At 39.9% G+C, this 69,783-nt stretch overlaps 7 protein-coding genes across 14 annotated transcripts; 3 read left to right on the top strand and 4 right to left on the bottom strand.

Annotated features, from left to right (window-relative positions):
- Positions 1–19,399: 19,399 nt before the first annotated feature.
- On the bottom strand, positions 19,400–20,735 carry LOC110230351. The gene is made up of 3 exons (XM_021032986.1): positions 20,637–20,735; positions 20,344–20,568; positions 19,400–20,269 (listed from the first exon to the last, which is right to left on the bottom strand). Exons 1-3 carry the CDS (start codon positions 20,712–20,714, stop codon positions 19,844–19,846), a joined length of 729 nt encoding a protein of 242 aa, XP_020888645.1. The 5' UTR covers positions 20,715–20,735; the 3' UTR covers positions 19,400–19,843.
- A 739-nt stretch (positions 20,736–21,474) lies between these two features.
- On the bottom strand, positions 21,475–22,194 carry LOC9321903 (mediator of RNA polymerase II transcription subunit 29). Its single transcript, XM_002883719.2, has one exon. It carries the CDS (start codon positions 22,192–22,194, stop codon positions 21,475–21,477), a length of 720 nt encoding a protein of 239 aa, XP_002883765.1.
- A 7,275-nt stretch (positions 22,195–29,469) lies between these two features.
- LOC9321902 lies at positions 29,470–31,211 on the top strand. 2 transcript variants are annotated; one of them, XM_021030394.1, is made up of 4 exons: positions 29,470–29,773; positions 29,856–29,939; positions 30,848–30,916; positions 30,990–31,211. In XM_021030394.1, the coding sequence occupies exons 1-4, from the start codon at positions 29,730–29,732 to the stop codon at positions 31,165–31,167; spliced, it is 375 nt and encodes a 124-aa protein (XP_020886053.1). In that variant the 5' UTR covers positions 29,470–29,729; the 3' UTR covers positions 31,168–31,211. The 2 variants fall into 2 exon arrangements, with proteins under 2 accessions (XP_020886053.1, XP_020886052.1); XM_021030393.1 differs by having other exon boundaries at positions 29,473–29,773; positions 30,815–30,916.
- Positions 31,212–45,965: 14,754 nt separating this feature from the next.
- Positions 45,966–47,046, bottom strand: LOC110230112 (uncharacterized protein At3g60930, chloroplastic-like). Its single transcript, XM_021032106.1, has 2 exons — positions 46,738–47,046; positions 45,966–46,661 (listed from the first exon to the last, which is right to left on the bottom strand). The coding sequence occupies exons 1-2, from the start codon at positions 47,044–47,046 to the stop codon at positions 45,966–45,968; spliced, it is 1,005 nt and encodes a 334-aa protein (XP_020887765.1).
- A 3,626-nt stretch (positions 47,047–50,672) lies between these two features.
- LOC9321900 (DNA replication licensing factor MCM5) lies at positions 50,673–55,159 on the top strand. Its single transcript, XM_021033242.1, has 18 exons — positions 50,673–51,115; positions 51,257–51,400; positions 51,471–51,650; positions 51,736–51,834; positions 51,910–52,046; positions 52,137–52,242; positions 52,555–52,689; positions 52,774–52,851; positions 53,057–53,161; positions 53,242–53,333; positions 53,414–53,546; positions 53,647–53,742; positions 53,890–53,981; positions 54,068–54,158; positions 54,241–54,350; positions 54,428–54,557; positions 54,646–54,747; positions 54,830–55,159. The coding sequence occupies exons 1-18, from the start codon at positions 50,846–50,848 to the stop codon at positions 54,911–54,913; spliced, it is 2,184 nt and encodes a 727-aa protein (XP_020888901.1). The 5' UTR covers positions 50,673–50,845; the 3' UTR covers positions 54,914–55,159.
- Positions 55,160–56,023: 864 nt separating this feature from the next.
- LOC9319832 (putative thiamine biosynthesis oxidoreductase ThiO) lies at positions 56,024–58,681 on the top strand. Of its 3 annotated transcripts, none has more exons than XM_021031464.1 (9): positions 56,024–56,241; positions 56,312–56,369; positions 56,488–56,596; positions 56,690–56,834; positions 56,910–56,961; positions 57,042–57,188; positions 57,270–57,369; positions 57,695–57,836; positions 58,127–58,681. In XM_021031464.1, the coding sequence occupies exons 1-9, from the start codon at positions 56,114–56,116 to the stop codon at positions 58,584–58,586; spliced, it is 1,341 nt and encodes a 446-aa protein (XP_020887123.1). In that variant the 5' UTR covers positions 56,024–56,113; the 3' UTR covers positions 58,587–58,681. The 3 variants fall into 3 exon arrangements, with proteins under 3 accessions (XP_020887123.1, XP_020887124.1, XP_020887125.1); XM_021031465.1 differs by having other exon boundaries at positions 56,026–56,241; positions 57,710–57,836; XM_021031466.1 differs by having other exon boundaries at positions 56,226–56,241; positions 56,493–56,596; positions 57,710–57,836.
- LOC9319831 (ABC transporter C family member 13) lies at positions 58,671–66,455 on the bottom strand. 5 transcript variants are annotated; one of them, XM_021031459.1, is made up of 34 exons: positions 66,320–66,455; positions 66,159–66,237; positions 65,994–66,079; positions 65,775–65,915; positions 65,564–65,692; positions 65,338–65,438; positions 65,212–65,260; positions 64,877–65,128; positions 64,738–64,807; positions 64,604–64,664; positions 64,406–64,493; positions 63,985–64,103; positions 63,806–63,903; positions 63,668–63,734; positions 63,432–63,549; positions 63,207–63,323; positions 63,032–63,112; positions 62,732–62,950; positions 62,520–62,621; positions 62,362–62,429; positions 62,118–62,249; positions 61,887–62,034; positions 61,528–61,787; positions 61,298–61,454; positions 61,039–61,214; positions 60,850–60,961; positions 60,709–60,762; positions 60,475–60,597; positions 60,260–60,358; positions 60,020–60,112; positions 59,841–59,951; positions 59,611–59,772; positions 59,340–59,527; positions 58,680–59,260 (listed from the first exon to the last, which is right to left on the bottom strand). In XM_021031459.1, the coding sequence occupies exons 1-34, from the start codon at positions 66,344–66,346 to the stop codon at positions 58,825–58,827; spliced, it is 4,323 nt and encodes a 1,440-aa protein (XP_020887118.1). In that variant the 5' UTR covers positions 66,347–66,455; the 3' UTR covers positions 58,680–58,824. The 5 variants fall into 5 exon arrangements, with proteins under 5 accessions (XP_020887120.1, XP_020887121.1, XP_020887118.1 ...); XM_021031460.1 differs by having other exon boundaries at positions 65,994–66,081; positions 66,197–66,237; XM_021031461.1 differs by lacking the exon at positions 66,320–66,455 and having other exon boundaries at positions 58,671–59,260; positions 65,775–65,910; positions 65,994–66,081; positions 66,197–66,237.
- Positions 66,456–69,783: the final 3,328 nt, after the last annotated feature.

Genomic DNA, 69,783 nt, shown 5'->3' with positions numbered 1-69,783 from the left:
GTTGAAGAAGGATGGGAGCTGGTAGAGAATTTAGCTCAGTCTGATGGAAACTACAATGAAGATTATGACAGAACCATCGGAGGAAGTTCAGACTTAGAGGAGAAGCACCGAAAGGACATGAAGGCCATGAATGACAAGCTGGACAAGCTACTCCTTGTGCAACAGAAGCAAGTCCATTTTCTCTGTGAAGATGAGACGTTCCAAGTCCAGGATGGGGAGACTCTTCAGTCAGAAGAAGTAAGCTATGTGCAAAACCAAGGCGGCTACAACTACTATAAGAAGAACAATCCCAATTTGTCTTACAGAAGTACCAACGTTGCAAACCCGTAGGATCAAGTCTACCCTCCACAACAGCAGACCCAACCCAAACCATTCGTCCCATACAACCAAAGTCAAGGGTTTGTTCCTAAGCAACAGTTTCAGGGAGGTTATCAAACACAGCATCCACCACCTGGGTTTGTACCACAGCAACAACAAACCTCTAGCACTCCTGACTCAGACCTGAAGCAAATGCTCCAACAGCTTCTTCAAGGATAAGCATCAGGTTTAATGGAGATCGCAAAGAAGCTGGCCGACATGAACAACAAGATAGACTGCAGTCATAACGATCTCAACATCAAGGTAGAGGCACTGACCTCAAAGGTCGGATACATGGAAGGCCAAACTGGGTCAACCTCTGCTCCCAAGATTACTGGACTTCCAGGAAAGTCAATTCAGAATCCCAAGGAATATACTACTAACGCCATCACTATCCGCTATGATCGAGAGCTGCCAACTCGACATGCCCTTAACTCAATCACTGCAAGCAGTGTAGTTCAAGAGGGGGAGGATTTCTGTCAAGATGACGTTGTGGCTGACCAAACACTAGAAGAGCCAATACTTGACAAGCAGTCTACTCGCCCACCAGCTTCGCCAGTCGCTCCCACTGTTGAAAAACCAGCTACTACAAAGACCAAGGATACAATCTTTCTGCCACCTCCCAAGAAATTGGGAGATCCTGGTTCGTTTACCTTCCCTTGCTCTATAGGACCTATAGCCTTCAGTAACTGCCTATGTGATCTAGGTGGTTACATAAGTCTCATGCCTCTCTCTGTGGCCAAGAGACTAGGTTTCAGCGAGTACAAATCTTGCAACAACTTCTTGATCCTGGCTGATGGGTCTGTTAGACTACCTCATGGGTTATTGGAAGATGTGCCTATCAAGATTGGAAATGTTGAAGTTCCCACAGATTTCAAAGTGCTCGAAATGGATGAAGAACCAAAAGATCCTTTAATCTTAGGGAGGCCCTTCTTAGCTACAGCCGGAGCGGTCATAGATGTCAAAAAAGGGAATATTGATCTTAATCTTGGAAAAGATTTTAAGATGAAGTTTGACATTAATGATGCTATGAAGAAACCCACTCGACATGACCAGCACTCAATCACTGAGGACAGTGAAGTTCAGGAAGGGGAGGCTTCTAAACGGATTGAAGTCTCAGTTATTGAACTAAACCATTCAGCTGAATCCCGCCATCAAACTCAGTCTGCCTTGGAAGAGAAAGCTGCTATAATCGAGAGAATGGTAAAGCGATTCAAGCCAAGTCCTTCACCTTCACTTGCTCTCCCATGGACATTCAGGAAAACTTGGAAAGACAAATATGAATCTCTTGCAGAGAAACAGATTGACGAGATGGAAGCAGTGATGCCATTAATAGAAGTCCTCAAGCTGATTCCGGACCCTCACAGAGATGTGAGAAACTTGATATTGGAAAGGCTCAACATATATCAAGATTCAGGTGATGAATATGATACCAATTCAATTCAAGCCACTGATGAGAGGATTATTCAAGAAAAGTTGGAAGATCCTGGATCTTTCACTCTACCATGCTCCATTAGGCAATTAACTTTCAACAATTGTCTATGTGATCTAGGAGCCTCAGTCAGCCTAATGCCACTCTCTGTGGCAAGGAAGTTAGGATTCGTCCAGTACAAGCCTTGTGACATTACCTTGATTCTTGCTGATAGGACTTCAAGGAGACCTTTTAGCCTGCTAGAGGATGTGCCAGTGATGATTAATGGAGTAGAGGTGCCTACTGATTTTGTTGTGCTTGAGATGGATGAAGAATCTAAGGATCCTCTGATCTTGGGACGACCTTTCTTGGCCTCAGTGGGAGCAGTAATAGATGTCAGATATGGTAAGATTGATCTCAACCTTGGGAAGCACGTCAGGTTGCAGTTTGACATCAACAAAACTCTAACAAGGGCAACAACATAGGGAAAGACCTTAGAGATTCAGAGAGCAGTTCTAGGAGAAGGATTTGAGGCCGCAAAAATGAAGGAACCAGTTCTAGTCCAAACTCAACCTTCGAATTCAATCGCTCGATCGAGTATACCTTCAATGTTTAATTGGCGAGAGTTCAAAAAGAAGTCTGATCTCCAAGAAAGAACCATACAGGAGCTGGCCTATACTGTCAAAGAGTTTAGAGACACATTGAGTCGATTTCAAAGAGAAGTTCAACCTCAGCCCAACATTCACATTGCTTCAGAAGGGAAAGTCACTTCGGAATGGTCAGTAGAGACAGACTGTCTACCAGAAGAGGAAGCAGCCTACTCTGAGGAAAGAGGAATTGAGTATTCAACAGCTGAGTATGATGATAAGCTCGGTGAAGAAGAGGACTTTTTAAGTCTTCTCTGTCACACCTTCTCCGCCTAATAAGTGTGAGGAGTCAAGCTAGAGACTTAAAACAAGCTCACTTGGGAGGAAATCCCATGACTATCTCTGTAAATAAATTTTTCCTTTCTTGTTATTTTTGATTTGTTTTGGTTGTGTTTGTGGTTCTCAGGAATGGAGAAACAATCTAGAGATAGAGTAAAAATTCAAAAAAAATTCTACTCTACCAAGGACATGGGGATCGAGTATATCAGCCCAACGGACTCCAAAAATTTGAAAAAATTTTGTTGCACCCTGAGACTCTGCCATCGAGTAGGAGGGTCGAGTATGTGTGTTTTTACTCACAAAAAAATTCTAATTCATAACCACATACTCGATAACAAGGAGAACAAGACGATGAGAGTGTGCTACAGAGCACCCTACCAACGTTGAGATCGAGTATAATGGTCAGTATGGTGCAATTCGATTGTTTAGGAGCTGAAAAATAGAAGAAGGAACAAGTGTTAAAACAAGCTTGAAGGTACAGTAATCAACTCTAATGAGTTGCGATTTTGCTAATGGTGCTTAAGGAGATTCCCCACTTGAGTCAATGGGGGCATCCCATCATGTCTCCTACATCCCATCATGTCTCCCACCAAACTAAAGCCACCAACTTACCCACCTCTTTTCCACATGTTTCTAATGAGAGCTCCACTCCCCTCCACATGATTTCAAGCCTAAAGCCTCATTCATTCTCCTCCACATCTTCAAGGGCACACCACTCACACCATTCCCCTATATATCCAACACTTCAAAGGAGAACTAAGCACACCAACTCATCACTCTCTCACTACAAAGCTCTAGCATTCACCAGCTCACTTCTCTCTCTAAAATCACCAACATCGCAACTTCATCACCTCTGCCACACGTTTACTCAACCACTGGCCTTCATCACGCCCGCTCCCCATCACCTTACTCAATCGCCAAGGTCCATTTGCCACTACTGAACCAAGCCGAGCCACCTTTCACTCCGTTTACTCGATCACCGAGGCAGCTAAATCGTTCGCCTTTCACTCCTTTTACTCGATCACAAGCTCTCTCCCACCGCCATTCACTCACCTCCTTTACTCGACCACATCGTCCCTTAACTGCTTCCATCTGTTATATCTAAGGCTCACTTACTTTAACTCTTTCTTCCATCTTGGTTTTTAATTGTTTGAACTCACTAACCTACTAATTTGTAGTTTTGAGTTTGATTCGTTCAGTTCGAAAAATGAGTTCATACAATGACCAGGTGAGCTACGCCTCTAGCCAGGATCACAACTACAATGTTAATGAGGACGAGTCATGGTCTACATCTCTTCCAGAAAGAGAAGGTCAAGAGTACTCTCGGCTCAGAGACGACATCACAAGAGGCAAGAAAATCATGGAGGAGATATCCAGTTCGTTGAAGGACGTTGCAACAAAGCCTTGGAAGACAGACAAGAAAAAAATCTCAATGGAAGAGTACTGTGAGCTCTTCAGGCGGCATAACTTCGTCGGGACTAGGTACCCGCATCCAGGGACGATGGTGGAGCTCGGTATCTATGACGATATCGAGTATCTTTGTGAGCAAACCAGTCTATTCACCCTCATAAACCATCCCTACAGCGCTTACAAGGAGGAACAATCCAGTTTCTCTCCTCCTTCTAAGTTGAGATCTTTTCTGAGAAGAAGAAGAAGAGAGAAAGAGAGTACGGGCTCGGCTACTTGACCTTCACCATCCATGGCCAAGAGTACATCTTCCCCCTGAAGCAGCTGGAATCTCTCTTCGAGTTTCAGAGCGGAGTAGGCACTGGCCACCGTGTTGACAGGATAGAGTTAATTGGACTCTTGGAGACAATTGGAGATGACGTAAGTTCTTCTCTTCCGCTCCAAGAGCAACACCATCAGGAGCCCAGTCCTCCGCTACTTCCACCGCAGCCTCGCCAGTGTCCTCTTTGCAAGGGAGATAACTGGTACGATCGTCAACGGGGAGATGGAAGTGATGGTGATGGCACTGCAGGAAACCCTGGGCGAAACCAGAAACAATACCGTGTTGGTGGGTGACAAGTCAAACTCTTCTACTGTTTTCTTCTTACTCGGCCACCTATGGAGCTACAGATCATGGGCGGTGACGAATGCCAAAAAAACTGCTAAAGGAAAATTGTGTATGGGTGGGCTGATAACACCTATATTGTTAGCATGTGGAGTGCCTTTAGAGTCAGAAGAGGTCCTTCCTAAGTGGGTCGACATCGAATACTTGAGGAAGACCACGTCATTGGATTGGGAGATGCAGCATGGAAGGTATGCCTGGATATTTGATCTTCCAGAAGCAGAAGGGGCGAGATTTCTCCTCCCTCACCAGGCATTCACCACGATCACGGACAGAAGCAATATTGATTTCAAACCACCTGTTCAGATGCTCTATGGCGTGAACGAAGTTGTTCAACCTGCTGAAGAAGAAGGAACCAATGCTGGAGAAAACGAAGCTGCTGAAGAAGAAGAGGACCTGGATATAGAGGAATATAACACCAGGAGGTTCCATTTTGCTGAACACATACCGCCATCAAGACAGAGCAAGAGCCTCAATGAGAGTCATGAGAAGATCAGCAAGCTCCAAGCCTGGTGCAAGTTCCAAGACGAGTTCATTGGAAAGTTCTTCAAGATGTACAAATCCATGCAGAAGAAGTTGAACCGCTCCTCTACTAGCACTACTGCACCAAGAGTAGACCCTCCTGAAGAGATGCCCTCCAGACGTTATGATTCAGATGCACCAAGGGACTCAACCTATGCACCGGTTCAAGACGTCTACGAAGTGCCCAGGCAATCCGCCTATGAACAAAGGGAAGCAGACACTTCCCAGGCACAAGCAAGACATTCCTCTCACGAACCTAGAGAGCATAGGAGAAGAAGGAAGCAAGCACCGGTTCACTCAGGTAGCAAGGCGAGGCTCCTCAACGCCAGGCGACCACTCAATCGCCGCACTGACCGCCAAGCCGACCCTGTGATCGAGTACCCTGCACCAGAGGAGGAAGAGCAACAACAAGGTCCCAACATTCCATGGGAATACACCAGAGAGGAGATGGATGACTACATCTCCAGGACCTTCAACTGAGGTACCACACCCAACCATCATTGTAAATACCATTTTCTGCTTTTGTTTTTATAGTGTCTCTCTTGAAATCTCCTTCATATTTTTACTACACAAGGGACTGTGTAGTTTAAGTTTGGGGGAGGATTCAAGACGTATTTAGCATGTTTTCTTTGAGTCTTGTTTTCAAATTTTGCATTTCACACTTGAGTCTACATTCATCTAAAGCATAGAAAAAAAAACCAAAAAATTTGAAAAATTTCTGAAAATGTATTCCACAAAAACAGAGTGTTCATCTAGTTGCATCACATTTAGGATCGAGTCTAGTATGTTTCATATAGGATTATGAAATAGCCTTGTAAGCATGTTGGTTCAGTAGATAGACTCAGTGCCCTCGTTGCTAGTTGTCTGATGCGTAGTCAATGAAATTGAAGTAAAACTGCACCATGTCTTCAATGCTCTACTCGATCACACTGTCATGATTTGATACCATTCCCTATCAATTTGAACCTGAATCTGATTTACAATTATCATGTCTTAGCATCAAATTTGAACTCATGGATACCATATACATACTTGGGTTTTCTTTCAACTTTTCACCATCCTTGCTAACCCAAGTAGATGCTTCCATCATAGGAGCAGTTTCCCTAGACCTTAACCAAACCTCTCTTTTAAAAGCCCTGTAATATCTCCTGTGTGACTGTGAGGCCTGTTTCAGGATTGAGCTTGGTAGAAAGTGTTAGGTTTGAACTGACAAGAGTAGTGTCTCATGTAGTTCTAGTCCATATTTTCTGGACTAGATAGGACTAGGTGGGAGTCTATTTTTGGGTGGGGATCGAGTATATGAGTAAAAGAAGGAAAAGATTGATGTTTTTAGGAGAAGGAAGTTGAGAAACAAGTTACTCTAGTAATGGGTTTTGAGGAACTAAAAGTCGAATAGATAGGCTTTGTAACAAAAGAGAGCAAAAATTTAGAAAAGTCTTTATCATAAGAAGATAACAAGAGCCATAGTTGTGAAAGAAAAACCAAACCCACTAGATCCATCGAGTAAAAGAAAACTTCTCCTTAAAACAAAGTCAGAGAAAAAGAAATAGTGATTTGATCAAAGATAAAAAAATGCCTTGAGTGCAAAGGGTAGAACTAGGATCATCATCTGGGCTTGGGGGTAGTACCATCTGCTGGTGTAAACACGGTTTATGTTATTGGGTAGATGAGATACTATTCTTGTATGCATAGGTTGGGTCTTACCTTTAGCATTCTCCTAAAGCTCAGTCCATTTCTTTTGAGAGTCCCCTATTACTAAACTTGAACCACCTTAAAAGGACTATCTTTGTCTCCTGACCTTCACCTTAAGCCAAATGAGTTCATTGATGGTGCATTGTTTGATTCACGTTCTGAAACTAATGAATGTTAAAGGGATTGGTCGATTTAAAAGCATGTGTAGGTCGAGTATAAGAGTCGAATTGAACTATAACAAGGCATGGCTAACGTTTTTGAGTAGAGATCGATCATATCGCATCCTAGAACTACCAACTTAGACCTTGATTTTATCTATTTTACCTGATGCTTTGGTTCTGAATCCCCACCTTCAAACCTCTCCTTCATCTTATGCTTACTTGTTTGCTTGAGAGCAAGAAAAGACTAAGTTTGGGGGAGTTGATATGTCTATAATTTGCATGTTTTATACATCCATTTATCACCATTTTGAGTCTAGTTTCGTTCATCTTTCATAGCATTCATCATCATTTCGCATAATTTGCATGTTTAAGTGTGTCTAGCATTAGTCTTGCATGCATTTTGCATTCTGGAGTTGTTTCAGGTGTTTCGGAGCTATTGGTGTTCAGAAAGAGGAAAACAGAGCTGAAAGTCACATTTGGACCCTTATACTCGATCACCAGTAGCAGAGAGGGAAGCAGTCAGCTCAACAGACCACCAGGACCCTTATACTCGATCACAGGGCAGTCCAGCCAGACTGTTCTACTCGATCGCAGAGGAAGAGGAGCAGTCCATCCTGCCAGTTCACTGTTATACTCGATCGCAAGGTTGAAGAAGCAGTCCGTCCTGACAGTCTACCCATATACTCGATCACAAGAGAGAAGAAGCAGTCCAGACCACGCCACCACCCATTCTACTCGATCACCACCTCGACCCTCTGATCAATCCGCACTCAACCAGACAACCTGAGCATAGGAAAGAGAAGAGGAGAGAAGGAACCACTTGATCGCGGCTTCGATTCAGGCTCGACCATGAAGCCCACTTTGAGCCCATCTACTCGACCACAACGTTCCATGGGCCTGTTAAGCGGACTCGAAGCCCACTTACTTATCTTTGTCGTTTTTACTATAAATAAGTCTCTAAGGGTTTTCCCTGAGACATTCTTTTTTCAATTACGTTTTAGACTCGCAACCTAGTTTCGTTCAGTAGCCGCTTTTGCTTCTGAAATTCTGTATTTTCTTTTCTTCTAAGTTATTGAGATTTCGCTTTCGTTTCCTTGTTCATTTCTGTTTTATTTCCTTTAATCTTAGAAGTTATGCAATCATCAAACGTTTCTGTGTCTTTGAGCATGTTGTGTAGTGACTAGGATTTCTGAGGATGGGATAGAGTAGTTGTGAGACCCATGGTCGAATCTGATGGTTAAGTGTAGTTATATTGAATCCCTTCTGGATTAGTTGTGTTTACTGATTATTCCTTTCTGATCAACTGGAATTCGATCCCAAGCATTCCCGCACCCAGAAGGTGTTCGATGGAATGCTTGATCTACTAATTCCAGTGATAATCGTCTCTATCCCAAGGGATTGGACGTTTAGAGCGGTTATTGACTTTAACAGTCGGTTCTTATTGCCTGCATAGTTAGATTCCGTTAATGGGAATTAGTCTGGGCTAGCTTTGCTTGAGGATTTGTTGCACAGGAGTGAATAAATCTGTTGTTGAACCTGTTGTCTAGGGATAGCTTCATTGAGAATTGTTAACCATCGAAATTAATTATGGAGTCCACACTATTCGATTACCCCATCCTTAGGAGTTTCTTATCCAATTGATTTATCTGTTTACTTACCTGCTGCATTCACCTTCTCTGTTACTTGCTATTGAGTTTTGATAATTGTCTGTTTTTGGACCCTTTTACTCTATCACATCCTCCTTCTGGCAGTGAGCCTTGTGATAGAGTATATTAGTCATTTTTGTATCTTTTTACAACTTTCTGTACCAATCACTAGGACTGTTAGGAAAACAACCAATTCATGCTTGGCTTGACTTAGTGCTTTCTGATCATATCTCATTTGTTTGCATCACACCTGATTGGATTGACACCTAAAATACTACAACGACAGGATACTGCTTTAGGATTAATTGATCTTAAAATCCTATTATTAGTATGGTTGAGTGAGCCAAGAAGATGGTGGCTGCTTTCACTCGACCACATGGTCGAGTAAGTGCTGCAGAAGGCACTCGACCTTGTGGTCGAGTATACTCTGCTGACTCCGGCTCGTTTCTTCCGATTTGATCGCCAACAGCTCCAAATCACTTGAAAACAACTCAGAAATGCAAAATGTATGCAAACCTATCCTAATCATGCAAAGTATGCAAGAATGATGAAGAATGATATAAAACAGTGATGAATGTTATGAAACTAGACTCAAAACAATGATGAATGAATGCAGAAAACATGCAAATTATCGACACATCAGACTTCGGCCACACCCACAAAGATTAGACAAGAAATAAGAACCTTGGTTAGTGTTTTTGGAGTCAAGTATGACTAGATCTGGTGTTTATGATTGGGTTTAAGAACTAGAACCATAACCGGATCCCAAAAGTTAAAGTAGTGTTTTTGCATTTCGAAGCTCCAAAACAGAAAACTCATAGGACTTCGGCCACACCCACAAAGATTTGATAAGCAATAAAAAGTTTGGTTAGTGTTTTTGGAGTCAAATATGACTAGATCTCGTGTTTATGATTGGGTATAAGACCTAGAACCGCAACCGGATCCCAAAAGCTAAAGTAATATTTTTGCGTTTAGAAGCTCCAAAACCGATAACTCATAGGAGTTGGGCCACACCCACAAATATTTGAGAAGCAATAAGTGATGAGAATCTCCCAAGGAGTCGGCACTCTAAGACGGTAAAAGATATTATTAGGTTCAATGGACGGTGAAGCCACAAGAACAAGGATGGTGGAGCGAATGGTCACACAAGAGCTGCGGAAGACTCTTGATTTGCCGAACATGAATTCCTTAGATATGACACACTAAGACGAATTCAAGGCTGAAAATGAGAATCACTCTCGACAAGACCCCTGGATATGTCGCACGAAGACGGGTCATGTATTGATCAATGGACACACCATTAATCAAACCAATGGATATTACCCACCATTGACGAAAAATGAAACTCACTCTCAAATATTCTAAAAATATCACAAAGGCTAATTCTTTATTCATGACATGAGCCTCATTATATAGATATAATACATCCAAAACTTCCATAATAATAGCTTAACATGCAGAGCGTCTAGGGAGATGAAATTCAAACTCTAAACTGCATGTAAGAGAGAGAAATCGACAAAATTAAAAGCAGTCTTTGCCATGGACGAAAATTGATCTTCCTTGATTTTTTTTGGGCTGAATCCATTATGATGGGCTTCTCACATGGACCAAGATTATAGAACAACTTATTTTGTAGCTTAGTTCATTCTGGTCTGGTCAAAAATCTTAATTGAATTCGCGCAGGTCCGAATCTGGTAAAGTGGAGAATATATGAATTGTAAATTGAATAACTCCTTCGTTTGATCTTCTTTTGCTTTGATTTTTCATCTAGGGGTTCCGTAATTGAGCTGATCACATTGTCCAAGTGGTTTCGTGAATTTATTCCTTGTCATTGAGAAGATACGATTGAAACAATTAACACATGTCCTGCTGCTTCCTATTATCATATCATACTCTCCCTCATGAAAAAAGGATTTGTCCTCAACTCCAGATTATCTTCTTTTTGATTTCTTTTTTTTTTAATGAAAATAAATAGATGAAATAAAATAGAAGAAAAGAAGATAAAGAACAGAAGATAATGTGAAAGAAAATGAAAGATGAGAAGACAATATGAAAGAAAATGAAAGACGGGAAGATGATGGAATGATAGAATGATACACCGAGCTTAGAGTGGTGCTATGATACCAAATGATGAGAATCTCCCAAGGAGTTGGCACTCTAAGAGGGTGAAAGATATTCCTTAGGTTCAACGGACGGTGAAGCCACAAGAACAAGGATGGTGGAGCGAATGGTCACACAAGAGCTATGGAAAACTCTTGATTTACCGAACTTGAATTCCTTATATACGACACACTAAGACGAATTCAAGGCTGAAAATGAGAATCAATCTCCACAAGACCCCCTTGATATGAAGCACCAAGACGGATCATGTATTGATCAATGGACACGCCATTAACCAAACCAATGCTTATTACACACCATTGACGAAAAATGAAAACTTACTCTAAAAGATTCCAAGAATATCACAAAGGCTTATTCTTTATTCATGACATGAGCCTCATTATATAAATGGAATACATCCAAAACGTCCATAATAATAGCTTAACATGCAGAGCATCTAGGGAGATGAAATTCAAACTCTAAAGTGCATGTAAGAGAGAGAAATCGACAAAATTAAATGTAGTCTTTACCATGGACGAAAATTGATCTTCCTTGATTGTTTTTAGGTTGAATCTACTTTTATGGGCTTCTCTCATGGACCAAGATTATAGAACAACTAATTTTGTAGCTTAGTTCATTCTGGTCTAGTCGGAAATCTTCATTGAATGCGCGCATGTCCGAACCTGGCAAACTGGAGAACACCTGAATTGTAAATTGAATAACTCCTTCGTTTGATCTTCTTTTGCTTTGATTCTTCTTCGAAGATTTCCGTAATTGAGCTGAGCACATTTTCCAAGTGGTTTCGTGAATTTATTCCTCGTCATTGAGAAGATACGATTGAAACAATGAACACATGTTCTGCTGCTTCCTATTATCATATCAATAATAAGGTTGGTTAGTGTTTTTATAGTCAAATATGAATAGATCTCTTGTTTATGATTGGCTATAAGAACTAGAACCGCAACTGGATCCCAAAATCTAAAGTAGTGTTTTTTCGTTTAGAAGTTCCAAAACCGAAAACTCATATGACTTTGGCCACACCCACAAAGATTTGAGAAGAATAAGAAGCTTGGTTAGTGTTTTTGGAGTCAAATATGACTAGATCTCATGTTTATGATTGGGTTTAAGAACTAGAACCGCAACCGGATCCCGTAAACTAAACTATTGTTTCTCTGTTTAGAATCTCCAAAACAAAAAACTCATAGGACTTCGGCCAAACCCAAAAAGCTTTGAGAGGCAATAAGAAGCTTGGTTAGTGCTTTTGGAGTCAAATAGGACTAGATCTTGTGTTTATGATTGGGTTTAAGAACTAGAACAGCAACCGGATCCCAAAAGCTAAGGTAGTGTTTTTCCGTTTAGAAGCTCCAAAACTAAAAACTCATAGGACTTTGGCCATACCCACAAAGATTTGAGAAGCAATAAGAAGCTTGGTTAGTGTTTTTGGAGTCAAATATGACTAGATCTCGTGTTTATGATTGGGTATAAGAACTAGAACCGCAACCGGATCCCAAAAGCTAAAGTAGTATTTTTCCGTTTAGAAGCTCGAAAACCATAAACTCGTAGGACTTGGGCCACACCCACAAAGATTTGAGAAGCAATAAGTGATGAGAATCTCCCAAGGAGTCGGCACTCTAAGACGGTGAAAGATATTCCTTAGGTTCAAAGGACGGTGAAGCCACAAGAAGGATGGTGGAGCGAATGGTTACACAAGAGCTGCGGAAGACTTTTGATTTACCGAACTTGAATTCCTTAGATATGACACACTAAGACGAATTAAAGGCTGAAAGAATCACTCTCGACAAGGTCCCCTGGATATGACGCACCAAGATGGGTCATGTATTGATCAATGGACACACCATTAACCAAACCAGTGGATATTACACACCATTGACGAAAAATGAAAAGTCACTCTCAAAGATTCCAAAAATATCACAAAGGCTTATTCTTTATTCATGACATGAGCCTCATTATATATATGGAATACATCCAAAACATCCATAATAATAGCTTAACAGGCAGAGCATCTAGGGAGATGAAATTCAAACTCTAAAGTGCATGTAAGAGAGAAAAATCGAAAAAATTAAATGCAGTCTTCGCCATGGACGAAAATTGATCTTCCTTGATTGTTTTTGGGCTGAATCCACTTTGATGGGCTTCTCTCATGGACCAAGATTATAGAACAACTCATTTTGTAGCTTAGTTCATTCTGGTCTCGTCGAAAATCTTAATTGAATGCGCGCAGGTTCGAATCTGGTAAACTGGAGAATATATGATTTGTAAATTGAATAACTCCTTCGTTTGATCTTCTTTTGCTTTGATTCTTCTTCGAGGGGTTCCGTAATTGAGCAGAGCACATTTTCCAAGTGGTTTCGTGAATTTATTTCTCGTCATTGAGAAGATACGATTGAAGCAATGAACACATGTCCTGCTGCTTCCTATTATCATATCATACTCTCCCTCTTAAAAAAAGGATTTATCCTCAAATACGGATTATCTTCTTTTTGATATTTTTTTTGATGAAAATAAATAGATGAAATAAAATAGAAAAAAAGAAGATAAAGAACAGAAGATAATTGATGAGGACATCGAGACTATCCTAACTAACTCAGAGGAAGAAGCCAACAACAACACAACCATGGTTCAAGCACCAAGGACAAGATCAGGAACCAAACGCTTAAGGGAACAATTCAACAAGTCCATTGAAAGCTTGATTACACTCATAGAGCAAGAGGAACTCGAAGGAAGGTCATTCACTAAGGATATTATCCGAGAGACGCCTATTGAGCCTCATATCAATCCAAACGTTTCAAAAGCTCAAGACTTGGAGAATGAACAAGACAACAACTATTTTGAGCATGGAACATCCCAAGAAACCGAGATCATCAAAGATAAAGCTTGTGTGCAACTCAAGACTCAAACAGCTTCATTTCTACCGATTTTACAAGGAATAAAGGAACCCGCTCTTTTCATCATTTCCAAAATCATTCAATGAAGGGCTAGAGCGTGCATGGGCAATATTTCCGAGGTAAGTGTTTGAATTCAAATAATAAATCGTTCTTCTCTTGTTTTGTAGGAATAAGACCGTTGGGTTTTTATTGAGTCTTTTATTTGTCTCAGGTCCTAATTTCGAGTCTGTTGTTTTGCAAGTTTAGTCCTTTTTATTTGCAAGTTTAGTCCTATTATTATGTAATAATTTCGACCCTAGAAGGTCCCCAGCTGCTGGACTATTATATAAAGTCCCTTCTCAGCTATGTATCTTTAACAAGTTTTATGAAATAAATTGAGAGTTTTCTTAGGTCAACTTCTGAGATAGAAGCAACCACGTTCTCCTTCTTCTTGTGTGAGAATCCTTGAAGATTGAGTCCAGACTCATCATAGATCCTTTCACAGATCTGTGTGGCGTCACTCACTCCACCCATCTACTCATCTCCATCTCTATTGAATCTGTTGAGAGTGACTTCAGTCCAGCAACTGATTCTCTACCATTCCGCTTCTATTCCATCCTCCACTCACTTGGATCTGTTGAGAGAGACTTTACTCCAGCAACAGTTTCACCATCTTCCACCTTTTGTTTTAGCTCTAGTAGACTCCACTCTGCGTCAGGTCGAGCTAGTCGGTCGAGCTAGTTGGTCGAGTCAATCAATCTGCAGGATCGTGCCTGTATCATCTGGTATCAGAGCTAAAACGCTCCAAATAAGGTTTTGTCTTTTCGTTTTTGTTCCAGTTCGTTTCGACTTCTTTCCTTTGTTAGATCTGTTCGTTTCTGCTCTATTGTGATTGTTCACGTTCTAAAAAGGAAACCCCATAAAAACCACGCTTAGATCTGATCATTTGATTGTTTAAAACCGTTCATATCCTAGATCTGTCTGTTTTGAGATTTAGACCGTTCAACTTCCCGCGCACTTGATCTATTTGTTCTTTGAGACAGAAAACGCTTTCAATCATGGAGGGACAAGGAGGAGATGTGAACGTGGCTCAGTTACTTGCAAACATCCAAACTCAACTCCAGAATCTTGTTGATCGCATAAATCGGATTGAACAGCCCCCACCTGCACCTAGAGCACATGTTGCTGCTGCACCAAGAGACAACCAAGAGTATGATGTTGAAGATCTGTTTGATTCTGAAGAAGAACAACGTGATCTTAACCACAACCTGAGACCAAGGAGACAGTACCATAGAGGAAGAGGAAGAGATGAAGGCAACCGGAGAGAAGGAGGCCATGATCTCAAACTCAAGGCTCCAACTTTTGCTGGAAAGGTTAATCCTGATGCATACCTTGATTGGGAGAGACGTATGGAGTATATCTTTGGCTACTACAACTATTCAGATCAAAGGAAGATAGCCCTAGCTGCTGCTCAACTCACTGATAATGCCTTAACTTGGTGGGATAGAGATGTATCCGAAAGGAGGAGGCACATACATGTACCAATCACTACTTGGGAAGACATGAGGTTTCAGCTAAGGAAGAGATATGTCCCAGTCTACTACCACCGTGAGCTGCAGAAGAAGTTCAGAAAGCTCACTCAAGGAACCAAATCTGTGGAAGAATACTATGAGGAGTTTGAATCACTTAAGAACATATTGGAAGTAGAAGAATCTGATGAGAACCTGATGGCACAGTTTCTGGATGGACTTCATGATCGGATTGCTAGGAAGGTAGAAAGACAGACCTATCATGATATGGATGAGTTGCTACACATAGCAGTTCAGGCTGAGCAATACATCAAGAGAAAGACTGCTTCAAGCAACCGCAGCAAGGCCCCTTGGACCCCACAGCCTCAAAAAGCTCTAGAAAAAGGAAAACCTAACGATGTGGATCCAAAATTCAAAAAGACTATGCCGGAAACATCAAAAGGAGTCAGACCTGAACAAGGTAAGCCTAATAATCAAAGAGCTCGTGATATTACTTGTTTTAAATGTCAGGTAAAAGGACACTATGCAAGGGAGCCGGTCTGGAAAGATTTTCTAACTGGGTGAACCATAACAGAGCCGGTCCGGAAAGATTTTCGGAAAATAGTTTACAAAATCCGGCATCTTTCTCGCCTGGTTCTAGATCAATTCTTCCTGCGACGATCTGAAAAGCAGCGAGGTGATTTTTAAGATCTCCTTTACCGTCATAAGTTGGTAACTTAACTTTTCGAGAATCTTTGATTCGAAGGTTCGAGATTTTCGAGGTAAAGGGTGTTCGACGAGTTTCTTCGATTACTCGATCGATCTCAGGCGCCGAACTGGTCGCCTGATGAAATTTCGACTTCATTTCCTTAAGCTCTTGACGAACTTTAATGAAATCGTCTGATTGGGTGACATCAAGGTCTTCCATAAGGAATCCGTCTTCAATAGGAAGGTTTCCCTGAGCCTGGGGAATTTGTTCCCCGGTTGGGTTAGTCGCATCCCCTACGGCTGCATGGTTGCTAGTATTAGCAGGTTGGCCTCCTGGAGGGGTTTGAGTAATCCCAGGAGTCGCGAATAACCTGCACTGAAGCGTAGTTGTTCGCACTGAGGACAAATTATCTAGACGGCTCGAAACAGCGTTCTGCGCGTTTGACAAATTTGTCTGGGTGGTTCGAACACTTGTTAAGGTTTGCTCGATTGAGTTTAACCTTTCACCAAAAGCGGTGTTGGTAGTAACAAGTGTACCCATTTGATTGGTCAGATCGCTCAATGCTTGCTGATCAGCCATAGTTACTTGGTTGGGAAAGAAGGATTTTGAGATTAAAGAGTTTTGCGGTAACTCCCCACAGACGGCGCCAAAATGTGGATGTAGGATTCACACTCGATTTTCTTTAAGTATTTTTGTGGAGAAAAACTCTTGTTAAATCAGGAAGTAAATACCAGAATTTGAAATGGACAACAACCAAGAAAAGGAGTAAAGAAATTTGTCGAAAGATGAATTACAAAATGCCTTGCGAAAAATAGTAAAGAGAGAAAAATGTATTGTATTGCTTAGAAGTAATGAATAATCAGATTCCCCCCAAACAGATGCGTTTGAGGTTGTTTTTATAGAGAAAACATGATCAATGCGGTCATTTACTGCTCATAATTGCATTGATCCGCATTAATCATGTAAGTTACATTTTGACCGAAAAGGCTTGAATTTGAACTATCTTTGGGCTTCGCGTGGATCTTCCGAACTCTTTCTTGTTGCCTCCGAACTCCTGCGTCTTGACGCTACCGCGAGCCTCGAACAATATTCTCCTCGCTTCGGCCTTTCTCTATGCGAACTGTATGTTGAAATAAGAGCGAACTCCGTACTGGTAAAGATCGAACTCTTTTTATAAACTGAATCGAACTCCCGACTGGTTAAGCTCGATTCTCATAATAAAATATCTTTAATTCCAAGGGGATTATTATGTAATAATGACGTGGACAGATCCAAGTGGATCCTACCGAAAATGTGTGGGATCCGACCCCAACACAGTGAACAAGGTAGAGTAAATGAACCGGGATCTCCTAGCTTCTTCGGTATGATCTTCTTTTGTATGATAGCACTGCACTCATAACTCAACACAACCATTCCTTGTACTTCCTGAATTCTCTCCATTATCATGTCTTTCAAATACTTGTGAGAATCCGGTATCAGCATGAAAGCGTCAATGAGAGGCATCTTTACTTCTATCTCCTTGATGTGTCTAGCAAACATTGCTCTGTACTTCTCAATGATATCCTTCTTGAATTTTCCAGGAAATGGTATTTTGGGCTTGTAGGGTGGTGGAACGAAAGCTTTCCTTTTACTCTTATCAACAACAGGTTTCTCGATCTAAGGATCTTTAGCTTGATCACTAGGGACAGTATCTTGGTCAAGCTTAGTTGTGTCTTCGACTTGAGTCTCATTCTGAATGAAATCCTCCCCTTCTTGAATCTCACTGTCCTCAGTGACAGGTGCTAGGGTAGGTCGAGCTTGCAGCTCTCGACCACTGCGTAGTTAAATTGCATTAGCATATTCCTTCGGGTTCTGAATAGCTTTCCCGGGTAGTTATCCGGGATTCTTAGGTGCAAAAGTAGAAGCAGCTTGGCTCTCCATGTACTTCATCTTGGAGTTTAGAGTCTCAAACTTGATATTGAGATCATTGTAGGAGCAGTCTACTTTGTTGTGAATCTCAGCCATTTTCTTATCAAGAACCTTAGCACCAGTTGCTTGACCTTGCAAAATCTGCTGAAGCATCTGTTTCATGTCTTGATCTTGTGCAGGTGGAGCTTGCTGTGGTTGCTGTGCAAAAACAGGAGGTGGATTCTATTGTTGATAACCTCCACTGAACTGCTGCTTTGGGACGAATCCTGGATTGTATTGAACGAAAGGCTTGGATTGATTCTGTTGCTGGTTGGGGTAAACCTAATCTTGTGGGTTGGCAACATTCATACTCCGGTAGGATAGATTCGGATGTGCAGACTTGTAGGGGTTGTAGCCCTTGTTGTAACCACCTTGGTTCTGTATGTAGCTGACTTCCTCTGCTTGAGTAGTCTCCCCTTCTTGAAGTTGATAGTGCTCTTCTTCATTGATGTAGTGGACTTGTTTCTGTTGAGTCAGCAGAAGCTTATCCAGCTTATCGTTGAGAGCCTTGATCTCCTTACTATGCTTGGCATCCGAATCACCAATAGCTCTGTTGGAGCGATCAAAGTCTTCATTATAATTACCGTCGGACTGAGCTAAGTTCTCAGCCAATTCCCAACCTTCTTCTACATCCTTATTCGAGAAATTCCCATTAGATCCAGTGTCAAGCAACATTCTGATATTGGGCAGAGCTCCTCTGTAGAGTGTACTAAGCGAAGAAGCTTTACTGAAACCGTGATGTGGACACTGTGTAGTGTAGCCTTTGAATCTCTCACAGGCCTCACAAAAGGATTCAGACTGTTTCTAGGTGAAACTGGAGATTTCATTTCTTAGCCTTGCAGTTCTTGAATTTGAGAAGAACTTTACTAAGAAGGCCTTCTTACAATCGTCCCAAGATGCTATGGAGTCAGGAGGTAGTGTCTTCTCCCATTGGTGTGCTTTGTCTCCCAGCGAGAAGGGAAATAGGCGCAGCTTGAAACCGTCCTCCCTAACACCATTGATCTTGGTGAGGCTGCAGAGCTTGTCAAAGTTATCCAAGTGGTCTAAGGGATCCTCCATAGGCAACCCATGAAACTTGTTTCCTTGTATCATTGAGATCAATCCACTCTTGATCTTGAAATTGTTATTCTGGACAGGAGGTGGAATGATTCCCTGTCGCTGTTGATGGTTTCTTGGTGCATCACCAGCACCAATATTCCTTGGTATCCCAACTCCCTAATTGTCTTGGTCTTGTGGTTCCATAGCAACTGGATTGTGCTGTTCACATCCGTCTCTGTCTCTACGCTCTCTCAACTCACGAGCTAACCGATTGATGTTGTCTTTGTAGCTGATGAGATTGTCTGAGCCTTTAGAATGAGTTTGCATGCACGTCTGGAGTATGGACTCGAGCTAGTGCCTGGAACACAAAAACACTACAAGAAAACATGGATTTAGCGACTACACTAATAGTAACAAAATCGTCGCTAAATTAATATGTCGCATAACAGTCGCTATTTGGCGACTAATAGGCGACCATTATTTGCAGTCGCTATTCAGTCGTCACACAGTCGCTAAGTTTGCGACTCTTTTGGCGACTGTTTTGTGACGAATCTAGCGACTGTTATGTCACTACATGGCGACTATTTTCTAAATGTTTTGGTAACTGAATTGATACTACTTTGCGACTGATTATTATCGACTTAGAATGCTAATTTTGGAAGAATAAATTGTTGCTAATTTGATTGTTATTACCAATTTATAAGCAAAAAGACTTCTATTTAAAACATAAGAACATTATAAAATAAACCACAACATAAACATACATAAACATAAGAACCAAGTTCAAGTAACCAAACAACTTACACAAGTTTTCAAAGCAACACAAATGTTTTCAAGTTCAGAGAAGGAGGGAAAGTTTAGAGAAGGAGGGACCTATGGTTGTTGAGCAGTAGGAATAGTAGCAGTAGTAGCAGCAGTCGTGGCAGCAGCAGTGGCAGCAGTCGTGGCAGCAGCAGTGGCAGCAGCAGTGGCAGCAGTCGTGGCAGCAGTAGTAGTATCAGTGGCAGCAGATTGAGACTTGAGGAAGGCCATAAACTTTGGGTCAGTCTCGCTCAAATACTTCTTCACCATCGCCAAATGCTTGATCTCAGCTGCTTGCTCAGCTGCGACCCGCAAAGCCTCTGCTTCACGTTCTGCTTGGAGCGCTGCTTGTTCCTCAATCTTCCGGTTAGCATCCTCAAGCTGTGATTGGAGTGTTGTGAAAGAAGAACTGCTTCCTGGGTACTTGCGCTTCCCGTTGATGTAAACCCCGAGGCTGCCAACACCAAAGTATTCTCCTCTGTCGTTTGTGATAGTAGACTGCATACCAAAAGAAAGAGTATTACACAGTTAGACTGCATAACAAAAGCAACCATAAATAACAGACTATTTACCTGAAGGAAGATCTCATCATCCTCCTCTTGAGATAGCTCAGATCGTCGCGAAGTCCCATCTGCTTGTTCATCATTCTCTTGAAGGGCAGCCAACTTAGCTGCCTTGTTCTTGAGATATGTTTCATGGACTTCCTGCGCCTTCCTATCCACAAAAGTCCCATCCTTCTTGGTATGAGTCCTGATGAAAACTTCACCAATAGTAGGAGGTCTTCCCAATTCAACTTCCTGAACAAAGTAAATATATAGGTCTAAGTAATCTAAAACTAAAACAAAGTAAATAGGTCAGAATGTACCATCTCTTGCTCTATTTGTAAAAACGACTTTGGACCAGCAACATGCTTGTGAGGACCAAGACCATTACGGTCAGACATCCTAGCTGCTGATGTGGTTGAACTCTTTGCTAATGCTTCTTTAGTGTCCCAATAGGCACACATCTCTATCCAAAGTTTTGTCTCGATCCAATTTGGCCTCTCTCGTTTTGAACATGCCTTGCTAACCATGTCTTTCATCCGCACCTGACAAATCTTGTAGAATTTAGCTTCAACAACACCTGTCACTGAAGGATGCCAGGTGTGTAGTTTCTACAAAACAAGAGTAGAGTTTGGTGTAAGTGATCAAAAAACAAAACAAAAGTGTAATTACATAAGTATAAGAGGAGACAGAATTTTACCGCGAATTCGAGGAAGTATCTTTCTCTTCTACCAGTAGGAACACAGCTCCAATTGTAATATGGCCCATCAAACTTGTTTGTGAAACATTTAGTGATCTTCCGGGTTAGCTTTCCATTGTCCTTACCAAACCTACAATCAAATAAACCAGTTAGCTTTGATACCATCCATAATCTATAAACAAGTAGACCTAATCAAATACAAACATACTCAAACTCAAATTATACAACCAGACTCTACTTAAGTTATACAAGCAGACCAATAAAGCTAATACTATATACTAACAGACTCTAACTCAAACTATACAAGCAGACCTATATACAAGCAAACCTAACAGACTATAAGACCAAAACATGCAGACCAATAAGAAGACTCTACTTAAGTATTGAAAATGTTTACCAAGCTAACCTATTTACCTAATCTATATACAATCAGACCTATATACAATCAAAATTAAAAATGTTTACCAAGTGGTTTCAGGCTCGAGGTTGGGAGAGATGACGGTGGTGAACTTCTCACGGCCTGGGATGAGAAGTGTAGCATGTAAATCTGCGAGGACATCTTCTGGGAGTGTTGAATCCCTCAACACATCTTCTTCAGATTCACCTTCAGCTTCCTCATCTTCAGATTCCTCGTGTGAGTTTTGAGCCTGAGAACTATGATGCGATACAGAGGCTCGAGGTTGAGGAGAAGGTCTTTGTTGACGAGATGGTATTTGTCGATTTGACGCTGCAGGCTGAGTCGACGCTGGAGGTTGAACCGGCGCAGGAGGTTGAACCGGCGCAGGAGGTTGATTCGACCGAGAAGCTAGACGATGAATAGATCCTACAGAGCCTCGTCCTTGAACAGATCCAGACCCTCGAACTTGAGTAGATCCAGATTCCCGAAATGGATGCGACCCAGAGCCTCGAGGAGAATCATCGCCGGACTGGAACAGCTGCGTCGGAGGAGGATAGTCTCTATGAGTCGGAGGCTGAGACTCTAGGGCTACAGGATTTACCGGACTTTGCTGAGTCTCTGGGGCTTCAGGATTCGCCGGAGTGAAGGTATACTGGCTAGGAAGAGTACTGGGTCTTCGATTTGACGTCCCAGAAGCAGTGGGTCGATTGGCGACAGGTCGATTTGGGGAAACCTTCGGAGCCCTTCCTCTTCCTCCTCTTCCTCTTCCTCTCTTCGGAGCCATCGAGAGAGATTCGAGAGACAATTCGGTCGAGAATCAGGGTTCGTCGCTAGATCGAGAGAATCTAGGGTTTGATTTGGGTGCGAGCAAAACGGGATTAGGGTTTTCTACGAAGGGAGAACGTAGAAAACGTTCATACTTGGGCTCATGGGCTAACGTTACTGGGTTGTTGGGCTTTTGGGCCCAATTTGAATGTCCAACTAGAATTACGCAGTCGCTAATTCGTAGCCACTGAGTCGCTCCAGTTGGCGACTAAATATTCGGTAACTAATCCTTCGCCATATTTAGCGACTATATAACGACAATATAAATCAGTCTCATATTAGATACTAATTAGCGACTATCGTATTTTGGTTCATATTTAGTCGCCAAAACGTAGCTAAACGGTCACTAGATGTAGCGACTGCAAAATTAGTCGCCGAATTAAGTCGCTAATCTCATGTTTTCTTGTAGTGAAACAAGCAGTTGAAGAGAGAAGTTAGTAACCAAAGTAAAAGAAAGAACTTGATCTTAGCAATTCAAAAATCTTGAATGTAACAAGCAGATACCCAAAAAGCAACGGCGCCAAATTGATACTAAGGTTTTTACTATCAATTACCCTAATATACTTTCATGTCATTGCAGTATAAGAGGTTATCAATCCAATCAGGTGCTCTTACTAACAATCAAGATATGCTCAGAAACAACTAAGTCAAGCCAGGCAGGATATTGTTTTGTTATCTAGCAATCCTAAGCGATCATGCATAAACGATAAAACTACAGAACATGAGTGATCATGCATAAAGAGAAATAACTATCAATACTAAACAGTAATAAGCAAGTAAGCAACAGGTAAAGAGATAAGCAAAAAAAAAAAAAAAAAAAGGTCCTTGTTGGGGTCGGATCCCGCACATTTTTGGTAGGATCCACTTAGATCTGTCCACGTCATTATTACATAATAATCCTCTTGGAATTAAAGATATTTTGTTATGAGAATCGATCTTTACCAGTACAGAGTTCGCTCTTATTCAACATACAGTTCGCATAGAGTTTGCATGCACGTCTGGAGTATGGACTCGAGCTAGTGCCTGGAACACAAAAACAAGCTGTTGAAGAGAGAAGTTAGTAACCAAAGTAAAAGAAAGAACTTGATCTTAGCAATTCAAAAATCTTGAATGTAACAAGCAGATACCCAAAAAGCAACGGCGCCAAATTGATACTAAGGTTATTACTATCAATTACCCTAATATACTTTCATGTCATTGCAGTATAAGAGGTTATCAATCCAATCAGGTGCTCTTACTAACAATCAAGATATGCTCAGAAACAACTAAGTCAAGCCAGGCAGGATATTGTTTTGTTATTTAGCAATCCTAAGCGATCATGCATAAACGATAAAACTACAGAACATGAGTGATCATGCATAAAGAGAAATAACTATCAATACTAAACAGCAATAAGCAAGTAAGCAACAGGTAAAGAGATAAGCAAAAAAAAAAAAAAAAAGGTCCTTGTTGGGGTCGGATCCCGCACATTTTTGGTAGGATCCACTTGGATCTGTCCACGTCATTATTACATAATAATCCTCTTGGAATTAAAGATATTTTGTTATGAGAATCGATCTTTACCAGTACAGAGTTCGCTCTTATTCAACATACATTTCGCATAGAGAAAGGCCGAAGCGAGGAGAATATTGTTCGAGGCTCGCGGCAGCGTCAAGACGCGGGAGTTCGGAGTCAACAAGAAAGAGTTCGGAAGATCCACGCGAAGCCCAAGATAGTTCAAATTCAAGCCGTTTCGGTCAAAGTGTAACTTACGTGATTAATGCAGATCAACGTGATTATGAGCAGTAAATGATCGCATTGATCATGTTTTCTCTATAAAAACAACCTCAAACGCATGTGTTTAGGGAGGACGAATCTCATTACTGATTACTTCTAAACAATACAATACATTTTTCGGTCTTTACTATTTTCGCAAGGCATTTTGCACTTCATCTTTCGTCAAATTTCTTTACTCCTTTTCTTGGTTGTTTTCCTTTTCAAATTCTCATATTTATTTCCTGATTTAACAAGAGTTTTTCTCCACAAAAATACTTAAAGATAATCGAGTGTGAATCCTATATCCACAGTCCTGAGGATAGGGTAATCGATTATAGCAGTCTCTTTAGTCTACTTAGGTGATTAACAATCCAAACAGGCTATCCCTAGACAATAGATTCAAATACAAATCATTCCACTCTCGTGACAGAGATCCTCAAGCTAAGTCACTTTCAAACTCAATTCTTATTGATGAAATATAACCTAGCAGGCATTAAGATTCAATCTAATATAGTCAATGAACATTCTAATCATCCAATATCTTGGGCTAGAGTATGTAAATCTCTGGAGTAGTTTGTTCAGACATTTCATCAAAAACCTTGTGGGTGTGGAAATGTCCGAGATCAACTTCCAATTTATCAGAGAGGAAATAGCATTAGGCACTACTAAACCAGAAGGGATTCAAGCAATTCTACACTTAACCACCTAAATAAACTAAGGATTCCACACTTAATCTATCCCATCCTCAAGAACCCTAATCCACTACTCAGACATGCTCAAGAACACAAACCCAGAAATTTGCACGAACCCAGAAATCAATAAAAACTTCATATGTTATAGATCAAGGCAAGATAAACAACTTTGAAGAAGAAAATAATTGCAAAAACTCAAAGGATCAAAAGTAATTTGGATTACAAAAGTTTGTAGAAAATATTGTTCAGAGGCTAAAAACGAGATCCTTTGGGCAAAGCCCTAAGAGGTCTATTTATAGCAAAAGTAGAAAACCCTAGTACACAAAACGACAAAATAAAAAGTTGGTTTAAGGTCTACTCGAGTTGGTACTCGAGTGGCTTGGTCGAGTAGTCTATTCTTCAAAGGTTGCATCTTGCTCGGTTAAGTCTCTCAGGTCCTGTTCGAGTAGGTTAGTCGAATAGGTTGGTCTAGTCTCCATGAAGCTGCTCGAGTACTCTTCTCTAGCACTCGTCGAGTAGGTTGCTCTGGTTCTGCTCGAGTAGGTACTCGAGTGGGTACTCGAGTAGGTTGTTCCATTCTTCATACAGTCTGCTCTGGTGATGCTATCAGGTGAACTCGAGTAGGTACTCGAGTGGGTACTCGAGTACATACTCCTCCACAGCCCTTTAGTACCTAAAAACACCTGATACAACTCCAAAATGCAAGAATGTATGCAACAGAGATGTAGAATGATCCTAAATGCTGAAAGTGAAGCTAAATGATGCAAACTCAGTTTTAAAGACATGAAACTAGACTAAATGAGATGTAAATGCATGGTAAAAACTAGTAAAATATAGACATATCAAGGGTTTGTCCCGAGATATCTCAGTTTTTACCTAGTTTTTACTCTATCTTACCTAAGTCTTTCGCCGCTTTGTTTCTGCAACTTTGTAGTTCGAGTTACTTCCAAGTTATTCAGATTCGGCATTTGATTTCTTCTATCACTCTGTTTCTCTTCTCTTGATTTTTTTAGTTATGCAATTTTCTTTGCTATTCGTGTTCATGTCTTTGAGTAGTGGCCTAGAGTTCTTAAGGATGGAATAGAAGGGTTGTGGGATATATAGTCTTTTAGATGGTTAAGTGCTAGAATTGATTGAATCCCTTCTGGACTAGTTGTGTTTACTGCTTATTTCTGTCTGATCAACTAGAATCTGATCTAAACCATTCCCGCACCCAGAAGGTGTTTGATAGAATGCTTGATTTACTAGTTCTAGAGATTTTCTTCTCTATCCCAAGGGATTGGCCGTCTAGAGCATTTATCGACTTTAATAGGTTGAATCGTATTGCCTGCATAGTTAGATTCCGTTACTGGGAATTAGTCTAGGCTAGCTTTGCTTGAGGATTTCTATCATAGTAGTGAATTGATCTGTTGTTGAACCTGTTGTCTAGGGATAACTTGATTGCGTTTTGTTAACCATCTGAATAGGCTACGGATACCACTCCATTCGATTACCTTATCCTTAGGAATTTCTCGTCTATTTGATTAATCTGTTCATTTACTTGATTATTCGTTTACTTTGTTACTTGTTGCTTAAGTTTTAACAATGTTTCTCTGTGACCACTGGTTTACTCGATCACACCCTCCCTTTTGGCAGTGAGACGGTGTGATCGAGTATAGCAGTCCATTTCTGCAATTTTACTGTTTTCTACATGATCATTTAGAACTGTTAAAAAACCAAACTCATTTCTGCTTGGCTTGACTTAGTGACTCCTGATCACATCTCATCTGTTTGCATCACACTTAAAATGGGTTGATAACCATAAGTACTACAATGACATGATAGTGCTATAGGAATTGAGAAACTAAAAAAAAATTCTACTATCAATGATCGTATCTATATAGTCACAAAACAGAAAAAGAAATCAATATAAGATTTTTTTTGTTTTTTATACGCATAGATCAAACAAGATTAGAGACACACCTGAGATTGTTTTGTACCTAATCAAAGAAAAAGGTGCTAATCAAAACATGAGAATACTCTCGCATATTAAACCAAACAACTACGAAAACCAAAAGCTGTAATAGATCAAACTATAAACCTCGTTTAAAAAACTCATCAACAATTGGCAAAGATCTATGAGATCTTACTTTCCAAGTGACCATAACATAAAAAGGAGAACAAAATATCGATGATGACGCATCATAGAAAGGACCAATTTTGAGGTACAAAAAACACTATAAACCATAATGGCTATGCATAAAAATCAAACCGTGATGTTTGAGTTTCTAGGGAGACCTCCTATATTTATAGGGATTTCTAACATAAAGTTTTAGGGGTTCACATATGACGGTGTAAATTATACCGGGCCATTTTTTAGACAGAAAATAAGCCCAATAGTCAGATTAGGGTTTCTATACGACGACCAAACAAATCCGAGATATTAAAATTTTTAAACCTCGGGTTTTTTTTATTATAAATAATTTGGCAATTTAACTAATTTAATCTCATTAAAGGGGGGGGGGGGTGAGAGCGAACATGAGCACTTTTGACTTCTCCTTTAATATATAAGAAGGGTTTCAAAGTTAGTAACTCACGAGATCGTGACATGATGCGGTCATCAACCCAAGAACCAACCATGGAGAAGATTATGGGCGAGAAACAACAACCCAGGAGCAGCCAAGTGGGATTTTTAACAAAGTTTTATCTACAACTTCGGGCCAAACCAGATTCAGCCTACCCGAGAAGACCCCTGAGCCTTGTTCAGTCCAGACGAAGTCCAAGATCATGTCCTCCGTCCCAGAGAATACTTGGAATACATTCTCAGCTCAAATACCGAGCACCTCGAAGAAGAATCAGCCCAAAAGGAGTTCACACGAACGAGTTATTCAATTTCCCAGCATGCCCGATTTGGACATACATGAAGATATTAATTTTCTAAACCAGATGATTCTCAGCTTGCCTTATTTGGACTCTTGCGGGGTTAGGAGACTCCAAACGTATCATTGGCGCCCAGGAGACGTTTTTCTACTTCTAGAAGCCTCCTACAACACTCTAAGGTGCACCAAGACACACAGGATCAGGCGGATCCTTCCACACCTTCACTTTCCATATCCGGAGCCGAGTTTGCCTTATTCGGACACGAGAGGCATCAATGCAAAACAGATCTTTCCCCAATCACTTATGCGCCTTCTCCAACTTAATGCAGTGAACCTAAACGTCCCAAGGAGCCACCTATACACGCCCAAGCTTTCCAGGCTGAAGACCAACGGCTATTTTCTTACTTGGACGATTTTCTCATTAAATCTCCAACGGCTACTTTGTCATTTAATTTTGCGATTTTATTCTTGTTTTAGACTTCATAACCGTTGTGTAAGAGCTCTATAAAAGCTCAGCTCATTCCTCATTGTAAAAACATCCTTGATCATATTAAAGTAATAAGAACATTTTCTTCTTGTCAAAGTTTGAGTCTCTTAGGCCTATTTCAATCTGCGGATCAAGATTGTTGATAAGTTCAACAACCTTCTTTCGTTCATTGATCGAGTGAGTCGATTAACCCATTGATTGAGCGAGTCAATCATTCTATCTCCACGTCGTTTCCATCCTTCCGCGGGATTAAGCTTGGAATCTCTTGATCATTGAATGATCATAAGTTGGATTGGTTCCAATCTTATATCATGACACGTGTCAAATATTTTGATCTCAGATTTTGCCATGTATCAAATAATTTTTCCTTTCTAATTAATAAAAAGGTAAAAAGATAATTATAAGAAAATTATAAATGGAAACAGTTTTAAAATGTAAACAACTAATTATAAGGAAATTGTTCCTATATTTCCATAAGAGATTTTGCCACCTAGAAACCAAACATTTTGTTTTAAACAACTTAAAAATGGTTAAAAGATAATTATATAAATATTATATATTTAAACAGTTAGATCATAGTAAAAAAACTATACGTATATATAAAGAAATTATACGTATATTTTCTATCAAAATCAAAATTGTAAAATTATACTTAACTTTTTATTTCTAAGTTAGTAATTGTACAAAAAAAAAATTTTAAAATAGAAAAATTATTAAGGAAATTATACAATCAGGTTTCACTACAAGAAAAATGAACATTGATAACACATGACGATAGCTCATTTTCATAATTGCTAAGCACAAAATTAACGAAGTAGAAAGCTAAAATCACTTATGACCGCCAACATTTACCTAAAATTATAGATTTAGCGCCCATAACTTAAAAGAAAAAAAAAAACCTCAAGTCATAATTCATAACCCTTAATTCATCGAAGACAAAAAAAAAGAGAAAAATGTCGGAAAATGCGCGAACTTTCAAATTTGGGACAAAAAAAGCATGAACTTTCGAAATGTCATTTAAATCATAAAGTTTAGTTTGACTTTTGATAAAATGGTTAAGTTTTCGTTGACCTGGCCTTTTGGACATGTCGTTAAATTTCCGTGAACGAGAAGATGGCGGGGTTAACTTTCCGTTAGAAATCTCCGTTGAATTGAAACGACATCGTTTTGAATTGTTCTTATAATTTTATAAAAACGTTTTTTTAATATATACTTCCAATCTAACTATAAATATCACATCAATTCAAAACGACGTCGTTTCGATTCAACGGATATTTCTAACGGAAAGTTAACCCCATCAGGGTCTCGTTAACAGAAATTTAACGATATGCCCGAAATAGCCAAGTCAACGAAAACTTAACCATTTTATCAAAAGTCAAACTAAACTTTATGATTTAAATGATATTTCGAAAGTTCATGTTTTTCTTGTTCCAAATTTGAAAATTCGCGCATTTTTCGACATTTTTCCCCAAAAGTCGTCTCTTCTTCTCTAAGAAAGTTCTCTCATCACTCAGGTCCACCTTGTCACTCATCTCAGCTATTTCTTCCGGCGAGACCAGCCGCCTCCTCCGTCCGTGTACCCGACAAATCGAGATCGATTTCAAGAGATGCAGCTTGTATTTTCCGGTGATGGCTTCAATCGGATCGACTGCCTCCAGCCATTTCACAGCTTGATGCCCGTGCTCTTTCCTCCTCTATTCCCATGTCGTTCTCGATCTATGCGCCGTCTCTGGTGGTTTTGAAAGGGTATCTAGGGTTTTTCTAATTTTGTGTTTATGATTTCATCTCTAACGAAATTGATAGCGCATGCGGCTTGGAAATCTTGTAGAGGAAATCCCCGCTGTTATTTTGCCATTGAAGCAAGCTTCGCACCATTCTTTTTCAAATGTCTGAGCTCTACCAACAGATTAAGGTAATTTTTAGATATCACTTATGGTTTAGCTCTTAATCTCTTATCAGCGTTGCTTGGTGTTGCGACGGGTCTTGACTTAGCTGAGCTTTGTTGTGATGGGTATCCGACTTGGGCGAGAATGGTTTTGTGGGTTATGGCTGAATTTTTTTTGATTGGGTCTGATATTCAAGAACTTATTGGTAAGGCCATTGCTATTAAGAACTTGATTAATGGGATTTTGCCTCATTGGGCTATTAGGAACTAAACACTCAAATTCTCAATCTTTTAATGTGTTAGTTGACCCATTAGCTTTGTTAAATTCTTCCAAAATCTCATCTTTAGACATGAACCTTTTACGTGTCTCTTTGTGTCAATTATTTATATGTTTGTTTTGGAAAAACTTTTGTCTTTTTGTTTGCTGTTCTAATTGCAGTTTGGCTAATCTAATCTATGGATTGTTTGAGTTTTGTGTTGAGTTTGTTGCTCTTGCCTCATTCCTTTCACAAAATGGGATATCTCATTTAACTACTCCACGACATCCGTTTCCTAGTTGTTTCCTTCTTTGTAGGACCTATAACTTGTTGTATACCTCTATATATATTCTCTGTAAATCTCTTTGGTTAAGTAATGAAAAACATTCTTTATAAATTTGTTCATTAGCTATGTTACTTTCATCTTTAAACATGAGTTTTTGTCACTATGTGCATGTCTCCTTTGGTTATTGATTCATATGTGTGTTGTGGCCACAGTTCCGTCTATTTGTTTGTAGTTTTTTTTTTTTATCTAGGTTCTTCAATATCCAGAAGCCAAAAGAGAAAAGCTTCTTTTTAGAGCAAAAGCTTCCTATATTTCATCTCTTTGTCTTTTAACCTCCTTACTATATTTTGTGTTTTCAGTGTTCTCATAATCTCTGTGGTCTGTGGATTTAGTTCTTGTTGTTGTTCAGAAGCTCAAGTTGTTGAGACACGGACTGAGGCTAAGAAGAAACTTGGAGAGAAGTAAAACTGGTTTTGCCTTACCTCTGACTTGAATGTATTGTTTCTATATCAATGTATTGTTTATGTTTTTCAGGAATACGTCGACATTTGATGAACATAAGCCAAAAAGACTTCGAAAGGCAAAGGATACGAAGAAGAGCTCTTCTACCTTAAACATTTTCAAACGACCTCTTACAGGCTTCTTTATATCTTCATGTAATGTTTACCATTACAAAAGTAGTATATATATAGAAGTAAGGATATTAGTTTAACTATTGGACTAAGACTTATGTTATATATGAATTGATGTTTGGTTTATGAAATGATGTTATATCTTTTGGATGTTTATATAAGTACAACTGCATAAAATAAGAGTCATAACATGGGGTTTAACGTCACTTTTTATTAACTCTAACAACTGTCTTCAATATATTAGCGTTGCTTTGCCGACCGTCGTAATAAGGTCCGACGTTAATTTTTTTTACATCGTTTCATAAACCGACGCTATATATAACGTCAGATAAATTACGTAGGTTTTCTAAATATTAACGACGGTGATATTTTGCCTTTTGTCGTTTTTGGAACCGATGCTGTGTTTTTAATTTCCTTTTTATTGGCATTATACTAATTACTTATTAAATAAAAATTGCATAAACAAACATTTTGAAACTATAGTGAGCCATACAAAATTTCTATTGATAAAACTTAAAATTCCACTGTAAATATACAAATGTGTCATGTTAAAATATCCACAATATTTCTACTATATACTCACACCTTCAAAACTTTTTCTTCTGGCCTTATCTTCAAAACTTTGAACCACAACTTCTGTCACACTTGTCTGGACAACATTTGTTGCTTTACTTGTCCTCTACGCTCTTCTCCTCCAATAGATGGTAGATCCTTTCAGCAATGAACACAAAATTGTGCCTGAACATAATAACTATAGAGTTTTGTAGTCATAATCGCCTTTCTACAGTAAATGCGTTAAACCAGAGAACATACTGAATATACATACATATATATGTAACTATTCTTAAAGAACACAAACCCGATGAACTTAAAAACACTCTAGCTAAAGGAAGAAGATTGATTGTTATGTCATCTATAACGCAACAAGAACGTACCAAAGATTTAGGAAGCCAGAGCAATCTTGGACAGAGAGTGTTGAAGGATCTTTCTTCTCCTTACAGACTAAAAGTGCCCATTCTATAGAAAGAAACAGAGGGTTATCAGATTTTATTGTCATTGTTCTAAAGAACTAAAGATGAACAGATTACTCAAAATATCAACTCATACACATAAACATCCCAAAAGAAGAATGACATAGTACTAATAGCGAGGAATTTAAGATGGGTTCTTGTGTTTCGATCTAGAAGATCTCTAACAGCTGACAAATCACTAACAAACTTAAAAACATGATGAAACCAAGTTAAATCAATCTCTACAGCATTCTTACCTCAACTTGTTCAAGAGAAAGGGTATATTAGGATCAAGTTCAAATGTATGTAAAGCATGTGAAGAACATACCAGCTTTAAGTGAAATCCATGAACTCAAATTACTCTTTGGTTCTGTTCAAATTGCAGTCTTTGTATTGCTTGACACAATGATGTTTTGTCATCCAATTTGGCCTAAATTACATACATCAAAGTACAAAGAAAATATATCAGCAAATAAAAGAGAATGAAATAAAGAGAGAGATAACGTGAGCACTGATATAAGAAATTCTTATAAGCGTAAACATGGTCGAAGCTTAACAACAGAGATCAATGGTAAACTGAAATTAAACTTCAAAACACTCTAATTTCTAGAAGAGAAGCATGGACAATATCTTTCACTTAATTACTAGTGTTACAATACTAAGTCCAATGAGAACTGGAACTAAATTTGTTAAGGACTTACATGCATCCACAATTCATCACAAAAACAATAAAAATCAGCAATCAAAGATCAAATTCACCATAATTTCTTCAATGAAAATGAAATCTGGTAAAAAACTCACCTTATCATATCTGGAATTAGAGATACATCGGCAAATCCTGACCAGAAACTCTTCAAAATCCGTCGCATCCTCTAATGGAATTGGGAAATTCTTATACTAATCATGTTATTGAATCAGAAAAAAACAAATCGCAAGAAATTCTACCATACAAACATTCTCGATCTCGAGCGATTGGAGAAGATAAATCTCAAGGACGGGAAAAGGAAAACCTCTAGAATTGAGCGATCGTACCGTAGTTGGATCTGATTTCAGTAACAAGAGAGTAACGATTTTGAATCGGAGAATCGACTTGAGTCTCGAGTTTTCCAGAGATCGGAGTTGTCATCGCCGTCGTGTGTTCTTCTCGAGAGAGAGGAGAAATCGTCTGGGGAGTCCCCTTTTGACAAACTCTAACCCCATATCTCCCCGTTAAAAACAGAATAAAAATTGTATTTAATTTTAAATCGAAAATGCCGGAAGTTACAATATTACCCTAGCTAAAATACTAAAACTACACATTAAACCTGGGTTTTATCCATCCAACCAAACTGATTTTGGATCTAACCCGAAAACCCACGAACCCTAACTCCTCTCAACGAGCCAACTTCTCTCACGACCATTATCTCTCCGTTTTCTGCGTTTTCGTTTTCTTTCCTCTTTCCACGACGTGGACATTCAATTCGTCTTCAATAGTTAAGAAATTCAAAAGAGACAACCGTTATCTCCACGATTTCTCGATTTCAACTTCATATATCTCTCGATTTCGTTGCCAATTCTCTCCCTTTAAATCTCTGTTTTATCTTCGAGAAATCCTTGTTGTCGATTATGGCTGGGAGAAAGAGGAAGAGGGGAACGTATGCTCCAGATCGATGAAAAGAAGTAAGGGAAGAAGATGGAGGAGCAACGAGTTTGCAGCCATCCCCGACGGAGTTAAAGAAGCCAATTGAGGGAGGAGAAGGAGTTGAAGAAGAAGTTTCAATGTTAAGTCCGGTTGTCGAGGCAGATGAAGAAGAGAATGAGGAAGAAGAGTATGGGAATGAGGAAGAAGAGAACGAAGAAGAAGAGAACGAAGAAGGTCAAGGGAATGGCGAAGACGGAGGAGAGACTAGTGGTAGTAGTACAACCTTGTTGGACTCCTCCTCTGATGAGAGTATCGAGGATGAGATAGCAGATGGAAATCGAGTGAAAAATGCGGCGGAGATGGTAAGTATTTGAATTGGGTAATGCTGGTATAATAGGGTAACATTATTTGGATATCTGGGTAAAACTGGTAGAACAGGGAAATACTAAGGTATCTTGGTAAAACTGGTAGAACAGGGAATACTATTGTGTGTGATATACATGTAGAATTGGGTAATACTGGTAATACAAGGGTATTACTATTATCAGTAATACTGGTAATACAAAGGTATAACTATGACTAGTTACACTAGTATTACCCAGATATATATAGTATGACTAGTTACACTAGTATTACTCAAATATATGTAGTATGACTAGTTACACTAGTATTACCCAAATATATGTAATATGACAAGTTACACTAGTATTACTACAAATGTAGTAGAACTAGTAAAACTAGTATTACTAACAGAGTTTTTGTATTGTTTTGGCAGGATACAATGAGGGAGAACGTGATCATATATTTCAAATGCGAAGGTCGCATGAATATCTTGATGATGAAGACATCAGGGGAGAAGATAACCCTGTCATAGTATTGGTATAACTAGATAAAACTAGTCGGATTTTATTTGTAATGCTGGTACAACTAGGTATAATTATCAGTCTTTTGAGAAACTTATGAAGAAAGTATAACAATAATTAATTGTTGATTCCCCAAAATCAAATGTTCGAAATGACTGGAGAATATGCTACGTCCGTGGAGCCATTTGGGAGAAAATTTCGACTTTTTAATTTATTCCACACGGTCCTCTACTTATTTAGCATTGTTATTGGGCAACAAAGACTAGAGAATATGATACGTCCATGGAGTCATATTCCACATGAAATTGATAGTATCATGGTAGCTGGAGGTGAAGAAGAATATTTCAAATGCCAAGGTCGCATGTATAGCTTGATGATGAAGACATCAGGGGAGAAGATAACTCTCTCCATGTTAAAAGCTTACCCAAAATCGAATGTTCGAAATGACTAGAGAAGATGCTATGTCCGTGGAGCCATTTGAGAGAAAATTTTGACTTTTTTTTTTTTTTACACAGTCCTCTACTTCTTAACTAGCATTGTTATTGGGCACACAAAGACTGAATAAGATGCTACGTCCATGGAGTCATATTTTCTAAGAGCGTTGTATGATATGCCTTCTTCACTATATCTTTGTCTTATGGTTGTTGTTTAGATTTGTACAATTGGTAATACTAGGTAAAACTATGTTGGTTTTGTTTTTTTATTTATACTACTGGTATTACTAGGTAAAACTATTGGCACTGTCAAATTTACACATGTGTGAATCAAATTTACACATGTGCGCCGTCAAATTTGGGAGAAAACCCAAAAAAAATGGAAAAATTTCAATTTTGGGACACGTGGGGCCTGTTTTATTCACGTGTGCGCCGTCATTTGTACACGTGTGCGCCGTCATTTGTACACATGGCGCCGTCAAATATACACAGTTTTTCCAAGTTTACAAGTTGTACTCGCTTACACACAGTTGGACTTTTGGGGTTTTTCTATATAATTAGTTATTCTTGGATTAATATTAATTTTTATTAGTTGTACACATAATTTTATGTATATGTGGTAAATTCCAAACATATTCATTCAATAATATTTGTAAAATGTTGATTTTTCAGACTTTCGACATTCACCATGGATATTCAAAAGAAAGACATCTTAAAAGTATAAGAACTTTCATGTAGAAAGTTCAAATGTGTAAGATTTTTGAAAATTTTATTTACCAAATTGTGATTACAAACCACTAATTTGATTATGTAACACTAAGTTGTCTATTTCATTACAACAAGCATTATGATATAATTTTGAATTTATGAAGATTTGTTAATTTCTTCGTAGTTATACCAAATCAAGTTTAACCAAGTTTTACAAAATCAAAGACATACATAGTTGTACCATTACGAAACCAAGTTTTACCAAGTTTTACAAAACCAAAGAATACATAAAAACACGAAATCAAAGACATACATAGTTGTACCATTACGAAACCAAGTTTTACAAAACCAGAGAATACATCACATGATCCAACCTCAGGATCTTGAGTATCATCAACCTCCATTATTGCCTCATTTGGTTATGTTCCTTGTTCATCGCATTCTCACAAAACGATGGCAGCACTATCTCTCATTTCATCATCATTTGAATCCAATTCTGCATAGTTCTTACCAACAGAACTTTTATTGAGGAGCTCCGCTCTCGATAGTTGCTCGGGCAATTCTGGTGGAGTGATGACGTCCACATTCAAAACATATCTACGGTTATTTTCACCTGAAGATATATAGACACTTACGTCCTCATCATCACTGATGTAAATCTCTTCAATTGGTCCCAACAACACTGCATTGTACCTCATTTGCAATTTAACCTTACTTTCATCTAATCCAAGCTTCGTGCATATCCTACCTTCTAACATGGAGATAGTTATTTCCCCCCCTGATGTATTCATCATCAAGCTATACATGCTACCTTTGCATTTAAAATATATGTTCACGTTCTCCATCATTGTATCCTACAAAAACAATACAAAAACTCTGTCAGTTATACTAGTTGTACTAGTTGTACTACAATTCTGGGTAATACTAGTATAACTAGTCATACTACATGTAAATGGGTAATACTAGTGTAACTGATGATACTACATATATATGGGTAACACTAGTGTAACTAGTCATACTACATACATCTGGGTAATACTAGTGTAACTAGTCATACTACATGTAAAAGGGTAATACTAGTGTAACTAGTCATACTACATACATCTGGGTAATACTAGTTATACTAGTAATACTACATATATATTTTTCAATAGATTCAGGTTCATTTCTACCCAGTTCTACCAGTTGTACTTTCGCGACAATAACTCAAATCGAATGGTTTCGGGTTCAAAACTACAATTCACTATGATTCAGTTGCTATAATCCATTTCTTACTCATTTACAGACCTATTCGACCCAGAAATTATGCATAAACTTCCAATGTGCATACCCAAACACAATTACCCAAATCTAATTGAATTGAATCTCATTGTTTAAATCCTAAGCTTCTATTTCAAGCTCTATGCAACTAAAAGAACTAACCTGTCTCACCGCAGCTCGCCGGAAGCTCGCCAGAACGGAAGAAACGACAACAATGCAGCTCGCCGGAGGTGGAGCTCAAGCTCGAGAAGAGAGCTACCGTTGTTTTTGTTTTTTTTTCTAGGTTTCGATTTTTTTTTTTTTAATTAAAATTCAAATAAATCAATTACAATACTAATAAATAAAGAGAGGGTAAAATGGTCAAGCTACATTTCATTAATTGAGAAGGGGATATGTAGACAAAAAAGGGATATAAGAGGTTTGGTGTTTCCCAAAAGGAAGTTATGAGATGATTTCTCTCGAGAGAGTGAGCCAAAGGATTCACAAAACAGACTTTTTTTCATTTTACGTCAAGCCTACTTATTTTATTAATTAATAAGAACTGTTAAGTTAACGTCGGTTATACAAATGACATTAATTTCCTTCCAACTTTTACTTTTCACGTCACTTGATAAACCGACTTTAATAAACCGACTTCTTTTGTATTATTTCTTGTAGTGACACTGAATGTTATAGCGTCGTAAAAACAATAGTTCATAACCTAGATATTTCGCCATTATATGTCGATATATCAAAGCTTTTTACTAGTGTATGGTAGAATACTCTATCATAGCATACGGAAAAAACGCTATCGTATGTGAAGGGTCTACCATAACAGGGACATAAGACAGCATTTATGAAAACGCTATTGATGATATAATAGCTCTTCTCTCTTACAAATAATGTAGATATTTCTTGTAGTGTTTATTCATATCAAAAAAAAATTGTAAATAATCACCTTTATATAAACAATAAGTTGTCTCATAGTTTCTTACCAAGCAAACTAATTTTCTCACACACCACCGTTGTTTTAACTTCATTCTATTGGTAAATTATTTTTTTGGTTATAAAGTATTTTTAGAATAATATAAGTAACTAACATTTGACTCAAAAATAATTAAGGAAATAGCCATAAGTTAAAAAAGTTTTGGAAACTAACGTTTTCAGATATGTGAAAATTCAAAATGTCTCTGAAACAAAAGACAAACATACAACTGCGTTTTCTAATTTGGAGAAAAAAACATGAAATAAATACTAATAACACGAAAAATCTGAAGAAAAAAAATCGATATTAGAATTCTGACGACGAGATAGAGACATCTAACAATATCATGTAATAAAATAGCATATCATACTGAAAGAAATAGGAGTCACATGTGATTGTTATGGAGGTGATGATTGGGTAATTTTAAAAAATAACATGATCACGTAAAAATTACATGCATTTATCATTTGTTATAAATATATCATGTCAATTATAAAAACAAATATTGTGAATGGTTTTCTAAAAATAGCATGTAATATTCATAACCAATATATGGCAATGGAAGCAAATTAAGAACTTTGAACGGCGATGGACATAGACAAAAGTTGTTGTTGTTGGGGTCGGATTCCATCCTTTGGCGCCGAGCCAGACTTAGAACACTTCGGGAGTCTTTCAGTGATCACCTCGGGGCATCGCATCATTCACCTCGGGATATCCATCTAATCGATTTAGTATACCCGAGCCCATCGCCTCGAGGATACTTTAACAAGACGTTTCAAGCACCCGAGCCCATCGCCTCGGGCATACCTTTAACAAGTAGTTTCAAGCACCCGGGCTCTTCGCCTCGGGGATACTTGAACAAGACGTCTCAAGCACCCGAGCCCAATTGCCTCGGGGATACTTGAACAAAACGTCTCAAGCACCCGAGCCCAATTGCCTCGGGGATACTTGAACAAAACGTCTCAAGCACCCGAGCCCAATTGCCTCGGGAGTTTCTGAGCCCATCGCCTCGGGGACACACGAACAAGCCATCCTAGAGTGCCCGAGCCAGTCTTCCCTGTGTACCCGAGCCGATTGCACAAGTTTCTCCGAGGTGAAGTTTTCATCATCGCCCGAGGTAAAGACTTGGTAAATATTCGCTTTCAAAGTACCATTTCCAAGCAAGGTATCATTTCCGAACAAGAAGGATCATTTCCGATATACCCGGAAATGATAAGAGAGAATCTAGAAGGATCGATTCAAATCAGGAAATCTCCCAAAGACTCCGAAAAATAAGGAAACTATCCTAATCCGCGATATTCTAGGCCGACTTCAAGATAAATGGAAATCTTCCGGGAATATCGCTGGAGAGGCGGTTTATCACCCCTATATAAAGAGACTCAAGGCTCAAACAAAAGGCAAGCAATATCGCTCTAGAATTTACACTACGCAAAGCTCTCACAGCACAAACATCTTTTTCCTTTTACGATCAAACTCTTGTACGATCAAAGTCATCTTTTTCTTAATAATATCAAGAACACCATCTTTGGTTACAAACGTTTCTGTTGTTCTTTGAGAATTCACGATTATTGTATCCCTTAAAATAAAACCCTAGACAAATCTTGATTGTGTTAGTTTCGACTTCCACAGTTTGGCGCCGTCTGTGGGGATTACTTTAGAATTCTCTTACCCTAAGAACGCAAGACTCGAATACTAGAGAGGATGGTGCACGAAGACGATCGTCAGACACCACCAGCCGGAGGAGGGAACCCTAACCCTCCGAACCCTCCTTCTAGCGCCACACAAGCCGATCCGACGATCATAGCAACTCTAGCCGAACTAAAAGATCTAATGGTTAAATTCCAGAAGAAAGCTGACGACCAAGAGAAAGCTAACAAAACCTTGGCGCAGCGAGTCGACGAAATCGCAACACGTGGGCAACAAAAAACCACACGTTTCCAGACTCGGCCGCCACGAGCTCGGAGGGACTTGCCTGGCATCAACCCAACGAGACTCACGTTCGCGACACCAACCGGCAACACCAGAGTCGCAACCCGAGCCGACCCTGCCAGACGCGAGAACCAAGATGATCCCACCGAGCCAGACGCAGTGGATTTAACGGACGAGCCAGATGATCTGCAAGATGAGCGTACCCGAGCCGGAGCTAACTCCGCCGAGCGAACAGACCTCACTGACGATGAAGAAACTGAGGAAAATATAAGATGGGCCGAAGAATCCGAAAGAGAAGACGAGCTAAGCAAAATCCGAGCCTCCCGAGCCAAGGCGGAAGCTGATATGAAGCTCGTCAAAACCCAGATACATAGCGTTTCATCCTCCGCACCGAACATCGACCGAATTTTGGAAGAATCTCGGAATACGCCTTTCACCAAAAGAATTTCCGAAACGACGATGTCCAATCTGGGAAAATTCAAAATCGACTCTTACAACGGATCAACCGATCCAAAGTGCCACATTAAATCGTTCGTGATATCTGTGACCCGAGCCAGGTTCAAACCCGGGGAAAAGGATGCAGGTCTGTGCCTACTGTTCGTGGAACACCTCAAAGGACCCGCATTAGAATGGTTTTCAAGATTGGAACGAAACTCGATTGATAGTTTCGACGAGCTGTCGACATTGTTCCTCAAACAATACTCCGTGCTCATCGACCCCGGAACTTCCGACGCGGATCTGTGGTCCTTGTCTCAACAGCCCACCGAGCCATTAAGGGATTTCCTCAAGACCTTCAAATCGACGCTAGCCAAGGTCGAAGGAATTACAGATGTAGCAGCTCTCTCGGCTTTGAAGAAAGCTCTCTGGTACAAGTCAGAATTCAGGAAAGAGTTGAACCTGTCTAAACCAACAACAATTCGCGACGCGCTGCATCGAGCCTCGGATTTCGTCGCCCACGAAGAAGAAATGGCGCTGCTAGCAAAGAGGCACGAGCCAACAAAACAGGCGCCCCGAACCGAGAAAACCCGAGAAAGCCCAAGCGACACCTCCGGTCCAGAAGAAAACGCGTGAGAGCGGTACGTATACGCATCACGAAGGGCGCAATTTCTCAGGATATCATAGCTACCAGATTGACACGCCCCGAGGCCGTGGCCGCGGCAGAGGCCGAGGCCGTGGGCGAGAAAGAGAGTCCTTTACTTGGACAAGGGATCAGCCACCGAGCAATGATCAAGAATATTGCGAACACCACAAAATTTTCGGCCATCATACCTCGAGATGCCGAAGCCTCGGAGCCAAGTTAGCAACCAAATTCCTAGCTGGAGAGCTCGGGACAAACGTTACTCTTAAGGACCTCGAGCCAGAGCCAGAGCCCGAGCAGACCAACCCGGGAAGAGATCCCGAACCAAGGAACGAGGAGTCTCAGAAAAGAACCCGAGGGACGGAAGACGAAGACCGAGATGGTACGCGGCAGAAGGTTCTTACTATAATGGGTGGATCGCCATACTGTCCTGACACCGTAGCGGCAATCAAAGCTTATCAACGCCGAGCCGAGACGCCTAGCAACTGGACGAGACGCTTCGATCGACCTAACGACGTGATCACGTTCGAAGAAAGCGAGACAAACGGGCTCGACATGCCTCATAACGATCCAATCGTCGTCACATTAGCGATAGGAGACCATGATATTTACCGAGTATTAATTGACACCGGCAGCACCATCGACGTAATCTTCCGCGAAACGCTCCAAAAAATGAACATCGACATGTCACAGGTAATTCCGACCCCGAGGCCCGTCCTCGGATTTTCAGGGGAAACTTTGATGACGCTTGGAACCATCCAACTACCAGTCCGAGCCGGCGGGGTAACGAAGATAGTCAACTTCTCAGTTACCGATCGACCAACCATCTACAATGTCATAATGGGAACTCCGTGGTTAAACCTAATGCGAGCTGTCGCATCAACATATCATCTGTGTGTCAAATTCCCGACCCCTAATGGCGTGAAAACGATCTGGGGCAGCCAGAAAAATTCTCGGGTGTGTTTTATGGCAGCACACAAACTCCGAAACCCTGTCACTGAAGAGAAGGCTGAAACCGATCACAAGAAATCAAAACTTGGCCAGAGTGAAGAGAAGGCTATATCTAAACAGTTATAGCAATTACAGATCGAGGAGGCGCGCGAGGAGAAGAAGCCTACCTCGGATCCTGTAATCTCCATTAGCCTCGACGACGAACGGCCTGAACGATGCGTGGAAATTGGCAGCGACTTAACCGAAGAAATCAAGACCGAGCTCATCTCATTCCTCAAAGAGAACATCGACACCTTCGCCTGGTCGGCTGAAGATCTACCTGGGGTAAGCATCGACGTAATCTGCCACGAGCTGAATGTTGACCCATCTTTCAAGCCCATCAAGCAGAAGCGAAGAAAATTGGGTTGGGATCGCGCAGATGCAGTGAACGCCGAAGTAGAAAAGCTCCTGAAGATCGGCTCGATCTCTGAAGCAAGATATCCGGACTGGTTAGCAAATCATGTCGTGGTTAAAAAGAAGAACGGCAAGTGGAGAGTCTGCGTCGATTTCACCGATCTGAACAAAGCTTGCCCTAAAGACAGTTTTCCGCTCCCACATATCGATCGTTTAGTGGAAGCAACCGCGGGAAATAAGTTGCTATCATTCATGGATGCTTTCGCAGGATACAATCAGATTCTCATGCATCCCGACGATCGCGAGAAGACAGCATTCATCACAGACCGAGGTATCTACTGTTACAAAGTCATGCCCTTCGGACTCAAAAACGCTGGCGCAACGTATCAACGGCTCGTCAACAGGATGTTCTCCGAACAGCTCGGGAAGACGATGGAAGTTTATATCGATGACATGTTAGTCAAATCCCTAGAAGAAAGCGATCGCATAGCCCATCTACGCGACTGTTTTCGCCAGCTCAACAAGCACAACATGAAGCTTAACCCGGCAAAATGTCGTTTCGCGGTAAAGTCTGGAGAATTCTTGGGATATCTCGTAACTCACCGAGGCATCGAGGCAAACCCGAAGCAAATCGATGCTCTACTAAACATGCCCTCACCACAGAACAAACGCGAAGTCCAACGTCTCACCGGGAGAGTCGCAGCCTTGAACCGATTCATCTCGCGGTCCACTGACAAATGCCTTGCTTTCTACGATACTCTGCGCGGGAACAAGAAATTCGAATGGACCGATCGCTGCGAAGAAGCTTTCCAGGAACTGAAGAAGTATTTGGCTAATCCACCGGTGTTAGCGAAACCAGTCCCGGGCGAGCCATTATTCCTGTACATCGCAGTCTTTGATACGGCTATAAGTGGAGTCATAGTCAGGGAAGATAGAGGGGAGCAGAAGCCGATATTTTATGTTTCGCAAACTTTCACCAACGCGGAAACACGCTACCCGCAAACTGAAAAGCTCGCCCTCGCCGTAGTGATGTCAGCTCGGAAGCTACGACCATATTTCCAGTCTCACTCAATTGTCGTCATGGCGCCTGTATCACTCCGAACCGTACTGCACAGTCCGAGCCAATCGGGACGCTTGGCCAAGTGGGCGGTAGAACTCAGCGAGTACGACATCGAATACAGAAACAAAACATGCGCGAAATCTCAAGTCCTGGTCGATTTCATCATCGAGCTGCCAACAGAGAACGTCCGAGAAGAGTCATCCCACGCTGTTTGGATCCTCCACGTCGACGGCTCATCCTCAAAACAAGGTTCTGGCGTCGGAATCCGCCTCGCATCACCAGAGGGTGAAATCCTTGAACAATCCTTTCGGCTAAATTTCGACGCGACTAACAACGTGGCTGAGTACGAAGCGCTGATAGCAGGACTTAAGCTGGCTCGGGGACTTAAGATCAACAAGCTGCGAGCCTTTTGCGACTCCCAGCTCGTGGCTAATCAATTCAATGGAGAATACGCGGCTCGCGACTCCGAGCATTGAAGATAATAGCAAGGATCAAGTTCTAACAGCTCGGGAGACAGAAGAACCGGAAGAAATGGACATCGAACAGCTAGACCAGCAAACTACGGACGCAACCGAGCCCGAATACGGAAGCGACGCCAAATGGATCGGAGCCATCCGAAGCTACATCGCCGATGGAGAAGTTCCTACTGAAAAGTGGGCAGCTCGGAAGCTTAAGGCCAAAGCGGCTCGGTATACTCTGATCGACGGAGAGCTCTTTAAATGGCGATTTTCTGGTCCCCTCCTTATCTGTGTCGAAGGAAACGAAGCTCGGAGAGTCATGGAAGAAGTACACGGCGGATCTTGTGGAAACCATTCTGGCGGAAGAGCCCTGGCTATAAAGATCAAACGCCACGGATATTTTTGGCCGACGATGGTCAAAGACTGCGAGAAGTTTTCTCAACGATGTGATAAATGCCAGAGGCACGCACCAACCATTCATCAACCCGCCGAGCTCCTCTCTTCCATCACTTCGCCTTATCCATTCATGCGATGGTCCATGGACATCATCGGACCTCTACACAACTCCAAGCAGAAGAAAGTTGTACTCGTACTGACAGACTACTTCTCCAAATGGATTGAGGCGGACTCCTTCGCCAGCATCAAAGACGCGCAGGTCGAGAACTTCGTCTGGAAGAACATCATATGCCGCCATGGGATACCTTACGAGATCGTCACAGACAACGGATCGCAGTTTATTTCGGCTCGGTTCGAAGGATTCTGCGAGAAATGGGGAATTCGCCTCAGCAAGTCTACACCTCGGTACCCTCAGGGAAATGGACAGGCCGAGGCGGCAAACAAGACGATTCTCGACGGAATAAAAAAGCGCCTCGACGCAAAGAAAGGCCGCTGGGCCGATGAATTGGAAGGAGTATTATGGTCGCACAGAACCACGCCGCGGCGGGCCACGGGAGAAACACCTTTCGCCCTTGTCTACGGCACGGAGTGTGTGATTCCCACCGAAGCCGAGATCCCGGGACTAAGAAGACGTTTTCTCCCCGAGCAGGAAAATTCCAACACTCAGATGATGCTGGACGAGCTGGACTTAATCGACGAAAGAAGTGATTCGGCTTTGATCCGTATGCAGAATTATCAGAATGCAACGGCTCGGTACTATAATTCTCAGGTTAAGCATCGCCGTTTCTACGAAGGAGATCTTGTACTGCGCAAAGTTTTCCAGAATACCGCCGAACAGAACGCAGGTAAGCTCGGCGCGAATTGGGAAGGACCTTACACGATCGCAAAGGTAATCCGTCCCGGCGTCTACGAACTCGTCAACATGAACGGCAAAGCGGTACCTAGATCCTGGAACGCAATGCATCTTAGGAAATATTACCGCTAAAAACCTAAGGTACGCATGTACTCGAACTACGGGGTGGCTTGATCCCTGAAAAGGGTACGTAGGCAGCTCGTCTTCGGACAAGTTCAACTACCCCCCCTAATTAAAAAAAGGGGGGAGTGGGTCCGTATACATATATACTCCCACTAAATTTTTTCAAGTTCTCTAAGTTTTTACCCTTCGGATTATCAATTTTATCCACCTCGGAAATTTTAACGGTCATCCTATCGACCTATAAAGCTAAAAGTTCGTTCGGACGATGGCCACGTCCTCGGACAGAAAAAGCTCTTTTCACCACTTCGGTTACAGCGCGCTATACAAGCATTCGAGACAATTCGGTCGGAGATATCTTGCCATAAGGAAATTGTCTTCAGAAAACCCAGTTGACTTCGACACTGGTACCCCAGTTCGCTTCTAAGCACTGGTTTCGACTACATCAGCTCGGGTCGCAACCGATAAGGATTAGTCCCACTTAGTCAAAACCCAGTTATCCTAACACTGGTGCACGACTCACTACACTTTCGGCTCGAAAAGTTTAAACATTTGGATTTAACTTCTCAACAAGCAAATCATAAACCCGGTTAACTTAACACTGGTGCACGATTCCTCTCGCAGTTAGCTCGGAAGATAAATCTAGATATTTGACATTAGTATTGGATTCAGTTCGGAAAAGTTTTAAGATAAAAATACTTAACATCCAGTGGATAAAGCCGTCCAGGCATGTCTTACAAAAAAAAGGGGCAAAAGAGAGAATAAAAAGACATCTCGGGATCAGATCGAGTCTTGGTTAACCGGCGAAACTTGAGGTACCTCGGTACCTCGGTTCGAACCAGACTGGTCGGCAACGCCTATCGCAGCCGCGACACCTTCGATCGAACGGTTCCCGAAGCTATCGTCGACAAAGTCCGGGGAAACCGGAGGAAGCTTCAAGTCCTCTCGCAGCTCGGTCCCGAGACGGACGTACTCATCCTCGGCGTCCCCATACTCAGCCGTCCATTGAAGGACCTCGGCCTTCTCATCTTCTACCCTTTTCCCTTCCTCCAGCTCGGCTATCAACTCGGCATTGGCCCGCGCTTGCACCAAGTACATGTAGCGCGTGGATACCTCCCCGAACTGGTCCATCTTCGCCTCGATAGCCCTGACCTTCTCGGCAAACTCCCTTTTGGCTGCCCTCTTTTCTCTGACAATCTCCTTCTCCCGGAGAGCCTTCTCCTCATTAAATAACCGATGGAGTCGTTCGACCTCGGCCTCAAGCTTTCTCTGAGTCCGCAGGCTATCCTCAGAAGCTTTCAATCGCTCCACCTTCTCGGCCTTGGCCAACGCCTCAGCTTCCTGTTTAGCCGCGATCGCCTCGGACAACCTAGCTTCGACCTTAGCTCGGGACGTCTCCGATCTCTCACGGGCCAGCTCGGACTTCCGAGCTCCAGAATCATAGGCCCGAACCATGGAATTCATCGAATGGAAGGCCTGAAATAGAACGAGAATCATTAGCAAGCAAATATGGAAACGATAGTAAAATAGGTCAAGAACAGATCGACGATACCTTCAGGAATCCGGCAGCGGTTTCACGGTAGTTTTGAGCCTCCAACAAGGCATCAGGAGTAGACAGTGGCGGACCCGAGCAAGAAGCGACAAAGTTCGCCGAAGCGATCTTGTCCGTGTACACTGGAGTTTCGCTACGACTCCTTTTCTCCTTCCTAGAAACTCCCGAGCCATCACCCCGGGGTCTTTTTCCCCTAGTTTTGGATTTCGCCTCGGCGGCTGGAGCAGCAACGACCAGAGTCCCTACCACCTCGGGGACGTCGGTCGTAGGGGAGATGTGCCCGGCCACCTCGGGAATGATCGAAACCATATCCCGAGCTTCATGAGTTGCCTCGGCACCAATAACGACCTCAGGGTTGGCCTCGGGAGGAGTAGGAGGTCTGAAGTTTGCCTCCAAAACGGCTTTTTCCTTAGCCGCCTTCTTTTCAGCAGCCTTCCTGGCTCTCAGAGATTGCGCAGCTCCTTGCATTTCAATGAGGTGATCTAGACGGTGGTCGGATGATTCTGAAGAAGACTGGCAGGGAGCTCCGTGCAACAAACGCAAGGCTCTCTCGATTCTTTCCTGGGAGAAGTGTTTTGTCCAATCGCACTTCTGAGCAATTAGTTCGTCGTGGAGATCTAGAAAACCTTCGGGAATGTCTTCGAGAAACGACGGGTTCCGATCTGCATGAACAAGAAAAACGGTCAGTAAAAAGTTTAAAGCAAAACAAGACAGCAAATACGGCTTCGGGCGTAGTACCGATTTGTCTCCACTTTCCAACAACTTTCCCTAAGTAGTCCCCGTGGACACTATACTCATTCAAGGCTACGAAGAAGAAATGGTCGGTGTATTTCTCATCCTTGCTCGGGAAACCACCGATAACCCTCCTATTTGGCCTCGGAGATATGTAAAATCTCTCAACAGGGCCCGGTATGCGCCGGATCTCTAGGAGATTCCTTAAGTGGCTTAGGTCGACAAGATTGACCATCTCAATACTTCGGACTAAAATCCCCACTAGATGCCGCAAGCCTCGGGTCGTTATTTGGGATAAAGCAATCTTGTACGACCACAGAAACGCCAAAATCGGCCTCGGGATTGGAAGCCAAAGGTAGCAATGATAGAAGAACCCCTCGTAAAGGGTAAAAAACCCCTCGGGTGGATCATCGGCTCGCTCATTTGGAGTTGGAAGTCTCAGTTCAACCCCCTCGCTAAAACCAAATCGAGCCTTGAGATCCCGAAGGGAATCCTCCGTGCATAAAGTAGAACCCGGGGGATCAGGTTTCCTAGCTTTCTTGGCTCGTTTTTTCTTCTGTTGACCCTTGGCTGCTTGGACTTTAGCTTGGAGCAACCTAGCCGCCTCGTCAGAATCGTAGTGAACCTCCTCGGCCTTAATAGGAAGTAGAGGCGCCTCGGGGGCATTTCGCCAGCACGATACTCCAGCTTCACCAGCTGCCGGTGGATGGATCCTCCTTCTACTCAAAATCGCCTCGGGATCATCAGGCAAATCCTGATCCCGAGCCACATTTGCAATCGCGTCTTCCCGAACGATGAAACGGCTCGGGTCTTCTTCCCGTGAAGCCGACTCTGCGTCACTACCACGGTACAACACGATCTGATGGTCCGTGGTATCCGCCTCGGGGTCGCTCGAGGAACTCCAGACCATCTTTCTCTTGTAGACGGGGAGATGAGTGTCACCTCGGGGCGAGTCGCTGGAATCAGAGAGAGACATTTTCTGGCTCGGGAGATTGAAGAAGTTGATCGGAAGAGCAAAGTTTGACAGATCGGAGAAATCAACCTAGATCTAATGACGGTGGCGCTATGACGGAAGTATTAACGGAAAAAGTAGAAAATGCAAGAACTCAAGATCAGAGAGAAGAGAACGAACCTTGAAAATTTTCCTTTGCAATTGCGAAATGAAAAATTGAATCGGAGCCTTAACATTTATAGAGATTTGGGGCGCGTCGGGTACGAACGAGCCAAATAAGACACATCGTATCCGCGTCTGAGGCGCGTCGGGCACAAACGAAGTGAGTAGGATACTTCGCATCCGCACGAGTCTCGGGAATCAGCGAAAGGACCTTTCCACTTCTCGAGAAGGAATCCCAACCGTCACACGCCAAGAGAAGATGAAACGACAGAGGAATTCAAATCGCCAAAAACTTTAAAGGGACCGAACTGTTCAAAGTAAACGGCTCGGCCTAATTGTCATAAAGCTCGTCACGCTTGGTTCTCCAAACTAACGAGCTGGGGGGCTAACTGTTGGGGTCGGATTCCATCCTTTGGCGCCGAGCCAGACTTAGAACACTTCGGGAGTCTTTCTGTGATCACCTCGGGGCATCGCATCATTCACCTCGGGATATCCATCTAATCGATTTAGTATACCCGAGCCCATCGCCTCGAGGATACTTTAACAAGACGTTTCAAGCACCCGAGCCCATCGCCTCGGGCATACCTTTAACAAGTAGTTTCAAGCACCCGGGCTCTTCGCCTCGGGGATACTTGAACAAGACGTCTCAAGCACCCGAGCCCAATTGCCTCGGGGATACTTGAATAAAACGTCTCAAGCACCCGAGCCCAATTGCCTCGGGGATACTTGAACAAAACGTCTCAAGCACCCGAGCCCAATTGCCTCGGGAGTTTCTGAGCCCATCGCCTCGGGGACACACGAACAAGCCATCCTAGAGTGCCCGAGCCAGTCTTCCCTGTGTACCCGAGCCGATTGCACAAGTTTTATCACCCCTATATAAAGAGACTCAAGGCTCAAACAAAAGGCAAGCAATATCGCTCTAGAATTTACACTACGCAAAGCTCTCACAGCACAAACATCTTTTTCCTTTTACGATCAAACTCTTGTACGATCAAAGTCATCTTTTTCTTAATAATATCAAGAACACCATCTTTGGTTACAAACGTTTCTGTTGTTCTTTGAGAATTCACGATTATCGTATCCCTAAAATAAAACCCTAGACAAATCTTGATTGTGTTAGTTTCGACTTCTACAGTTGTCGGAGAGGTTTGATCTGATGTCGGAGAAGATAAAAAAAGTGGAGTAATAAGGAAGGAGAGAGAAAGAAGAGTTCAAACAAAATAAGATAAATAGAGATTTGAAAATTTTTCGCCGACGAGCGAAAGGAATAAAGAGAAAATAAAAAAATGGATAATATGAGCCAAAAATTGACTATACCACGTAACTATAAAACTTCATTTTTGCTTATTGTCGTAGTTTATTTTCATCTTGCCTACATTGAAATTATAAGATGTAATACACTCTTTTCGATGGAAATAGATAAGTTATTAAAATTCAATAATACAATTTATGAATATTTATGACTTCACAACATATAATAAGTAAAAAATTATATAATTTTATAAATACGCTAATATTTATATTAGTTGATTTAATAATTAATATAACATAACTACAAATAATGTTTTATAGTGTGCAATATAAATCTATATTTAAAAAATAATTAAAATGCAGCATTATCTAAAAGAAATATGTTTATATAATTTTAGTTATGCTTACAAAAATAAAATTTAAAGTTAAGAATGATAATTTCGACCGGTAATCAGTGCCCACGGATCCATATCTAGTTACCTTACCTGCGAAAACCAACAATAACTTAAACGGTTATTGTTGGTTTTTGTAACTGGGCTTCTATTTTCGTTGTAAGGCCTTGGCCCATCTCCTTTTAGGATGTAATTTTTAATAAAATTAATTAATTAAAAAAAAAAAAAAAAAAAAACTTAAACGGTATCATATCGGGCTTTTTGTTGAAAGGCTCATATTAAGTTCGGACTGGACTGAATTTTCTTAACCCATTGCAACATCCTTATGATAAATGTATTTGTACCCTTTTGTTTCCTTGGTATCTTTGAAACTTGAAAGCATAAAAAGGTAACATTAGCCGAAAAAAGCAAACCCAGTAGCCAACGAAATCCATTTACACAATCCGTCCGTACGTCACGCGATTTGGGCCCGGCCCATCGTTTCCCGCCACACTCTTCCCGCCAAAACTCATCGTCGACTAAAAACCCTTCTTCCCACTCTCGCTTTGCCTTGAGAACTTTTGATACAGAGAGAGAGAGAGAGAGAGAGAGAGAGATTCGTAACGGAGAGGAAGCGAAGATGTCAGGTTGGGACGAAGGAGCAGTTTACTACAGCGACCAGCCGCAGTTCCCGGAGGCCGGAGACGCCACCACTATCAGCCCCCATGCCGTCTTAACCAAATTTAAGGAATTCATTCGAAATTTCGAGATCGAGCAGAATTGTTTCCCCTACAGAGAAGCTCTCCTCGATAACCCTAAGAGACTTCTTGTCCACCTCGAAGATCTCCTCGCCTTTGATTCCGATCTCCCTTCTTTAATCCGATCTGCTCCTGCCGATTATCTCCCTGTGGTACGACTGCAATTAAAAGAAATTAGGGTTCATATAGATAGATATGATGGAAGTATATGTGTTTTAGCGTTACTGAAAATTGCAGTGTTTATTTGTCTTATTGTTGAGAAAAGTTGGAATGAATCAATCTTTGTATTGCAGTTTGAGAAAGCAGCTGGTGAAGTGTTGACTGGATTGAAAATGAGGGAGGCTAATGAGGGAGGAGAAATGGAGGAACCTCTGCCTAGAGATGTTCAGATTTTGCTGACTTCAAGAGAGGATCCAGTATCTATGCGATTACTTGGGGTATGTCTTTCTTTTAGTATCTGATTATAACCTCTGCCTTGGAGATTTATCTACTCTTTACTTTTGACAGGCCCAGTACATCTCAAAGTTGGTGAAAATCTCTGGGATTAGTATTGCAGCTTCCAGAGTGAAAGCAAAGGCGACTTATGTGTTTTTGGTATGTAAGAATTGTAAAAAGACAAGGGAAGTTCCATGTCGTCCGGGTCTTGGTGGGGCAATTGTTCCTCGATCATGTGATAATATTCCACAGGTTCTTGCATGATTTCTTTTATTCGTTTGTGATTTAACTTTGTAGTTATCCTGAGTCTTGATTAGACCAATTGGAATTTGTTTAGCCTGGAGAGGAACCTTGCCCTCTTGATCCATGGATGGTGGTTCCTGATAGGAGCCAGTATGTTGATCAACAGACGTTAAAGCTACAGGAGAACCCGGAGGTATAGATCTGTTTATTTACATGGTAATATCTTCGGTTTGGGCAGTTCTATATGAAATGCTTCTGACTTTTGAAGGATGTTCCTACTGGAGAGCTTCCAAGAAATATGCTTCTCTCAGTTGATCGGCATCTTGTACAAACAATTGTACCTGGAACCAGACTGACAGTAATGGGTATCTACAGCATTTTCCAAGCTTCATCATCATCTAACTCGTAAGCTTTTATGTCAAATGAGAGTGTAGATTGTTTTCTGGTAAAGTTACACCAACAATGATGAACACCTTTCCCTACTTTCTGATGTAGGCATAAAGGAGCAGTTGCAATTAGGCAGCCTTATATCCGAGTTGTTGGATTGGAAGACACAAATGAGGCCAGTTCCCGTGGCCCTGCCAACTTCACTCCTGACGAAGTTAGTATCGCATCATTTGGATCATTTTTTTCTTCATTTGATAGCCTATGCCATCCATGGTTTCACAATGGACTGTTAAAGTCAACATGCCTGAACTACTGTTACTGGAAACCAAATGCCTTACGTAGCTGTTGGCTTTATGAAATTTGATTCTTTATGTAACTCCCAAATGGATGTGATGGTGTTTTCAGGAAACATACTCTGTGCTATTAGTTTACTATGAACCATTTAGGCCTGCTTGGAACATCACTTTATACAGCCTTGTTGTACAATTCCATTTATCAGTTTTGCCTTTCCTAATATTACTTTTAGGAGGAAGAATTCAAAAAGTTTGCTGATAGTCAAGATGTATACAAGAACATTTGCACCAAGATCGCTCCTTCTATATTTGGCCATGAGGATGTGAAGAGAGCAGCTGCGTGTCTTCTCTTTGGAGGATCCAGGAAGGTAGGAAACTGCGATTTCAGTTTTCATTTTCTGTGCACTTGGATAAGTTTTTGAGATTTATATACATTTCTATATTCAATTCAGAGCCTGCCGGATGGAGTGAAACTAAGAGGTGATATTAATGTTTTGCTTCTGGGAGACCCATCAACTGCAAAATCACAGGTTTGTAATGTGGTCTTAGTATCATTGGTTTAGAATAAGTATGGTATTCTTTTTATTTTATTTTTTATGTCTCTCTTATTAGCTTGATATTCGTCTTACATCCTTCTGTTCAAGTGTTAGATTACAATCCTTACAAAAAGTCTGTGTTATTTACAACTTATGTAGCTTCCATGTTGAAAGCTAAACAGCATTTTTTTCTCTCTAGTTTCTTAAGTTTGTGGAGAAGACGGCTCCAATTGCTGTTTATACATCTGGAAAGGGTTCATCCGCTGCTGGGCTCACGGCTTCGGTGATTCGAGATAGCAGCACTGTATGTCCTATCTTCACGCGTTTTTTCTATGATATGTTTATGACAGATTCTAAGTTATTTACACAATATGTTCATTGCAGCGAGAGTTCTATCTTGAAGGTGGTGCTATGGTTTTGGCTGATGGAGGTGTTGTGTGTATTGATGAATTTGACAAGATGAGACCGGAAGATAGGTAATTCAAATCTGAATCATAGTGTAGACGAATCTAATTTTTCTTGATGAGTAGAATTGACGGAATGTTTTTTTTCCTAGAGTTGCTATTCATGAGGCAATGGAGCAGCAGACAATCTCCATTGCAAAAGCTGGAATAACAACTGTCCTTAATTCTAGAACGTCGGTGCTTGCTGCTGCTAACCCGCCATCAGGTCGATATGATGACCTTAAGGTTTGAAATTTGGTACTCTCCTTTGTCAATATCATTGTTTTCCCGATTCTTGTTTGCAATATTCTTAAGGGGTGTGTGTTTTTTTTTTTTGGAATTGCAGACTGCACAGGACAATATTGATTTGCAGACAACAATTCTTTCTAGATTTGATCTTATCTTCATTGTCAAGGACATCAGGAAGTATTCCCAAGACAAGGTAAGGAAGCAAAGAAACAATTCTTTCAGAAATTTTATGAAGTAAAAAATGGAAAATAGATATTAATGAAGGAGATCACTGTGATTGGAAAGTTTGCTTCTTTGCATGCTTATGTAGACATGATTAATGTTTATAATCGTTTCATAGGAAATAGCCAGCCATATTATAAGGGTTCATGCATCTGCGAACAAATTTTCGGATGAAAACACAGATTCTAAAGAAGATAATTGGCTCAAAAGGTGTGATTTCATTCTTCAAGAAAACAATGTGTTCAGTTTTCAATACAAAATCGTGACTCTAAGATATAATGCTCTTTTTACATTAGGTATATACAATACTGTCGAGCAAGGTGTCATCCCCGTCTCTCAAAAGACGCTGCTGAGAACCTGCAGCGAAAATATGTCACAATCAGAATGGTAATTGTCAGTACATTAGAACATTTGACAATAAAATGGTAAAAGATAAAGTTGGTCTCAGTATAAATATTTTGTTAAACAGGATATGAAGAGACGTGCACATGAAACAGGAGAGGCTGCTCCGATACCTATCACAGTGAGACAACTGGAAGCTATTGTCAGACTGAGTGAGTCACTTGCAAAAATGAGACTGTAAGTAATCTAATTAACATAGAGATTCCCGAAACCTGATGGGCTGTGCGGTGCATTGACATTGTTAAATATGTCAGGTCACACGAGGCCACGCCAGATGATGTAGACAAAGCTTTTAAACTTTTTGATACCTCAACCATGGATGCAGCAAGATCAGGGATAAATCAACAGATAAACATAACAGGCGAGATGGCCAATGAAATCAAGGTTAGTTCTTGTGGGAAGAAAGAATCATCATATCTCCTAGATTTTGGTTGGAGATGTAATAACTAAATTGTATTGGTGTGAAAAACAGCAAGCGGAAACACAGATAAAGAGAAGAATGGGGATCGGAGCTCGGTTATCAGAGAGAAGACTGATAGAGGATCTGGCTAGAATGGGAATGAACGATTCAATGGTACCTAAGCTAACATCTTTGTTGTTTAATTTTCAGTAATGTGAATGGGATTTTTGAGTTTGTGTGAATGTTAAAATGGCAGGTGAGGAGGGCTTTGTTGATAATGCACCAGAGAGGTGAAGTTGAGTACCAGCGAGAGAGACGTTCTATTGTCCGCAAAGCTTGATCGTCTAGGCATGCAATCTCTCTTCTTTAGTCTCAGCAACTTCAACGATAACAAAACAATATTTAGTATTATTAAGTTAATTTGTAGGCAAAATACCAAAAAAAAAAAGAAGAGAAGCTTATGTCATGTGTATTTTTGATGAAGATTCTTGGTATACGTTTATGCTTGCTTCAAACTAATGTATTCTCCACCATTGTTGTCCTTTGTTAAAACGTCCACCAATGTTAGGAAAGCGTTAGAAGATTACTGAATGGTATAATCTAGTGCAGATAGAATAGTTGATAAAGTAAAAATGTGAAATTTTTTATTCATGTATTCTGAACGTAAACGAAAAATCCGATAACATGGTAATCCAAGATACGACAAGAGTCTCCAAGTGTGGTTTGAATCAAGGCGTTAAGTAATCGTTTATTAGTTAGATCTCATGTTTTAGCATAAATCAACAAAAATTGCACTAGTTGTAAAAACATTTTTTTTTTTGAATCTAATTTAACATTACATTAAAAAAAAAACGTAAATGAAAATCAAAATTTTCTTAAGTAAAGATTTTTGTTGTTATTAGAACTTAGAATGTTGTTGAACTTTGAACAAAAAAAAAAAAAAATTGTTGTTGGACTTAGGATGTAGTTCAACTTGGCTCAGAATGTTCTTTTGAGTAGAATATTGTTAGATTTTCGATGCGATGGAGTCGGTGGTTCAAAGAAGTAGGTCTTTAAATAAAAACCAAACCGGTCGAACCGAATTGAGATATGAGAGTTTAAGTTCAGAATTGGTTAACAGGAGTGAACCGATAGGTAATTTTTTTAGAATGTGTTTGGTTCATCGAACGGATTGGTTAACCTTTTTCAAATTTTCTAACCAACATACCGAATTTTACAAAATTATACCAAAATATCTTAGCAAGCGCTATCCGAATCGAACCGAGTTTACGAATATTTGGCATAACCGAATTAAATGAACCGATAATCAAATCGGTCCAAGCAGAATTTTTGTTTACTCGTATTCGGTAATTGAATTATCCGAAAAACGGACTATCCGCCGAACCGAAGTGTTTGAACCAAACTCGCAGGCCTTTGCTCACTCATAGGCAAAGGCATTAGTAAGGTTTGTTTAATTGGTGAAACAAGTGTTTGAAATTGGCCATTAGTAATAGTAACACCTAATTGGATTTGTGGAATCCAAAGGCATTGTCGTGTAGACATGACCACTGCTGTTTTTCAGCCTTTGTCTCTGTCGCTCTTGCCTCGCTTCTCTGAGATTCCCCGTTGTTTCGCCTCTTCTTCTTCTTCTTCGGCATCTCTCTCTCTTCCCAACCGTCCTCCTCTTAGGTTAGCTCTCTTCTTTTTTTCTCTCTATCTTTCTCACTGTCATTTTTAAGGTTTCTTCTTGTTCCTCTAGGTACGCCGTCCTTGGTGCGGGTTTTGCTGGAATCTCTGTTGCCTGGCACCTGCTTAAGGTTACTCTCTGAAGCTCCCGGAATCTCTCAATTTCATTTTGTTCTTGTGTTGAGAGAAATCTGCTTCTTGGTTTAACATTTTGGCGAATCACTAAGAATATATGTGTTGTTTTTGCAGGACAGTCCAAAAGAGCTGAGATTAAGTGTTGACGTATATGATGAAGTTGGCATAGGAGGTGGGGCTTCTGGTGTCTCTGGAGGACTCCTCCACCCTTATTCTCCTAAAGGTAGAAGAAATTGTCCCCTTTGGTGATTAAGCTGGAAGAGTTTATTGTATTTTTTTTAAAGTTTAGTTTCATAAAGATTCTTACTTTATGCAGGGAAGCTGCTTTGGCATGGTGCTGAGTGTTGGAGAGAATGTTTAGAGCTCTTAAATGTGGCCGAAACAGCTGCTTCTTCTAGTTACCCAGCTACGGAGAATGGAAACTCCAGCGAGAGTTTCGGAAATTTTATGGTTCGAAGAAGGTACACTCTCAATAACACTAAGTTGAAATATTCATTCAATAAAACTCTAGTTTGACGAAGTTCTTCTTGATTCAGGGGAATCTTGAGACCAGCAACAAATGCCAAGACTTTAGATTTAATGAGTGATGTAAGTTTGAATATGACTTAGATACCATAGATATATTTACCTAAACCCGTAGTTTTACTGTTTATTACTTATGCGATTAGAATGCTCGAAACTGTCTTGCTAGTTGTGTTGTAGAGACTATTGACAAAGATGGTGCACGAAATCTTGTCCCCAATCTATACCTGCCTTTGAACTGCGCCTTCTATTTTCCAGGCGCTATGAATGTTAATCCACAGCGATATCTCCAGGTTAAGAGACATAAGACAACACAAATATGTTAGCACCAAGCTTTTGCGTTTTTCTTTACCGAGTTTTTCTCCCTTCTGTAGGCACTCTTTCTAGCATGCCAGAACTCCGCAAGAGCATCACTTGGAAGGAAAAACATAACTTTGGTGAAGAAATCTATAAGTGATGTGCTTGAACTTGAAGGTGAATGATTTTTCTCAGGTTTCTCTTCCTTTGCTCTTACTATTTTGAACAATATTCTTGTATTTTGGTTTAACCTTGGAACTTGCATAAGCTTTATAGATACATCCTTGAAACACAAGGAGTCCTTTTCGATCAAGTTTTACAGGCATGAAATCATTTTCTTGGACCGTAAACTGATGTAATAAACTTATTTCTAGATAATTTTGGTCTGAAAGAATTATGTGAGTCCATGAGCACACTTTAGTTAGCTGTTAACAATCGAAGAGTAGAGTATCCATGCTTTTTCTCATCCGCATGGTCAGCAATTTAGTATGAACAGCTTTAGTGTTGTTATATGTAGGAGAATATGATGCAGTAGTAATATGTCTTGGATCCAAGGTAGACTTTCTTCCAGGGCTTACTGGAAAGCTCCCTTTAAGGACATGCCGAGGTGTCATTACTCATATGCAGTTACACGAGAGTGCCAGGTAATTCTTCTTTGTATTTCGAGACCTTACGCCTATAGTTATCCATTCGTAGTATTTTCTTTCAAATCTGAATCATATCTCCCTGATGTCAACTTTACCTCCTCATTCAACTGTACAATTCTGGCTGGTTAGATTTGCTAGAGCTCAAAGCTTTTATTTAGTAGAGTTGATGTAGTCGCATACTCGCATATTACTATGTTGAGCTCAGCTACTTTATCTTAGTGGTTTATTTACTGGTGAAGTATTTTGTCGTGTTCAAAAGCTTTTCTTTATTGAATTCTGTAATGCAGAGGAAGTTACCCGGACGATGGACCTTCGATCTTGTCAGATGCGTGGCTTGCGGTTCATGGACCTCGTAATCTACACATGGGATCCACATGGGAATGGCAATCAAGAAATTATTCATCGGATGTCCCAGCAGAGGAAGCTTTAAGAGCTCTCGACGAGCTTCTTCCGAAAGCAAGTGCAGTTTATCCAGACATAGAGAAGTGGGAATTTGCGGGAGCAAGGGCAGGTTTGAGAGCAATGCCACCTGTCACAAGCCTTGGGTCACTGCCGCTCTTGGGATGTGTAAATCAGCTCATAGGTGCAGCAGGTGAGTCTTGCAAATTATGGGTATTTTCAGGGCTCGGATCAAGGGGACTACTCTATCATGCTTGGCTTGGGAAACTCATGGCTAAAGCTGTTTTAAGTTGCAAGGAAGAATTAATTCCTTCTGAACTAACTTCTTGGAAGAAAAACAGACTATAAGAGTACTATTGTTTACTTCTCAGTCACCATTGAATTACAAATATGAATTTGTATAAGAAGAATCTTTTTGTGTCATGTTTTGGATTAAAGAAGTCCAGGAAGAGTCATTTATTATGAAAGACTGAGCATATAAATGACAGTCAAACAAGGCTACTACAGTTGAAACTAGTTCTGCTTAATTTTCTTTCAAACTAGTTGTTAGATCAAAAGTTACAACTAATCAGATTCTAACAACATTTCATTTTGAAGCTCTGACAAAGCTTGAGAAAGTTGAGGAGTCATCTTGCAAAAGATGTTGTGGTTTTCCTTGTTCAACAAGAATTCCGCGATCAAGAATAAGGATGCTGTCCAAATCAAGAACCGTTGAAATGCGGTGAGCAATGGTAATGACTGTTACGCCTTTGCATTCCGTCGATATTGTGTTGTGCAGTAGTGAAGCTGTGTGAACATCGATGTTGGCGGTGCATTCATCAAGGCATAGGATTTTAGATGACTTGAGCAAAGCACGGGCAAGGCACAGAAGCTGTCTCTGCCCAACAGAATAGGAACATCCAGATTCCTTTACATTTGAATCTAACCCTCCTGCACTTTCTACCTCTGCCTTAACTTTACATTTCTCTAGGATCTCCCAGATTCTCCAATCCTCACTTAACCCAAGAGGATCAAGGTTATCCCTATGAGAACCACAACTTTTATCATGGAAACTGCAATCAAGACCCTGATTACTAAATGCAATTTGTGTAAAGTCCTTACCTCAATGATCCTTGAAACAGAAAAGGGCTCTGAGGAACAACAGCGAGGTGAGAACGAAGCTTTCTAATTGGAAGATGGTTTATGTTAATTCCATCCACCAATATCTCTCCATTACAAACAGGAGTAAGCCGGAAAAGGGCATTCAATATCGAAGATTTCCCGGCACCAGTTCTTCCAATTACTCCTACCTGATAAACGAAAAAAAACAAAAAATTTCTTTCATGAGACAGGAAAACTCAGTCTGTTATAGAGTGCTCGGCTATACACGTACATGCATTCCTCCTTGGATTGTAAAAGAAATGTGGTTGAGCGCCGGAGGCAGAGTTGAGATGTATCTCATTGTCACATTGTGAAACTCAACTAATCCTTGAACCGGCCACTTACCGCTGAGAGATTGACGACCAGAAACTTCTTCTTGAGGCACATCCATGTACTATTCAAACAGGAGAGTAATTAGTGACATTAACTTATGAAAATTACTTAATTAATCAAGATCATTACCTGGAGAACCCTTTCAATAGAAACCATTTCCTTTTCTGTTTCCGTAAAACTTGTTAAGAAGCTTCCTAACAGAGAAACCAGTGGAGCTGCATATGAGAGAGCTAATCCCACCTGTGATTCAAATTATAAATTTTATGCTTTCACTTTCCTTTAAATTTATGAAAACTGCAGTTTCTTACCAGTCCAGGCGTACCAAAACTGATTGGAAAGTTCCCCCGGGAGCCGAGAACAGCCATTACCGCGACAAATAAGACAATCATTGCTCCTAACAACTGAACCAGTTTACTCAAATGATCAGCGCCTTTTCGAAACTTCCATACTCATTTATTGCAGAACACACAAAACTAAATGTTGTTGCAAATCGTCAAAAGCTGAATAAAAATGGTCCTGAGCTACAAAGGAAAGCTGTGTTAATGTACCTGAAGACGCAAGGAGAGCCACAAGCTTGCAATTATCTCTGAGTAAGAAGTCCGCTGGTATAACGTCAAATGCTCAATAAACCTAGCTACGAAATGCTCCTGTCATGCAGAATCAAACCGGAATTAGCATACAGGTTTGTCATTAGTGGAGAAGCAAAACCACTAGAAATGTCACAATCATAAGAACAACTCATTTAGAAGCAGAACCAAACTACCTCAGACTTAAAAGCCCTGATAGTTGATGACCCATCAAGTGTCTCCGTGAACGATGCATAGATCGGTGATCTTGAAACACTGTCCAACCTTCGTAGTTCCCTTGACGTTGACCTGTAGAAGAACTGAAACAATTTTCAGTTAGTATAAACTTTGAACTCCTATTCTTCTCTAAGGGAACATCAAATATGAAATCAAAGTAGCTATTTGTAATATTTACAAGAGGTAAAAAGTACCTGAAGCTTGCTGTATATGTACCAAAATGGCAGAAGCAGAAGCAGGAATAGAACCTGTATACATATTATACATTAATGTAACTCCTCCAACAAAGCAGAAGAATAATACTTAAAAACAAGAGAGAAGAGTTTGAGACAAACCTGAACATAAGACAATACTGCAATAATCCCTAACAAGCCAACAAAATTTGCTAGAAGAATGTTGAGAATAAACGGGAGAGAGTCATCGATGGTATATAGATCAGAGGAAAACCTGAACAGAGGAAAACCAAAAACGAAGTTAAGATAAAGAACAAGACACATGATTTAAAGAGTTTTCTTGTCTCTAACCTGTTAAGTATTCTTCCACTTGGTGTCTGATCAAAGAACTGTGTAGGTGCATTTATAAGCTTACTGATCAATGCACTATGAACATGCACTGCTGCTTTTAATCCTCCAAATGCAAACGAGAATGCCCTCACCAAGGTTAGAATTGAGTTAATGATGCAAAAGATACACAGAACCATCTGCAAGATTAGTAGTTTTATCAAAGTCGAGAACACAGAGAAATAAGAGTTACATTTCATGGTTTTCGGCGCGAGTTTAATACCAAATAAAACGAGGTTGAGTAATGTGATACTCCTCTTCCTGTCTTGTCAACCCAATATGATAGCCACAAATCATTTCCATTACGGGAAGCTTGCATTAAAACCGCTGAAACCAATATTACAATAGCAATGAACCAACCAGAAAATGCAGCATAGTTCCTGCAAAAACGGATAACAGTCACTTACTTATACATAAGAAAGAAAAAAAAAAGGGTTAAGCAAATTTTTTTACCTATAAACCGTTACTTCAACTCGGCCCTCTTTTCGTTCCTCCAATTTGACGATATCCGCAGCTTCACTAATTTCATCTAAATCGTCTTTCTTGATAGATAGAGGTTCTTTTCTTTTGGTCAAGTGATTTGGTGATGGCATATCAAAGTCATTGGATAAAGAAAATGTTGGGGAAATGGATTTAGGCATATCAGTAACAGTTCCTGACCATTTCACTTTTCCTTTGTCCATCACAACAATCATATCTGCACAAGATATCGCCTGTCATAGTGGCAACGGCATGACGGCATGAGAAAAAAAATTGAGATAGGTGCCATCAAAATAAGTGGATCTTGATAAATATTCATTGTAAATTGAAACCTGAATGTTGTGAGTGCACATAACGCGAGTCTTTTTGTTCAACAGAGGACCCAGAAGTGCTCTTTGCAATATCCAACAGCCTACTTGTGAATCCACTGCACTCAGTACATCATCAAGAAGGTACATGTCTGAACCATGATAAACAGCCCTAGTGATAAAGAACACACAAAATCATCAGAAACACATCACTCAGTCTGTGGAAGGTGAAAGAGCATAAGAGAGATAGCAAACCTGGCCAAAGCAAGCCGAGCTCTTTGTCCTCCGGATAAGTTTACTCCTTTATCGCCTATACACGCCATGTCTCCTCCGGCCATAAGTGAAATATCCACATCTAGTGCACAAGCACTCAATGTCTCGAAATAGCTAGTTTAACAAAGTTACAACTAGCTTTGTCAATAAGTACATTCGATCAATGTAGAACATAACTTTATGAGTTTAAGAACAGAAATGTGTTGATGAAGCAAATTTACTAGACCTTTTGGAGTCAAAAGGCTTCCCGAATAAGATATTTTCGCGTATAGTTCCAGATAAAATCCACGGGACCTTGCAGAAGAGTGAGGTAAACGTAAGACTTTTCAAAATTGAAACCAAAAAGAAAAAGAAACATAGAAATTTTTTGATCAGTTTACAAACCTGTGGTACATATGCCACAGACCCATTTAATAGTATTGATCCATGAACACACCGCATTTCGCCTAATAGTGAATTCAACAAAGATGTTTTACCTGAACCAACCTGAACATAAAGGAAACAAAAATAGTTCAAGAAATGGAAAGACATCTATAAGAAATACCTAATCATAATTTAATCTAACTATACTCCAAAGGTGGGGACGAAATCTATACCTCACCGATAACTGCAACAAAGGATCCCTTTGGCACTCTTAGGCTTACATGTTTTATTGTCAAGTTATAATCCTCTTCTAGGTTACTTGACCAAGTAGAAGATGCATCTTCCACAAACACAGCTAAGTCTTCAGAGGTTAAACCAGAATCTATAGAAAAATCTCTACTATGCTCCAAACAACACAAGAACTTGCTCACACGCCTGGTGGATATAAAGGCCTGTAACAAGGTAACAAAAATGATATATAACTGAAATAGATGATAAAAATGCTACTTAACATGATTGAAAGATAAGCTTACATCAATGAGACCATTGATGACCCATGGAAACGAGTTTAATGGAGAGATTAAGCTATTAAATAAAGCAAGACAAGTAAACACCTGGAAAAAAAAAAAAAAAATTCAAGTGTCATGATTGTCAAGAAAAGTTTACATAATTGAATCAGAAAATGTTATAGAAAAGATCAAAAAGTACCGTTGCTGCATCAAGTTGATGACCCATCAGAGCAAAGAGACCAAAAGTGCAAAGAGAAAAAAGAGTTGGTGTTGTTGCCCAAAAGAAAACACACCAAGCATCTAAATACTTCCGAGTCTAGAAAAGCCAAACGAAGACGTAACCGTTAATACAAAGCACTTGGAGATAGAGAAAATTTCTGATAAGACAGTTTAAACACCAAAAGAAGGGATACAAAAACCAAACCGCTAAGTGAGTCACTTCGGTGGCCCTTGTTTCCTTCAACCAATCAGCAAACCAGTTGTCCCACCCATACATTTTGAGTGTGCGTATGTTTGTTAAAAGTTCTCCTGTTTTTCTAATCCTGATAGATAACAAAACCTTTTACAATTTACAACTCAAATCCCTCATAGGATCAACACTTAAGTAACTTACCGGAAACAGAACTAAACGTTGTTGGCTTTTAATATAATTTCTCATACCTCTCATCTTTTAGTTTCATCATTTTCTCTGTTGCAGATGCAATAAGCACAGATATCCATTTATTGACTGAAAAAAAAATGCGTAAATGAGAAAAAGTGGGCATTCTATATTTTAGTTATTGTAAGGTAAACTTGTACCTGGTATCAGCAAGATGGTGATTGCAAGTCCAGACAGAAAAGCAAACTTGACTTGAGTATACAAAAGATACAAAGCTATCCCAATTTGCAAAGGCAGGCTGAGACAAATACTTAAATGAAATTGAAAGAGTGGCCATTTTATTTGTACTTAATATCGGAAACACATTCATTGTTTTTACCTCCACATGTCATGCAAACTGTTGCACAAGTTAACAATGCGGTCAGCATCTACCGACATAAATGTTTGAATCTCGCCCTCAGAAAATCCTGACCGGTTTGCTGTGTTCACCCACAAACACTGCATACAATATAATTCCTTAAGAAAAAAATCTTTTACCAAAGAACCAAAATGTATAATACACCACGCGCCTTATCCTGAACCGGATACTCACTGAAGTAACTAGAAGAAAAAAACACAAAACATGAAGATTTTAGATAGAAGTTCCAAAACCATTTTATACAAAAATTTCTTTAGTTGATACTAGGAACTCTTTAGATATTAAAAAAAGATACTAGTGCACTACAGACTTGTCACTTTCAAGAGATTTAAGGAACCAATTACCACTCACAATATCAGTTTTAACTCTTCACATGATTTACCTTCCTGTAGATGACACTCATTATACTAGATCGGAGCTTTAATTTAAACTTTGACAGACGAAACGTGTATTGTGTATCAAGAAAAGACCTAAAAGACAAAAAAGCATATATCAGAAGTGCCTACTAACTACTGTTACACTTTGAACACATTTGAGATGACAAAAATGTAGAAAAATTATGAGTATACACTATATTTACTTAAATATAGAAATGAGGCCCAAGGAGATAGCAAGGGTATAGCCAACAGAACTTCCTGAACCTATTCAGTTAGACACAGTGTCAATGATTCCATTAGTAATCATATATACTAAATCTTTACGAAGAATCTCGACCTTTTTCAAGATACTTGATAAGTCTGTTGAGAAATAAGGGGCCTGCAAAGCCAATGCAATCATTGAACACCTGCAAAAGTTATGTTTTTAAGTAGCAATATTAACAAAGATTACAAGAAAATCAAATAGGCAAACGTACCTTTAACAGTCCAAGACGAAAATATGGCCATCCATATACACCAGATATTGACCAAATTAGTGATGGAGTTGAGTAATTATTGCACTCTTGAAGTTGCCAGCATCTCAGTAAATTCTCACAACATGTAAAAGGATCCATATCAGGTGGTAGTGGAAGTAGATTTTCAAATTCTAGCTGCTTCACTGAGCCATGTTTCATTATTGAACCGATGTATCCAAAAGTGAACAAATCCCACCAGCTTCCAGTTTTCTCCTTCCAAAAATGAAATAAATCTATTGGTCTTTTAACTACTTTTTAAACAAGTACTACTTAGTTAGAAGGAAAAGATGTCGTACAATGCGCCTTTGATCATCACCTTCCTCAATAAGTGGATCTTCCAAAGAACTACATGGAGAATAAGTAATGGGAGAAGAAAAAAAAGAGAAAGAAATTAAATAAGAGAACCATATTAAAGCAAATACCTGATTTTGAGAGGTGTCTGCTTTATCCTAAGGACATTAATAGATATAGCAAAAGCAATGTCCAACATGATGAGGCAAATCTCTTTTACACACTCCAAACTCTGCTAAACAACAAGGGTATATGAATTATCACATCCATTCCTATGTCCACCAACTAGTACTTATATTCGAAATTGTGACTCGAATGATAGTTAATGTGGCCAGATAATAGATACAACTGAATTACCTGTAAAGTGAAAATCATGTTAAGATGAAGGGCGTCTGTTAGGAATCTAAAGATCCACCAGAAACATAAAATCCGGCTAGCGAAAACGCAGCACGCACAAGCAAACTTCGATGAGAGCATGATGGAAATCTGCAGAGTAAAACAACCTTCAGGACAGAAACAAAAGAGGATGAGATAGAAGGGTATTCTTGTTTGATAACAAGACGCTTACCCACATTGCGAAACGAGACAACGGAAGAAACATGACTTCTCTCCTACGGTTTGTTCTCACAAACAACACCAAGTCCACACATGACAAACATGCTCCAAGTGCAGATATTACATACAACACACACTTCTCAATGTAGCTTTTCTAATAAAGAATATCAGAAGAGAATGAATCAGTTCTTTATTTACCAAAACAAAAGCAGAAAATTAGGCTTACTCTTACCCGTCTGTTACACCTATCATTTCTTCTCATTATTGTGAGAATCAGAATCAGAAGAAGAGTAACTACATTTGCTCCAAACCCTAAAACTGTAATCATTTTTAAGGAACCACAATCCAAAATTAAGAAATTTGAAACTCTAGAGCATTCATGTCTCTATATACATACACAAATTCCTATAAACCCAAGAAGCTGAAGAAGGATATAAGTCGCCCAGACGTTCCAGGTTTGCGTCCATATAGAGAAGCTGAGACAAAGATTGAAAATTTTGTCATCATCAACAACCCATAGAGAAGAAGGTAATAGTAGTAAACAAAAACTCTACTTACAGTGGAATTAGCAAGAGTAATAGCCATGGAATGGATTCCCTAGGGTCCCAAAGCCTTCCGATGAATTTAACAAATTCTTTGTTTTTCTATTTAATATTTGCAGAGGAGTGTTTTAGTTTAGATTTTTTGATAATCAAAGCAGGACTTCTTTTAATTTTGAATATATTTCTATGTACATTAATAAGTGGTGTGAGTCCACAAAGCTGCCATCATTATTCAGTAGTTTAGTAGTGACCATTAAAAGTTAAAAGCTAAAGTTAAGTGGGAAATGGTCCAAAGATAAAAATAATCACTTTAGCTGAGATCAGTTTATACATGCGTGCGTGGGAATGGGATGGATCACTTTTATATGATGACGTGGATGCCACTCATCTCTTGGGTTTCCCACCAAGTGTTGTCTACCCACTTTCACACTTGTTCGTGATGTGTATTTTGCTTTATTTCTCTCTTTTTCGTTTATAGTTGGAAAAATCATTGTCAGCTACACGAACTATACGCCAACACATCACTACACATGCAGACTATTTTAATGTTTCGCTAACTACACGAACTATTGGTATTACATACGGACATCCCTGAACTATCATCGGTTATGTGTACAACACCATAACCATCATTTCCAAATAATATAAATGTCTTGTTAACTACACGAAGTATTTCCTTTTTTTGTCAACTACACGAAATATTTTCGTCAATTTTTTTTAAAAACTAATAATTTTAATAAAACTATATAATATATCAATTTAAATTATAATGCACACATATATCAATGTAAATTATAATTTAATTAAGTGACACTTTTAAAAATTTAGTTAAATTAATTTCATATAAAATATATGTGTGCATTAAAAAATAGTTAATTAATTTAACTTAAAATTATAAGGGATACTGCATATGTGTTGGGGTCGGATCCCACACATTTTTGGTAGGATCCACTTGGATTTGTCCACGTCATTATTACATAATAATCCTCTTGGAGTTAAAAATATTTTATTATGAGAATTAAGCTTGACCAGTCGGGAGTTCGATTCGGTTTACTAAAAGAGTTCGATCTTTACCAGTACGGAGTTCGCTCTTATTCAACATACAGTTCGCATAGAGAAAGACCGAAGCGAGGAGAATATTGTTCGAGGTTCGCGGCAGCGTCAAGACGCGGGAGTTGTCCAACTGACAGGCTTCACAAACAGAAAGATCCGGAGTCAACAAGAAAGAGTTCGGAAGATACCCGCGAAGCCCAAGATAGTTCAAATTCAAGCCGTTTCGGTCAAAATGTAACTTATATGATTAATGCGGATCAATGCGATTATGAGCAGTAAATGACCGCATTGATCATGTTTTCTCTATAAAAACAACCTCAAACGCATGTGTTTGAGGGGAGAGGCGACTATTCATTACTTCTGAGCAATACAATATATTTTTCTCTCTTTACTATCTTTCGCAAGGCATTTTGTACTTCGTCTTTATCAATTTTTCCTCATTTCTTTTCTTGGTTGATTTCCTTTTCAAATTTTCATATTCATTTCCTGATTTTACAAGAGTTTTTTCTCCACAAAAATACTTAAAGATAATCTAGTGTGAATCCTACATCCACAATATGTAGAATTTAAACTTTAAAAGTTATAATGCATATATATAATTAACAATAGTGTATTATTTACTTTTAGTTATTTTTTCATTTTGTAATTTAGTTTTTAAAAAATGATGGAAATATTTCGTGTAGTTAACAATACATTTATATTATCTGGAAATGATGGTTATGGTATATAATTTACATTGATATATTATTTAGTTTTATTTAACTTATAGTGATGTATAATTTAACTAAGTGACTATTTTAAATTTTTAACAATTTAATATAATAAATATTAAATTACTTAAATTAATTTAACTTAAAAATATAATGTTATAATATATATATATAATTTATAATAGCGTAATATTTACTTTTTAGTTATTTTTTTATTTTTTAATTACTTTTTTAAAAAAAATTGATGGAAAATACTTCGTGTAGTTGACAAAAAAAAGAAATATTTCGTGTAGTTAACAAGACATTTATATTATCTGAAAATGATGGTTATGGTGTTGCACACATAACCGATGATAGTTCGGGGATGTCTGTATGTAATACCAATAGTTCGTGTAGTTAGCGAGACATTAAAATAGTCTGCATGTGTGGTGATGTGTTGGCGTATAGTTCGTGTAGCTAGCAATGATTTTTCCTTTATAGTTTCGTTCAGTTTGATTAATTTGGTTTCACTAAAATTTAGAAATTCAAACAAAAATTAGTTTGTTCGGTTTATATTTGCATCGGTCTTCGTTCATAAAAAACAAACAAAATTAATTAGCATAACATGAAACTAAACTCATGTTATTTAATAATTAATATTAGAAATGACAAAACCAAATTCATTTAGAGAAATGGTCTCATATAGCCCTAAATGAAGTTTTTGTGACAAAAATAGCATCCCCAAGTTTATTTGACAAAAATAGCACTTTGTAAACTTATTTTTGATTTTTAAGAATTAATTAAATTAATTAAGATAAGAAACAGAAAATAGCACTGAAATTAAACACACCGACGGAGAGTTTACAATTGTGATTTCTGGTGAAGCTTCCGATCTCGGATTTTCAATTCCGGTGAAGATTATGATCATCTCCGATATTCAATCCCAATGAAGCTTCCGATCTCATAGCTTTAATCATGTCCTAAATCGATTATCATTTCTCTAATTTCTTCTTCTTCTTCACAAATTGTGTTGAATTTGGAATCTGAGTGTACCTCTAGGAATCGTTATGGACTATGTGGTTTGTGAGTGTAGCTCTAGATTCGTGAGTGTAGCTCTCGATTTTGTTGGTGTGGATATAGTTTGGTCCTCGATTTGATTAGCTTCTCTAAGATTTCAATTAAAGAAGAAGAGATTAAGCTTTCACGTGATGTAGCCGACGAGAATATTGCAGTTTGAGGTCCGGTGAAGAGACGGAGACCTAGAGAATGGATGGTTCCATCAACACCTACGGCAAGAGCTTATGGGTAAAACAATCACTCGTTACTTATTAGGTTAGATAGAATCTATGAAGAAATGATATGTTGCTTAATTGGGTTAGATAGATTCTTTTGTTGAAGCAATTTTAACAAGTTTAATTTTGTGAAGTGTGAAGGTTTTTCAATTTTAGGAGCTGCTCTTGCTTGGAGAGCTGTTAAAAATCTACCTATAGGATGGTAAATGAGACACCAATGACACAAGACAATCAACATGCATTATCATCTTTCTTGTCTAAAGAATATGCATAAAGATTAGCTCTTGGATTGTGTGAAATGCGTGGAACTGCTCTTAAAGTTGTGAAAATGTTGAGTATACATGATGAGAGTTGTTCCTGCTCTGATAAATATCAAATCCAAACCATTATCGCTTTGTGGAAGCTGAAGCTATGTGGAAATAGTTGTGAGATCAAAGAGATTGTTG

The sequence above is a fragment of the Arabidopsis lyrata genome (genome assembly GCF_000004255.2).
Source record: "Arabidopsis lyrata subsp. lyrata unplaced genomic scaffold ARALYscaffold_3, whole genome shotgun sequence".
Classification (NCBI taxonomy): domain Eukaryota; kingdom Viridiplantae; phylum Streptophyta; class Magnoliopsida; order Brassicales; family Brassicaceae; genus Arabidopsis; species Arabidopsis lyrata.
The sequence above is the reverse complement of the archived record's forward strand: the minus strand, read 5'-3'. Positions and strand labels throughout refer to the sequence as shown.

Coding starts and splice junctions, on each gene's coding strand:
- LOC110230351 (XM_021032986.1), bottom strand. CDS start 20,714: ATGTCTGACCGTAATGGTCTTGGTCCTCACAAGCATGTTGCTGGTCCA. Junction 20,569..20,636: donor TACAAATAGAGCAAGAGATG/GTACATTCTGAC, acceptor TACTTTGTTCAG/GAAGTTGAATTGGGAAGACC. Junction 20,270..20,343: donor ATGATGAGATCTTCCTTCAG/GTAAATAGTCTG, acceptor TTTGGTATGCAG/TCTACTATCACAAACGACAG.
- LOC9321900 (XM_021033242.1), top strand. CDS start 50,846: ATGTCAGGTTGGGACGAAGGAGCAGTTTACTACAGCGACCAGCCGCAG. Junction 51,401..51,470: donor TATCTATGCGATTACTTGGG/GTATGTCTTTCT, acceptor TACTTTTGACAG/GCCCAGTACATCTCAAAGTT. Junction 52,852..53,056: donor CATCAACTGCAAAATCACAG/GTTTGTAATGTG, acceptor TTTTCTCTCTAG/TTTCTTAAGTTTGTGGAGAA.
- LOC9319831 (XM_021031459.1), bottom strand. CDS start 66,346: ATGGCTATTACTCTTGCTAATTCCACT. Junction 63,550..63,667: donor ATGAAACTAAAAGATGAGAG/GTATGAGAAATT, acceptor GTTATCTATCAG/GATTAGAAAAACAGGAGAAC. Junction 59,261..59,339: donor CTGTTTCAAGGATCATTGAG/GTAAGGACTTTA, acceptor TGGTTCTCATAG/GGATAACCTTGATCCTCTTG.
- LOC110230112 (XM_021032106.1), bottom strand. CDS start 47,046: ATGGTTTCGATCATTCCCGAGGTGGCCGGGCACATCTCCCCTACGACC. Junction 46,662..46,737: donor CCGCTGCCGGATTCCTGAAG/GTATCGTCGATC, acceptor GTTCTATTTCAG/GCCTTCCATTCGATGAATTC.
- LOC9321903 (XM_002883719.2), bottom strand. CDS start 22,194: ATGGCTCCGAAGAGAGGAAGAGGAAGAGGAGGAAGAGGAAGGGCTCCG.
- LOC9321902 (XM_021030393.1), top strand. CDS start 29,730: ATGTCGTTCTCGATCTATGCGCCGTCTCTGGTGGTTTTGAAAGG. Junction 29,774..29,855: donor TCTCTGGTGGTTTTGAAAGG/GTATCTAGGGTT, acceptor GAAATCTTGTAG/AGGAAATCCCCGCTGTTATT. Junction 30,917..30,989: donor AAGAAGAAACTTGGAGAGAA/GTAAAACTGGTT, acceptor TATGTTTTTCAG/GAATACGTCGACATTTGATG.
- LOC9319832 (XM_021031464.1), top strand. CDS start 56,114: ATGACCACTGCTGTTTTTCAGCCTTTGTCTCTGTCGCTCTTGCCTCGC. Junction 56,370..56,487: donor TTGCCTGGCACCTGCTTAAG/GTTACTCTCTGA, acceptor TTGTTTTTGCAG/GACAGTCCAAAAGAGCTGAG. Junction 56,962..57,041: donor CTTTAGATTTAATGAGTGAT/GTAAGTTTGAAT, acceptor TTATGCGATTAG/AATGCTCGAAACTGTCTTGC.